This window comes from Salvia miltiorrhiza, chromosome 4 (genome assembly GCF_028751815.1).
Source record: "Salvia miltiorrhiza cultivar Shanhuang (shh) chromosome 4, IMPLAD_Smil_shh, whole genome shotgun sequence".
NCBI classification, from domain to species: Eukaryota; Viridiplantae; Streptophyta; class Magnoliopsida; order Lamiales; family Lamiaceae; genus Salvia; species Salvia miltiorrhiza.
Window position 1 is genome coordinate 2,358,102 of NC_080390.1, and position 60,948 is coordinate 2,419,049.

General features: G+C 36.2%; 8 protein-coding genes across 11 annotated transcripts; 5 read left to right on the plus strand and 3 right to left on the minus strand.

The window, feature by feature from the left end:
- Positions 1-7,187: 7,187 nt before the first annotated feature.
- Positions 7,188-13,351, minus strand: LOC131022181 (uncharacterized). 3 transcript variants are annotated; one of them, XM_057951613.1, is made up of 13 exons: positions 13,144-13,351; positions 11,983-12,181; positions 11,376-11,445; positions 10,978-11,174; positions 10,594-10,669; positions 10,427-10,510; positions 10,265-10,344; positions 9,171-9,297; positions 9,026-9,085; positions 8,788-8,838; positions 8,544-8,702; positions 8,237-8,369; positions 7,188-7,886 (listed from the first exon to the last, which is right to left on the minus strand). In XM_057951613.1, exons 2-13 carry the CDS (start codon positions 12,138-12,140, stop codon positions 7,714-7,716), a joined length of 1,368 nt encoding a protein of 455 aa, XP_057807596.1. In that variant the 5' UTR covers positions 12,141-12,181; positions 13,144-13,351; the 3' UTR covers positions 7,188-7,713. The 3 variants fall into 3 exon arrangements, with proteins under 3 accessions (XP_057807596.1, XP_057807595.1, XP_057807597.1); XM_057951612.1 differs by having other exon boundaries at positions 11,983-12,188; XM_057951614.1 differs by lacking the exon at positions 11,983-12,181 and having other exon boundaries at positions 13,144-13,341.
- A 6,276-nt stretch (positions 13,352-19,627) lies between these two features.
- Positions 19,628-24,057, minus strand: LOC131022182 (GTP-binding protein BRASSINAZOLE INSENSITIVE PALE GREEN 2, chloroplastic). Its single transcript, XM_057951615.1, has 4 exons — positions 23,155-24,057; positions 21,724-23,069; positions 20,875-21,042; positions 19,628-20,297 (listed from the first exon to the last, which is right to left on the minus strand). Exons 1-4 carry the CDS (start codon positions 23,243-23,245, stop codon positions 19,944-19,946), a joined length of 1,959 nt encoding a protein of 652 aa, XP_057807598.1. The 5' UTR covers positions 23,246-24,057; the 3' UTR covers positions 19,628-19,943.
- Positions 24,058-24,190: 133 nt separating this feature from the next.
- Positions 24,191-25,436, minus strand: LOC131022184 (non-specific lipid transfer protein GPI-anchored 14-like). The gene is made up of 3 exons (XM_057951616.1): positions 24,900-25,436; positions 24,740-24,829; positions 24,191-24,447 (listed from the first exon to the last, which is right to left on the minus strand). The coding sequence occupies exons 1-3, from the start codon at positions 25,228-25,230 to the stop codon at positions 24,302-24,304; spliced, it is 567 nt and encodes a 188-aa protein (XP_057807599.1). The 5' UTR covers positions 25,231-25,436; the 3' UTR covers positions 24,191-24,301.
- A 659-nt stretch (positions 25,437-26,095) lies between these two features.
- LOC131022185 (uncharacterized) lies at positions 26,096-33,360 on the plus strand. 2 transcript variants are annotated; one of them, XM_057951617.1, is made up of 6 exons: positions 26,096-26,228; positions 31,289-31,389; positions 31,805-32,146; positions 32,241-32,340; positions 32,437-32,538; positions 32,626-33,360. In XM_057951617.1, the coding sequence occupies exons 2-6, from the start codon at positions 31,296-31,298 to the stop codon at positions 32,666-32,668; spliced, it is 681 nt and encodes a 226-aa protein (XP_057807600.1). In that variant the 5' UTR covers positions 26,096-26,228; positions 31,289-31,295; the 3' UTR covers positions 32,669-33,360. The 2 variants fall into 2 exon arrangements, with proteins under 2 accessions (XP_057807600.1, XP_057807601.1); XM_057951618.1 differs by having other exon boundaries at positions 32,632-33,360.
- LOC131021125 (uncharacterized) lies at positions 29,345-30,113 on the plus strand. Its single transcript, XM_057950213.1, has 2 exons — positions 29,345-29,423; positions 29,470-30,113. Exons 1-2 carry the CDS (start codon positions 29,345-29,347, stop codon positions 30,111-30,113), a joined length of 723 nt encoding a protein of 240 aa, XP_057806196.1.
- LOC131021126 (protein ROS1A-like) lies at positions 32,894-38,623 on the plus strand. The gene is made up of 17 exons (XM_057950214.1): positions 32,894-33,455; positions 33,559-33,852; positions 33,925-34,015; positions 34,100-34,466; positions 34,534-34,613; positions 34,711-34,886; positions 34,975-35,044; positions 35,147-35,183; positions 36,739-36,821; positions 36,936-37,370; positions 37,515-37,551; positions 37,634-37,691; positions 37,790-37,887; positions 37,967-38,032; positions 38,133-38,247; positions 38,329-38,367; positions 38,497-38,623. The coding sequence occupies exons 1-17, from the start codon at positions 32,894-32,896 to the stop codon at positions 38,571-38,573; spliced, it is 2,685 nt and encodes an 894-aa protein (XP_057806197.1). The 3' UTR covers positions 38,574-38,623.
- A 6,614-nt stretch (positions 38,624-45,237) lies between these two features.
- Positions 45,238-45,870, plus strand: LOC131021127 (uncharacterized). The gene has a single exon (XM_057950215.1). It carries the CDS (start codon positions 45,238-45,240, stop codon positions 45,868-45,870), a length of 633 nt encoding a protein of 210 aa, XP_057806198.1.
- Positions 45,871-58,827: 12,957 nt separating this feature from the next.
- LOC131022186 (uncharacterized) lies at positions 58,828-59,575 on the plus strand. The gene has a single exon (XM_057951619.1). The coding sequence runs from the start codon at positions 59,006-59,008 to the stop codon at positions 59,354-59,356; it is 351 nt and encodes a 116-aa protein (XP_057807602.1). The 5' UTR covers positions 58,828-59,005; the 3' UTR covers positions 59,357-59,575.
- The last annotated feature ends 1,373 nt before the right edge of the window (positions 59,576-60,948 follow it).

Genomic DNA, 60,948 nt, shown 5'->3' on the forward strand with positions numbered 1-60,948 from the left:
AACATCGCAATCCTAAAACTGAGAACTTATATTTTCCAAGAAAATAGTAGTATTCTCGTGTTTTCTTCGGATATCCCACAAAGTAACACTTCTCACTTTTGATTCCAACTAATCAGTGAGCATTTTCTCTACATATGTAGTGTAACCCAAGGTTCACATATGTGTAAAACTATGCTTCTTTCAATACCACAATCATATGATATTTACTCAACTAATTCAAGTGGAACTTGGTTCAGAATATAAGCAATAATAAACAAGGCATGGTCCCAAAGATACACTGAAAGTTTTGAGAAGCTCATTATGGATCGAATCATATCTAATGATGTTCGATTTCTCCTTTCGGATACCCAACTCAGATAAGGTATCCCTAGAGGAGTCCATTGTGGATGGATTCCATATGACTTCAAGCAATCGACGAACACATGGCTTAAGTATTTCTTTCTCGATCTAATCTTAGAGATTAAATACTTCTCCAAGTTATTTCTCGACTCCTAACTTAAACTCCATAAATTTCTCAAAGTTTCTTATTTGTGTTTCATAAGATACACATTTCCATACCTTAAGAAATCGTCTGTGAAAGTTGTGAAGTACGAAAATCCACTTTATGCTTAAGTTGGAAACAGTCCACATATCACTATGTGAATCAACTCAAGTACTTTAGCTTGTATTCTTTTCCTAGAAAGTGGCTCGTTGGTCATTTTAACCTTGAGATGTGATTTCACAAGCACTTTAAGACTTTACGTCAAAAAGTGTGAGATAGTCTAACTTTCTCGATCTTGTTAATCATTTCTCATTAAGTGACCAAGCCTACATGCCAAAGTTAAGTCGGACTATTCGCATTGCTTGTGATAGTTTATTTTACACATTGAGGATATTTTGTTCGCATTGAGCAAATATAAAGCATTCTCAAGTGAAATATTTTCATCTCCATTAAGCAAAGTAGAATAAATTCTATTCGCAAAATGGAATGAAAAACTTCAATGTCTAACACGAGAATGGAAATTATATTCCTCGTAATTCCAAGAACAAAATAACAATCTAACATGTCCACAAACCCAAAGATAGATCAAATCCATAAGACCTTATGCATTTAGCAACAACTATTGCTCAAAACAAATGCGTAAGTCAAATTTTCTTGGTCCCACTCTCCTGTTTTAGTTAGACAACACACATTTTAAAAATGTGTGAACTATAACTCGTATCTAATACCCAGGAGTATGAGTTGTTACATGTTCACCTCAATGAAAAATATACCAAATTCTGCTATCAAAACATCCAATGTTTTGAACATCAAGCAGTATTCCTTCCAGTGTCCTTTTCTTGACAAAAAGGCATTTCATCTTTGGGTAACTTCTGCTTCTTTTGGTTTCCACTTTAGGATACAAAATTTAGTTCTTTGATCATTCTTTTACCTTTTCTTTCCTTTTGGGTTAGAATTGGCAGAAGCATTAATCATAAGAACTTATTTGTCCTTAGTGGAAGACGATTCAAAATCGTTCCTTAACATGTCATGAAACTCATGGCAGTGTCACTGTCCTATTGTTCATTTTTAATTCACTATGAAGTTCACAAATGAGACAGATCATTACTGCAAGATTAAGTTGATTGAGACAAATATCGAATAGTCTCGTTCCAATCGTGGCCATCCTCTCAATTAACTCAATCCTTTTCAAGACATTCATAGAGACCTTGTCTACTCCATGTAGATTAATCCTGAAGAGATCCATGAGTATCTTATACTTTATGGTCTTAGCTTCTAAAGCATCAACACTCTTCAGGTGTATCAACATCTCAATCGAAAACATATGATCACGTTGTTTATGCAGTTCCAAACTCATAGACACAATCATGACATATTTAGCAGAAGTTACATCATCCATATGTTTCTTATAACTTTCAATGTCAAACATTTTGAAAGTTTCTAAAGTCACATTAAGGATGATGTGGATTGATTTCTCCAAGACATAATCAATCCTGTCTAGCCTTAGCACCAAACGCAAATTACGTGGTCAATCCAGAAAGTTTGACCTAGTCAATTTACCGTATCCAACAAACATAACAAAACAGTTGCAGATAAAACAGAGATAAAAGAAAACAGTAAAATGAATCAAATCAAAAAGTCACATTTATTTTACTAATCAAACAAGGCATTTTGTTTTGATTAGCTCCCACTAATTTTAACATATCTTATGCCCCCAACATAAAATACGGATTTATAATCAATATAAATCTTAGTGGTCCAAGATCCAAGTCAATATTATGCAGCCTCTGCTTTGCTGATGACTACAATAATATCACTTAGTAGGCCTCTAAGCCAATTGCAACAACAATTTTGCAATTCTTGGTTGATTAATCCAATTAATCTGCGTCCTCTAATCACTTTGGTCGAGTTTCACGCCACAAATGATCAAGCAAGTCAACCCCATCACACGGTGCCAACCTATGCATGAGCCTTGGCCTTGTAGATTAGAGCAAACACTTGGGTGTAAATACTCTTGGTCGAAAAGGATGGGTTGCTCAAACAATTATGATGGACGACGCGTTTTGTGCTTACACAAAGACTTATATTTAGTGGGGATTTAGCATGTGATACCAATTGCTTATATCCAATATTAAACAGCAAAACAATTACTGGGTGCCGCCTACCCAGGCATACGAAATGCGGACCACACGTATTGGGTGCCGCCTACCCATACATAGTAACGCGGACTACATATACAGGGCGCCGCCTACCCAAGCATAAAAGCGGTCTCTAACTACTATAGTTAAATAAGCATAAAATCAAATAGCATGCTTATCACAAAACAACATAGAATCTCTACGAATAAAATTCCTTAATCCAATTAAAATTTTATTCTCCAATTAAAATATGGGCTAATCAGTTTGTATTAATCCAAATCAATACAACATTATTATTTCAAAAATAATAATTTGATATATTAATTCAAAATTAATATAGAAACTCATCAAATATTATTATTTCAAAAATAACAATAATTAATGATTTGCAAATCAAATTAATGAATTAGTCAATTTATATTAATTCCAAATTAATATAAATATGCATTCAATATTATTATTTCAAAATAATAATACTAAATAAAATTCATTAATCTAATTAGTTTATATTAATTCCAAATTAATATAAACATACAATCATTATTATTATTTCCAAAATAATAATAATCAAGATTTATTAATCTAATTAATAAATTTAATTCTGAAATTGGGATTAATATTATTAATTCAAAATTAATAACAGTTTTTTTTTTTTTTTAATATAAAGCAGCCCACAATGGGCTATTTAATTAAAATTTTCGCAGGCCCAATCCAAACAACAGCAGTCCAACTTAAAGAAACAGAAGCCCAGCAGCCCTAGGCCCAGACTAGGCCCCAAATGACATAGGCCCAGATCAGAACTAGGGCTTGCAGCTGCAACAGCAGCGCCTCCCTTCGATTCCCGTCAGTTCCGCCGCGCTCGGAGCCCTGCTGCCGCCTCTTCGCCCGTCAGCCCGCCGCCGCCGAGCGCGAAGCAACGACGCCATCAGACGTCGCGCGTCCACGCCGGAGGTCTCCACGCCGGTCGCGGCTCGAAGCTGCGTCAGAGGGCGTCTGCAGCGGAGGAAGAAGCGGCGTTCTCGCCGGGAAAGCGCAGGTCCGCCGCGCGAACCTCTACCAGTGCGTCGCCTCTCACGCCGGAGTGCGCGACGCCGTCTCGCCACCAAACCACCATCACGCTTTCGCCTTCCACCGCCGGACTCCAAGCCCGAGATGGCGGGACTACCACAGAGATGCAGCGGCGCGTCGGCTTGAAGCCACGACGCAGCTGCCGGCAGGTGGTCGGGCGCTGCACACCGGCGAGCCCCGAGCCACCATCGCCGCCTCGTCCATGAAGGTGGTTGGTTCAGATCCGGCGAAAGGCCCGACAATAAACACCCAATTTCAAAATTTCCAATTCCAATTTTCCGATTTCAGATTCATTTTAGAAACCATTTCTAAAATCAAATATTCTCAAATTTCCAGTTCCAAAATCGTCCGAGCAATTCCAGAAATCAGATTTCGAACATTCTTTAATTCCAAATTAAAATTTCATCAACCCATAGTTAATTAGAACACAATAACAATTGTAAATCGAGCCCCGGGCTCTGATACCACTGTTGGATATCCTTGACATCATCTAATGATACGCAGCGGAAATAACAGTCAAGGATTAGATCTAGATTTACAAATGCATCATGTGTAGAGATAGGCAAACGTACACAACAATAAAATTAACTTACTTGTTGTGTAGTAAACGTGCGTCTCGATTCCTGCGAATTGAATCCACCACTAGAGGTATCCACGTGCATGTCGATTCGATGCAGGAACAATTCCCAGTGCATGTTTCAATCTTCGACAGCTAGGAAATCTCCGATTGAAACCATAGTACTCTCTAGGTGTTTTCTCTTCTAATGTTTTCGTATATTTTCATATTCGATTCGTAAGACCAAGCTCCCTTATTTATAAGCGAAGAAGACAATTCTAAATTGTCTTGTCTTCCTTAGTCAACAATTACGACTAAGGAATTCACACTTGAGTCAACTTACTTAGTATTAGAATATATCAAATATATCCTAATCTAGTCCATAATATCTTTCAAAAAAAAAGTAGAAATTAGAAATAGGCATGGCTGCACGCGTCGCCACCTCCGCTGCCATGCGCCTCCTTCCGATGCTTCCTTCTCTTTGCGGCCAACGTGTTGGATCTAGCAATTGCTTCTTGGGCCCCAGAATCGTAGCCCTACCCAGCTACCCTGATGAACATAAACATATACTATATTTTAGTGCACATTCAGTTGAAGAGGATGGGCCCATCTTCCTCACCAAAATATTACATTGAGTAAAATTTTGAAGTAGCCAAAATGAAGCATAAAACACAATTTATGGCCACACATTGAAAAAACACAAATTTTGGCCATTTTTATTGATTTGGACGCTTTTGCCCTTAATGAGGCGGACTGGGTAGGATCAGACACGCGGGTCGCCTGCCGGGTCGGGTTAGGCACTTATGGCACTATTAGTGCCATAAGTGCCAAGATGGCACTTATGGCACTAATAGTGCCATAAGTGCCATCGAAAATCCAAAATAAAATCAAGTAAAATAGTCATTTTGGCACTTATGGCACTATTAGTGCCATAAGTGCCAACGAAATTCAAAATAAAACTAAGTAAAATGGTCATCAGCACAAATACAGAAACAACAACATCATTTAAACCCTAAATGGAACATCTAAACCCCAAATGGATAATCTAAACCCTAAATGGAACATCTAAACCCCAAATGAATAATCTAAACCCTAAATGAAATATCTAAACCCTAGGGGGAAGTGTGCACTTATGGCACTTATGGCACTATTAGTGCCATAAGTGCCATCTTGGCACTTATGGCACTAATAGTGCCATAAGTGCCTAACCCGACCCGGCACGCGACCCGCGTGTCTGATCCTACCCAGTCCGCCTCATTAAGGGCAAAAGCGTCCAAATCAATAAAAATGGCCAAAATTTGTGTTTTTTCAAATGGTGGACAAAATTTGATTTTCATTCTTCATTATGGTCATTTGGGTGGATTGTTTCATATTACATTTATCCTCCCTCTCCTTTGAAGGAAACTTGTTACTTCACTGGCACAAGTTGTAATGGTCTATTACATTTTGAAAATCAGCAGTATGATGATTTTCTTTGGAACCCAACAACCAATGAGTCCCTAACTCCTCCTCCTGTGATCACCAACAGCCTCCTGGTATTCGTGTTACCGATTATAAGCTTGGTTGTCAATTGTGGTCTGACAATAGATGTGCAGATAATTACAAAATACTGCAACTTGTTTTGGCTGATTGTTGAGAGCTTTGTTCAACTGAATGGAATTTCACATGCTTAGGTAAATTCTCGATATTATGATTGTATGCCAACTGATTATAAATTCCTTAAATTGACATACTTTAGTCATGAGTGGATTTTTATTTTAGATTATGGATGAGTATTTGTGTTTATATGATAGTATTATTGAAGTTGATGAAGTAAATGTCAATAAACAGGCTGAGGAGCTGGAGAAAGAAGAAGAAGGATATGTAATTGAAGCAACTGAGAGACCATTGATGCAAGTGTAGTTTGATAATTCTAGCTTGTTATCTTCCCTATTTATTGGATATATATATATGATTAGCTTGGTATCTTCCCTAATTATCCACTTTGCTTGGATATATATAAGTGTATAAATATTGCATGCACAGGTAAAACAGCTGATGCTCCAAAACTGTTGTTGGATATGAGATGATGGTGGCGGCATGCTGAGAATTTTCTGTTTTTAATTTGTTGTTCATCTTAGTCTTCTTTGGTTGGATCTATTATGCTCATTGGTTTTCTTGTTCCTTTATCCGTAATCTGTAAAAGATGAGTGTCTCGTCATAGAATGGAAATAAGGGTGTGTGCCTTCGGTTTTTTGGTTCGATTTTTGTTCGGTTTTTTAAAAAAATCCTAACTGAACCGAATTAATCAAATAAATTGAAATTAAAAAGAAAACGAACCAAGCCGAAAAATCAAAATAATTCCAAAAAAAAATTTGAAAAAACAAAATAAAAATTAAGAAAAAGATTAAATTTAATTGTGGTTAATATTAAAATTATATATCAATCTGTATGTATATATATATATATATATTTATAATAAGTATACGTATATATTATTAAATAAATATAGTTCGGTTTTCGAATTTGTTCGATTTTTACAGAACCAAGCCGAATCGAATCAAAAAATCGAATTCTTTTGAAAAATCAAATCGAACCAAACCAAAAAATTAAAAAAATCGAACTATATTTTAATATTTCGGTTTGGATCAGTTCGGTTATTCAATTTTGATTATTTTGCTCATCATGTGCAGCTCTAATAGTTTACCACTGAATGTATTCTTTGGGAGCTTATACACTCGATCATAAGCTTAATGGAAGTTAAGAGATTTAAAGTGTATATTTACCCTTCTTTATTGAGACATGAAATACAAGGTTAACCAACTTTCTTTATGAGACATTTACAAAACTTTATTGTAGATAGATATCATGCTGCTGGTGAAGAGATTATTATTATTGTTTCTGAATAAAGCAATTGGTGGAGAGATGAAAACCAGAAATAAGGACCTTCCAAACACTGGTCCCCTCAAAAAAACAAAGATATTTCAGAAAAATGTGGTTCAAAAGATACCCCTGTCAATTTGTGATCACAAATGCCCTAATTCAGGCACTAGTAGTATCTCAAGCTTGTCCTTATCTAGGCTACACAAAAAAACAACATTAACATTTCACAATTTTTTTTTTCCTTTGGAATTCAACAAGATACTTCTAGCAAACCTGTCCCTGTATCACTAAAAATCCATTGACTGTGCAAATAGAAACCAGTAAAACTAAGCCCACCGAACATTATCTGACACCTATCGCAAAACGAGCCACTATCAAATCAAGAACTGGCGGCACGAAACCAATGGTCCTGACTGCCAAGACTAACAATGATATGCCTTAGGCATAAGCATCAGCCTATGTATATGTTAAGTGGAACTAAACATTTTTGCAGCAAAATTTGGCTGCCATAGATCAGTTCATGGACTAGAACTTGACATTCTAGGAGCTATTAGTTCAATTATAACACAAACCTGTGATTTGACTTCAAGAATATATACATCTTTGAGCTATTCCAGTAGAGGAGTGATTAAAGGTGTTAAAGTCGGCTCGGGAAGCTTCATGCTAAGTGTCACTAGTACACCAACCAGTGCAGAGATGGCCGGAACAAGCCCGAGACCGTATCTGGTAACAGAGAGAGAGAATACAGGATGGCAGTTCCACACTTCGTCTTGAGTCGGTCCTGCACAAAATGTAGGAATTTTAGGCTAAAAGAGGCAGATGACCTTGAATGAAATTTTATTATGAGAGATGTACAAATATGTTAATACTGCAAAGTAGCGAGTTTTGAGGATGTAACCGAAATACGCATGTAAAATTATTGGCTTTTAGAATATACAAATAACTTGACAAAGTAAGTGGATCTAAGCAAACAAACATATTGAAACAATCAGACTAAAGTCAATGATACTACAAGCTCCAGATGAAGATATTTTATGAGGCTAACAAATCTTGAATTGGCCAACTAGTGCAAACTAGTTCGTAGAGGGGGAAAGTATCAAGTGAAGGATAGATGGATGAAAAGAAACTTACTTTGATATGATTCAAGAATAGTTAATGCTAGTCCACATATTATTTTGTCCAAAAAGCTCAATGATCCATAAACAAAGGCACATCCGTTGAGATCTCGACCAACTAGGAAGCTCTGCATGCTCACCCCAGACACCTGGTCATTCCGTGAAAGTCATTGTTCCAAAATGTGGAGATCATCAAACCACAATTAAACATATAAAAGGGACCGACATTCTCATGAAAATATATACGACTACAACCACATCATATCTATTCAATGATGCTGCCTCAAATTTCTACTTAGTTATCGAAGGAAAACTTTCCTTACCATCATCAAGGCATTTGCCACTCCAATCACCATTGATATAAGGTACATAAAACCTTTCATGCTGCTTGGCAAAAAGAGGATGCCAACACCAGAAATCATCCAAAGAAGGCCCCCAGCAGAATAGGAAACCTTCAACCGATGACTATTCCAGGCCATCTCCTATACAAAGAGCAAGCAATCATGGAAAGATGTTACAGTGATAAAATGATTAAGAACTTCGTAGGTAATTTGGTTTCAAGTGAACCTGTAGGATGATTGATGTGATGAAGCTGCATATGTAGATGACTGCAGGCACCTAGGCGCACAAATATCGAACATGATTGCAAGACATGAAATATGTTTGTTTCTCAAATGTCTCAAAGATTTATAGTATAAGAAAGTAATAAAAAATTGTACCAAAGCTTTGGAAGATTGGTCCATTCATGTTTGTTTCTCAAATGTCTCAAAGATTTATAGTATAAGAAAGTAATAAAAAATTGTACCAAAGCTTTGGAAGATTGGTCCATTCTCAGCTCATTGACGACATAAAAGGCAAGAAATGCCTGAGTCACCGAGGCAAAAAAAATTAATAATAAAGTCTCTCTGGAATACTTCAGCAAAACAACATAGAAACAGTTACACGCTAACCTGTGATACATTTGTGACTAGTCTAGTTAGCACATATACAAGTGCTACTTGGTGGTATAACAACTTGCGAAACCAGTATGTCCAAGAAATTCTGGCATAACCTATTTCATGAGCTTCTCCTTTTAATCTGCAAGAATGGAATACAAACGTAACACGTCAGCGTACTAATTTCAGCATGATAAGCTTGAATTTTGGCATTCATTAAGAACTGCAGAATGTTCAAACCGCCCATGAATGTTTCTGATCCGAATAGAGAATATCTCTCTTCCCAATCACTTCCTCATGCATAAGTTTAAAATACATTTCTTACAAAAAAACGAGACACAAAAGAACAAGCAACTTGTTCATGACCAGCTTCTTATGTTTCAAACTGTAAATAACTAGAATCCTATCTTGTGAATATTTAAACTCCAATTCTATGTGAAAGGTAAGCACGATTAGGGCCATTATAAGTAAATCAGTTTTTACTGTTCACATTAGAATTCAAAAGATTGAAGTAAATTATGTAGCATTACCGCGTTAGTTTCTAAAATTTAGAATATGTCCTCTGAAGATGCCGACATTTGGCATAACGTCCAATAGGATATAAGTTAAGCCAGTGGCAATCACATTTGTAATTTTGTTCAAAGGTTGAACAAGTTGTCTCTATTTGTGATAGAAAAAGATAATAGGAAACTTGTTGTGTTACCCACATAAGCTAAAGAGTGTTAAACATGTGACACATAAGGTCCTTGTGTAGAGTATTTATCATAAACTCATTTAATTATTATAGTTGAAATATACTTGGAATTGGAAAGGAAAAAGAACTAAAACTAAAAAAGCCAGGTAACCTAATTGGAAAGGGCAGTGTCATTCATCTTCTCCATCATGTCTTGCACCTTTACTAACTCATTGCAATGCTTATGAGTAGGTAATTTCTTCTTAGTAGATTAACAATTTGTAGCTTGCTTCACTAAAACACCAGACTTCCCGAGCAAGTGATCAGTTAATTGGGCAGTACACAAGAAAATACACATCAAACTAATAATTGCCAGAAGGAGGCCAAACAATTTTCATCAGAGCATCATTATAGAACTTCAACGTATATTATTAACCTTGGCTCTGCAGTTCCAAGATGAAATATACTGACAAAACAACAACCAATGAAGATCGATGCATATGCTATCCAGCGGTACTGAAAAGATGCAACAAAATGAGAAAGCAGTTTGAAAGAAAATTCCTATAAAATGACAAGAACAAACTATTAGTTTATATACCTGATGCTCGACTTCAATAATGGACCGCTTTGTGTGGAACTTGAATACCACAAAAGCAACAACATATAGACTCAGGTTTGCAACCTTTAGCAAAAGTGAAGGAAAATTTACTTCATACACATATAATATACTAATATAATGGACGAAAACATAGTAGAAATTGTTACCATTGTAAAGGCATTGCGACAACTGGTCATAACTACACGACTTGTTGAATTTAGGGTTATGCAGTTCACCATTGACCTACAACAAGAGCAGGCTTGCAGCATTACTTAAATTTCCTGACTAAAAACTGTTTAGCAGGCTAAAAGATATAACCCATCAGCGTAATTTGACTTGTTTCCATTAAATATTTTTTTTGTCCTTTAACTCCCATGAGCCAAAATCATAAATCATCATTTCAGTCATACAGCATCATTCACAATGATCCATATGAAGTACATTTCTTAATTCATCAAAATAGTAAATGAAAGCGATTGGTTTCATCATTTGTATCCTATCACAGCAACAAGAACGCCAATTATTATGAATACAAGAAAAAACTTTATTACATGTGTGAAACTTGAGTAGCAGCCCAGCCAACATTGAAAATTGCAGCAAAGAGGCTATAACTGATGGTTTGTGCACCAGATGAATAGGACCCTATAATTTTGCAAGGCAAGCAGCCACCAAAGACGGAAGAAAATGATACCGCAACCAAAAGAGATCCTGCGCCATGCCATATCTTAAAACTCCCATACCTGTCTATCTATGAGAAAAAGAAAACTGGTATATCACCTTTCTAGTCTCAAGTAACTAACCAATTGTCTCAGACTACCATACTATTTAGAACTTCACTACAGAAATCTAATGATTTTGTAAGTTTATTGAAATGTGTGAAATAGCTTTTTTATGTGGTTTCAAAGCATAAAGGAAAATGTTTAACTTGTAAAATAATTTCTATACATACCAGTTCACCAGCAAATATTGTCATGAAGCCATCAGCAATTTGACCAGAGAGCATGACAACAGCAGCATCACTTAAAAGAGAAAGCCAAGGCATAAATCTCAAACACGAGAAATCACCAGAATAACTAGTAAAACGAAACCAAAACTAACTATAAAATGTGGAAATTGTTTATTTCTCTTCCAAAGCTAACATGCCCTTCCTCCCTAACCCAAATGCCCCACCACCCCCAACCCCACTCATTTCCCCAACTCAACCAACAAGGAAGAAAAAAGAAAAAAAGAATACACTTTTTAAAATGATGTATTTAAAAATACGATTGCCTCTACTGAGAATGAAGTCATGCATGCAATCTCTGGATTCACTTTTGAGATCCAAAGTTCATATAGCTTCAGTTTATACAGACTTAAACATTCGTTACATATCACAAGTGTACAAACTTCAACTTTGTGAACAAACAATACTTTTATTTTTAGATGACTTCTTGGTTAATTTCATGTGCCATCACTGGCAAGGTAAAAAACAAAAAGGAAGCACAATCTAGTTTTGAAATATAAAATGAATAATATATCAAATGAGAAGCATAGGGAGTAAGAAGCAAAGTCCAAACCTTGGGGGCAGTCCTATATCGGTCAAAAACACTAAGAGATATGTAAACCAACATGCAGATGTTACATCATTCAACATATGTCCCACCCCATAGTAGAAGATGGCGCATCTTCCTATAGGCTTGGTGCATGAATCATCATCAGTTGAGCCCCCAGTCATGCTGGTTTAGAAGTCTCAAGATTTTCTTAGGTAGTGAGTTCCTGCAAGCTATACCCATTTGTTCATCGTGAACATAAGAAACTCTTTGACGTATTGAAGTAAATAAATACTCTAAAGATAGTGCACACTCTTTATACTGCAGAATATGTTCTTAAGTCTAGATTTCCCTTCATGACCAAACCTACAAAAGTAGAGAAGTAGAGAACCTTATAAAAGGACAAACTATATCCTGCTGAACATTCTGCAAAAGGTTGGGCTATGGCTCTGATTCTTCACGAACCATAATTGTACAATGGCTACATTGTGCAAAACTTATCAGTGTGTGGATGAGATGGAGTTAAATTCTTTAATCCTCAGAAAAGAAGGGAAAAATGAAATCTTCTCAATTTCATGGCTTGGGCAAAAAGAAAATCAGATTATTCTCTACCTTTAGTTCCAATGTCTTCTAATGTGAACTGCAGGGTTTCATGCTATCAATACACAAAGACATCATGGCTTTCTATATGGAAGCTTCCATTCGGAATCTTAACCAATATTTTTTTTGAAGCTAGATTGGTAGTATGCCTATCCTCCAAGCAAAGAACCTCCAAAGAAATCTCTATTTTTCACAAACCAGAATGTTGATTGGATAAAATTTAGCTCTAAATCCCTTGATTCAACCTTAAAGCAGCACAGAATAACACAATTTAACCACCTCAAAGTAAACAAATTCACATGTAGACAAAGAACTCGGATGAATCAAATCATTTCAGTGAGTCTTCACCCACATCACCATTTTTCGTCCTGGAGAAATCAGTGTTTTGTGTATGAAAACATAACGTGAGAAATAAATAATACAGTAAATGCGTGCGGTTTCATAAAAAACCTTCATGTCATCAGACATCAATCATACATCATGATACATGAAAAAACTCAGAAAGACGAAAACACAACGCGCAGTAGAGAGCTCAATGGTGCAGAAAATTCAAATATTAACACCGGTTAGAACAATTTGATTCCATACCTCTTTGTGTGATTTGAGCAGCACACCGAATTTTCCTATACGTAAATTGGATTATTGAAATGGTGGCGTAGTGAGGGGTGGGAAAGAGATGAGAATTTTGTAGGTACACATTGCAACTCTGCAAGTAATGCTTGCGTTCTTCGCTTCCTTCTTTGAATGGACATATATATATATATATATATATATATATATATGCGCAGAAACTGAATGTATGGAATTACGATGCAGCGCCACCTATTGCTTACATACGTTGGGAACACAAATAAGAAAGGCGTGATGTGAATTGACTGTATAGTCCCTAAACGCCACCTTTTTTTTTTTGGAGAGTATTCGTTTTCACTTTTATGTAAAGTGTAAATATATGAAACTACCCACTTTGATAAAATGTCTATGGAAACTACCCATTTTGCTTTGATGTTGATAGGTAGACATTGAAATTTGAAAAAGTTCTTACACTTTCTTACACAAGTACAATTGGTGTAAGATATGTGTAAGATAGGTAGTTAAGAATGGTTCAAAATCTGAGAAAATGACATTAATTGCTAACTCACGCCAGTTTCAAGCACTGTAGGTTTAAAAAATTTGATAAAATAGGCTACGTTTATGCGTTATAAAATATCAATACGCAGGAAAAAAGTTTCAAATTTAGATATATTGTGAACAAAAAATATTCTAAAGCTAATGGAGTAACAAGCCTCCCATAAACCCAAGCCGCCTGCATAAGCCTCGAGGTATTTTCACGCGCGGCTTTTGCAGAAGGCTAGGGTTTATGGGAGGCTTGTTACTCCATTGGCTTTATAATATTTTTTAGTTGACAATATATCTAAACTTGAATTTTTTAGATTTTTTATTAATGTTTTATAACCCACAAACGTGCCCTCATTTCGTATTTTTTTATATATATATATTTTCTAAAAAAATACATATGAGTGATCCAAAATGATGATATTTATATAAATAATTAAATAGATATAATCGAAAATATATATATATATATATATATATATATATATATATAAACAAATACGAAATTAGGGCACGTTTGTGGGTTATAAAACATTAATGCAAACGCTAAAAAAAATCAAATTTAGGTATATTGTGAACAAAAAAATATTTTAAAGCCAACGGAGTAACAAGCCTCCCATAAACCCAAGCCTCCTGCAAAAGCCGCGCGTTAAAATACCCCAAGGCTTATGCAGGAGGTTAGGGTTTATGGGAGGCTTGTTACTCCATTGGCTTTAGAAAAAATAATTTGTTCACAATATACCTAAATTTGAATTTTTTAGCATTTTTATTAATGTTTTATAACCCACAAACGTGCCCTCATTTCGTATTTATTTATTATATATAAATATTTTCTGAAAAAATACATATGAAAGACCCAAAATGATGATATTTATATAAATAATTAGAATGACCCAAAATAATTCATGGATATATATACTGGAAATAATTCACAACAAATAAACAAGAGGAATCCACATTGATTTGTAGTAATCCACATTGGAACCAAAAAAAGATAAATGCGCCTTTTGAGATAGATTGGACGACAAGCTTACGGGTTTTGCAAAGGGGAATTTGACCCAATGAGTACAAGAGGAATTCAAGGCTTTTGTTATTGTAAGGCTCACGGGTTTAATTGAAAGAGAATCTCATGTCCACTCAAGGCTCGAAAGATAATATCACGGGTTTGAAGAATGAATTCAAGGCTTTTGTAATTCAAGAGAATCTCACCCTTAGGTTAAATATACCCAAGCCGCCCCACTCATTCAAACCAAAGCCGCCCCTTTGCAAATTTTGTGCTCCTTCAAGAATTCATTCGCGGCTTCAAGAATACAAGGCTTCAAGGCATACTCCATGGCTTCTTCTTCAAACCAAGTAAGCATCGAATCTCCTTGAGCATATTTTATGTATTTTAAGCATGTTTATTCGTATAAATTGAGCTTCTTCTTTTTTTGAGGCGATGATTGACTGTTGAAGCATGTTTGTTTAGAACCGTTGCTTTATTTTACTTTCTTTGATTTTTTTAGTTCGGTGGATTTGATTTTTGTGAATAGGGATATTACTTTGGTGGATTTATTTATTGTATACAGACAATTCTCGTAATTAGCTAATGGAGCTTTATATTAGTTTGGTGGATTTATTAGTTCAGGTCCTTTTATATGTTAATTACGCATAAAATAATACTCCCTCCGTCCACGAAATGAGTACCCATTTGTGGACGGCACGGGTTTTAAGAAATGTATTGAGTGTAGTGTGAATAGAATAGAGGTCCCACATTTTTGAGTGTATTAATTAAAGTGTTGTGTGGGGTACACTTGCCAAAAAGGGAAATGGGTACTCATTTCGTGGACGGACGAAAATGGAAATATGGGTACTCATTTCGTGGACGGAGGGAGTAACATTTTTTAGGTTTTTCATAATTATAAAATTAAATACATATTATGTGGGGCGATCAGTTGATTTCAGGGTCGCCGAGCATTAAGTGGGGCAATCAGCATGCCACTGACTATAGGCGTAAGATAGCCAGTAGCATCTTCGAGTTTTGCGTACCAGCTGATATTTGATTATGTAGTTTTGACATTTTTATGACTATTTTATGAAAAAACAATCCTAGTTGCTTGATATTTGAATATCTGTAATTCAATATTTCATTTCACTTTTTGATCAATTGAATCTTACATAAAAGTGAAAAATAAGCTGAATTAACCAACAAGCCTCCCAAAAATGAAGGTCTGGAGGCATAAGCCTTTAACCAAAACGTCAAAGGCTTTTAGCGCCGGCATATCATTTTTGGGAGGCTTGTGGGTTTTTTCAGCTTATTTTTCAGTTTTATGCATGACCAAGGCTTCATAAGTTATATTATGTCATGTACCCAACTTTTGTTCTAAACATTATATGTTTGTCAAACTTCTCAGTCATAATTACAACTCATAGTTGTCATGACATGTCAATGGTGGTCATAACTATAGAAGTCTAATTTCTAATTACAATTTGTAAAATCTGAGAGTTGAAAAACTTCTAAAACATCATAAAAACTCTAAAACTCCAACAAGCCTCCCAAACATTTGTGTGGGCGATCACAAGCCGCCCATAAAATGATGAACGGCTTTTGCTCGTGCACTCAACTTTTTGGGAGGCTTGTTCAATGTTTAGAGTTTTTATGATTCCTTAAATATATTGCAATTGATATCCCAAAGAAAACCATTTATTATTATCCGTCATGAACATATCAATTAATCCAATAAGTGTGAATATCTGTAATGTTATTTTTCACTTTTATATCGATTGAATCCTATATAAAACATGTAATTAATATGAATTAACCAACAAGCCTCCCAAAAATGAAGGTCCTTCGGCACAAGCCGTGCACAAAAAAAGACAAAGGCTTGTTCTTAAGTACAATCATTTTTGGGAGGCTTGTTTGTTAATTCATATTAATTCCATGTCTTACAGATAAATTGTTTTCACAATATACATAACTAGGAAGAATATGAGATAATCACCATGAATATAATGTAAAACATGCTCTTTTAATTAAAACCAACATACAATCAAACATGAAAACGATAATTTATACGAAGAATATGAGATAATCACCTTTTGAGGCAGAAATTCAACACAAATTGCATCACCTCTCGCAAAAAATCACTTATCAAATCTATGAGTATTTGAATTTGTGTATTCTCATTCACACATGCAGCCTTTATAAGGACTAATATTAGATTCCTTACAAATTCACGTGAAATTTATTGCTCATTTAGTACAATTCAACCTATTATTTCATGTGCAATGGAATGCATGCATAAAGTGAGCATTAAAGCCTCACTACCATCCAACCTTTTGCAGAGTCACATTCTCTTACATTTCATGTCAGCATGTACTTTTTTTTCTGAAAAATTAACAAAAAAAATACAAATACAAAATAAGGATATGTATGTTACGTTGAAACATTCATGACAATGCGAAAAATTACAAAATAATATATATTGTGAAACTAAAAAGTATTTCCTACCTAGCAGACCAACAAGCCTCCCAAAAATCGTTCGCGGGAATCACTAGCCTTCGGTGAATTTACACGAGGCTAGTGACGCCGACTAATAGTTTTTGGGAGGCTTATCACATTTTTAGCTAGATAACATTATATTGGTTCATAATATATGAGGTTGGATATTTTTAATTGATAATTTCTTATTATTTTATGTGCAAATATATATATAAAAAAAATACGAAATGAGGGCACGTTTGTGGGTTATAAAACATTAATAAAAAATCTAAAAAATTCAAGTTTAGATATATTGTCAACTAAAAAATATTATAAAGCCAATGGAGTAACAAGCCTCCCATAAACCCTAGCCTTCTGCAAAAGCCGCGCGTGAAAATACCTCGAGGCTTATGCAGGCGGCTTGGGTTTATGGGAGGCTTGTTACTCCATTGGCTTTAGAATATTTTTTGTTCACAATATACCTAAATTTGAAACTTTTTTCCTGCGTATTGATATTTTATAACGCATAAACGTAGCCTATTTTATCAAATTTTTTAAACCTACAGTGCTTGAAACTGACGTGAGTTAGCAATTAATGTCATTTTCTCAGATTTTGAACCATTCTTAACTACCTATCTTACACATTTCTTACACCAATTGTACTTGTGTAAGAAAGTGTAAGAACTTTTTCAAATTTCAATGTCTACCTATCAACATCAAAGCAAAGTGAGTAGTTTCCATAGACATTTTATCAAAGTGGGTAGTTTTATTTTCGTCCCTAAGCGCCACCTTTTTCAATGTGAATTGACTGTATAGTCCCTAAGCGCCACCTTTTTTTTTTTGGAGAGTATTCGTTTTCACTTTTATGTAAATTGGTCACAGCTGTTATTTATACTATAGAGTATTAAAAAATAATTTATTTACTTATTTTAATACAAATGCTTAAAATATTATTATAAACATTAAACATATTTTTTTATAAATTTAACATAAAATCAATATATTATTTGAATTGATATCTCAAAATAAATATCACTTGAATGGATTTTGCTGAAATACACGTCCAAAAATGTAGATATATAAATATTTATTAATATTATGTACTCCATGTTGTAAACTTTGAAATATATTACATTTTTATTTTTTCTTCTTACAATGAAATATTTTTTACAATATTTGAAATATTTCAGGAATGTGAATTTATATCCCATTTGTATTTATATAACAATGATGATGTAGTTCTAAATATTTTTTCAAGTTATAAAATATATATTGGTTCCTATATGAGTACAATTAAAATAATATTAATTTTATGGCAGTGATTAACTAGCTATTGTGCCACCATTCAATTCCCAGCTTCAATTAACCGAAAAAAATCAAAAAGATTATGACAGTGATTAATCGAAAAAAAATCATAAAGTTTATGGCACAATATATCTGAATATAAACACATTTTTGCGTAATTTTAAATTACATTCTTAGAGGAATTCTTTTTACAGTAATACTTGAGGAAACAATATTCTTAAACTCGAGAGATACTCAGCTTAAATTAATCACTCCCACATATTGAATCAATTGAAAAACGATTACTGTAACGATTAATTCACAATCACTAATAAGAAAAGAAAATAAGACAACATTTATGCAGCCGCTTAGGCTCGCATGCATCATCATCATGCAATCAAGAAAAGTTGAAGAATTTTGTGAATTTGCAGAGAGAGAGAGAGAGAAGACTAACCCAAAGGCCAAAGCAGAAATCAAGCGAAGGTTGTAATTAACAAAGTTTGTGGGATATATATGTTGAAGCTGAGTATTGAAATGAAGGAACAAGAAGATGGGATTTGCACAAGTTAAATGCAGTCTGTAAACTGATTGCATGCTTTGTCTGTTGCAAGATGGCTCGGCGGCCCACACTTTGTACCAATCACAAGTAAGATAATGTTACATCACCCTATAATGAATGTGACTATCATATTTTAGCAAAAATCGAGATTTGCAGTAACATGCTATTTATAGAATATATGGCCATATGGGGTTTTTATATTAGGAATATATGTCGAGAAACGTACAAAAAAGGAAACAATAATTTTTGAGTTGGTTGATGGTGGCAGCCATGCCGCTAGTGCTTGAATTTGCCGCCATACAAAATGCAATCCACTACCAATAATTTGTACACACAAAATCTAACCATTCGATTTCAATAAATAGAATAAAGATAAGAAGAGATGGAATCTAAAGATAAGAGATAGCACCTCGGATTTAGGAACTGGAGGAGGTGGCTCAATAAATTTCCCAATTTTGGATAATATATTATCCGAAAGTGATCATGAATTGTTACACTACATATGATTTATCATTGAAATGTAACGATTCATTGTGCATGGTAAAATATACAAACATACACACAATATTCATTAATCTTCCTTAATATGCAGAGGCATTTGATTTGAGTGCCACTAACCCAGAATTGCATTTTTATTTTATCTCTCTCTCTCTCTCGAAGAATGTATGCAAGATAAAAAGAATCAAGTACCCAGAAAGGTATAATACAACATCAAGAACTAAGATACAGAAAAATACCAAACCCTACTAAAGGTCCCTCACAACTGGACTTCTCCGAAGCACCGTCAGGCGCTGAACAATCTCGTTAGCTCGTAGACAGCACCGTTAGCCCGCCCCACCAGCCGGCTACATGTACCATAGCCTCCTTTCGTTAGAGGGTGAACATTTGCAGAAACACAAGCCAGATGAAGCATCCACTGCTCTGCACCTGCTCTAAAAGTAGCAATTTTACGTCGTGTTGTTATGTTTCTTCTCAGATAGGTACTTGAGAGAGCAAATCTGCACTTTCATCTTCATCTGCTCTCTTAGATTGAGCTTCGAGTTTATTCTGTTTCCCGATGGCCTCGGATATAGCCTTAGGCAGCCAAAACCCAGGCCGCTCAAGAGATGATGCCCGATCAAGCACCAGCGGCTCCCGCGAAGTGATTTGGATGCCATCATACGTCCATAGGCTCAAGCGTGCTTCGCCTTTCAAGCCTATCGAGAACCAACCCAATCCTGCCACTGCAACATCGACACTGTTCACATCCCAGCTTGTTCCAGATGCTTTAACATCTCTTTTCACCCATCCACCCAATTCAGAAACCCGGTCTTCACCAATAGGTGGCTGAAATAAGTAAAACCAAATAAATTAGTCATAATTTGTTCTATATATATATTGAAACCACATCCATTTGAGTATAAATGCTGTAAATGTTTAAAGTCTTTTTTACTGCTATACAAATGTGCTTGCTCTGCAGATCATGAAAATAAGGCTGATAAAATGTGAAAAAGAAAGGAGAAAGTTTCAAATAGCAAAATCTGAAACATATAGGTCTGAAAGGATTATCGCACGAGTGAATTAGCATCTATATCAACTGGATAGGATCTGGATGAATAGCTCCTCTTATTGAAAAGGAAAAAGAGAGAAGATAATAACACCCAATGAAATATATCAGGAGCAAACAGCCAACAAAAACGACTAAAAGTTAGATTCCAATTAGAAGAAGAATTTCTCATGTAAAAGTATACTGCCTATGTAACTGTGAAATAAGTGAAACCATTCGAGAATATATTGAACTCAAGAGTCATTGATTTATCGGATGCAAGTATTATAAAGTTAAGCACTACTTATTAGTTCAAAAATAGTTTAGGTAAAAACCAACACGCTAAAGTTCCTCCATTTGACTGGCTCAGATTCTCACCTGCAATCTAATTCCAAAATGCTTATTCTTCATTTCATCAGCATTCTCCGTCTTTCCCAGGTGAAGGGACACGCTATGTGATGCCCAGATTGTTACGTAGATAGTTTCTACAGAAGCCTCGTCAAGATCAAGTCTGACTAAGCCACCGACATGTACAGTTTGACCAGCCTGCACGTGGTTAAACCACAATCATTAAGATTGATAAAGAATATGATCAACAATGCTACGACAACTGAGGGTGCTCTCAAAAGAGAAGAAAGATAAAGAGATCACATAAGCAGCCCAATCGAAAAAACTAAGCATGTCAAGTGGAAAGAGACAGAAAAAGAAACTTGAGGTCATGACAAAAGATAGATTATCAGACAGACTATTATATAATTTTTTCAGCTAATTACATGATGCATTGGCCCAGTAATTTGATTTTTGGCACATATCTTCATGTCACCTCATAGACTAGCACCTTATACCTATTGTTCTTTCCATGGAACAAAAACTAACACATTCGGAAGGGGACCAAACAAGGGTAGAAAGTAAGTTTAGAGCTTCTATGTTGTTTAGCTTGGGGAAAATATAAAATGAGTTTCTTTGAAATCATATACTTACCTAACTCTACCAATTCTACATTAGGTTAGTCCCCTGTTCATATTGCCTCAACCCCTCCAACCCTCTTAATTTCACGGATATGGTATTTCCCTGCTTACACTACATCAGCTAAGCAATGACCCTTCTACTAGCACAAAAGAAGCATGTTCCTCATTACACAGTTATTTCTCATCTATATTTGAGCAACCAAAAACAATCTAGAGCTGCCAAGGGTACTGCCAAAATTCTAGGTACTGAATAACTTGCCTTTATCCTGAAAGTTCTGGGCTGAAGCTCTTTCCGCATCTCGACCATTTTTTGCTCGTCCCTGTTCAATCTCATAGACATTAAATACGGGTGCAAGAGTCCTGGTGTATCGTACATCTTTGCCTTAGCAGGCAGAATCCCTCCAATCCTGAGTATCCCAAGTGTTGTTCCAGGAATCGGAGCTTCTGTCAGCTTTGCGACCTTCACCCCTTCTTTCTTGGAAAATGCATTGATCAATGTCGACTTCCCAGCATTCTGAGATCCAATAACCCAAACATTCCCTCTAGGCCCAGCCAAATTCTTGATGAATGCAAGCAAGTTCCTCACACCCAAATCTTTCTTAGAACTAACCATGTACACCCCACTTAGCTTAGGTGCACCATTTTCCTTGGCACGGTGCCGGACCCATCTATCCAATCTTGCAGGTGAAATCTGGGAAGGAAGAAGATCTACCTTGGTAGCAACAAGAACAAGCTTTGGCAACTTTTTACTATGCTTTCCATCTTGACCATCTGCCAATGCTTTGAACAAGGACTTGGCTGCACGCTTAGGGAATGACCCTTCAAAATCAACACAATCCACCACCATAACCACCACAGTAGCATCCGCATTCCCCGTGGGCTTCATCAATCTCGTGCTTATCAATCGATCAAAATCAAAATCAGGTATCAAATTCTCAGCCACCTGATTCTTAACCCGCCCATAATTCCTCAGTGAGTGGCACCTTGCACAAACAGTCACCTCCACCGTCTCTCGTTCAGCCTCCCTAGAGATTCTCTTCCTCTCTGCCTTGGATACTTTTTTCCTTTTCCTCTTCTCTAGTGTCTCCTCCGTGGTGTTGCCATACCCTACACCAGCTGGAGTAAATCCATCTAACTCCTTCAAATACTCATCCTCATCATCTTCCAACTCCGATTCCCAATCATCCGACTCCCAATCACTCCCATCCTTATCAAGCTTCTCCAGTTCAGCCTTAATGTCATCATCACCATCACCGTCATCCAAGTCCTCCAATTCACTCAAGTCCTCATCATCTTCAAACTCATCAAAATTCTCATCCAATAAATCCTCTATAGTCTCAATCGATCTTTTCACTATCTTCTCACTTTTCTGAAAATACCCTGGAAAATTTGGGTCTCTATCTTGCATAAACACTCCACAACCAGGACATATGGGCCCAAAATTCTGATCATCATCTCTCCCTTCACTCAAAATTACACCTTTATCACCTTTTCTTGAATTACTCACACGTCTTTTCTCAGCTTTCTGACTAATTGCTTCACTACACCGTACCAAACATAAATCTTTACTGTAATTCTTTTCTTTCTTTCTCCCTACATCCAATCCTGTAAAGAAGCGATTAAGACTACCGTGTTTTGTGCATATTGTGTGAAAATGCAAAAATAAAAGAAGAAACAAGCAAAAACTTACCGGTAAAAAGCTGGAATTTTGATGAAGGCTTTGTTCCAAGCGATAGGTTGACAGCGCTTGAAGATAGAGATAGAGAGATGGTTGACAGCATAACTGCTAGTTTTTTTTCTTCTGAAAACTGCTGTGGCTTGAGGGTTTAGGAGCGTGGGAGAGCAAGATAAAACCCCATTAACACAGCAGCACTCCACAAAATTAAATCGTAATATTTGGTGTACAAAATAATCACTACACAAACAAATTTGAGAATGGGCAATCAACACTAGATTATAGACATGAGGAGAAGTTGGTAGCGGCGGAGCTGGAATTTGGGAAAATGTTGTGGATTTTATTTCTATCCAATTATAGATTATATGTATATAGATATATATAATTAATAAAATATTTAATTAATTTTGATGCTTATACTCTTTCGGTTCACAAAAAAAAGTCATACTTGTTATTTTTTGTCCACAACAAAGAGTCTCTTTTAATTTTTTGAAGCATCACATCATATATTTTCTCTTATATTTAATTATAAATTATACTTTTATTCTATTTTTTAATTATTATTATATTTTTATTTTTATTTTTTGTATTAATACTATCTCTATAAATTACTATATCTTTATTCTACTAACATTAATTTTAACAATTTTATTAAAATCTGTGTTTACCTTGAATGAAATTCTATTTTGTGGACTGAAGAGTATCATGTAAAATCGAGACATATTTTCTTTTTTTTTTGGGGGGGGGGGGGTCGTTTTCGTCTACCTCAATTCGACCAAATCAAAATCAATTGGTACAATGATCAATTCAATTCCGGTTGGTTTTCGACTCACCTTTAAACTCATGTTTCAGAAGTGAATTTTATTATATAAAAAAATATATATATCGGAGAACAAAAAGTATAGACTCACTTTATTTATTGAAAGTGTGCCAAGCATTGGATGATTGATATATGTAAATACGTAGTAAGAAAATAAATATTTGCATACATATGGCATAAATATGCAATTGCTATACTAGACTTTGAAAGAAACAAAAATACGAGAGAAGCTATATTAAGCTCGGCTTTGAGAGCACAAATTTGAATCTTAAAACAAACATCATCAACATCCAAAATCCCACTTACTCTCTCAATACAAATCTAAGGTTTGAAAGAAGCATTTTAGACGACAAAAACAGACCACAAAAACAAGAGTCCACCAAAGACTTTGAGTCCAACAAATGTATTCACATTGGCAGAACCATCACTTTCCTGCTCAACACTGCTTCCCTCAGTTGTAAAATTTGATGGAGCAGCACCAGGCTTAACTGTTGAACAAAACGAACAGAAAACGTAAAGAAGACACATATTTACGTGGTTCACCAAATTAACTACGTCCACGGGCAGAGAGGAGATCGTACGGATTTTATTTTACGACTGGGTTATAACATATCTCAAGACCATATATATACTACTGAGACAAAACACCAAAATTGGCTTAAAGCCCAAAACAGCATACAGCTTCTGCGAAGCCGGAGATTAAGACATATCAACAATTACTATTGTGAAAATCATGATTTGATAAATTGATGAGGCAATTAATTAACACATTATGCATACCATTGTCTCCAGCAACATGGCTGCTAGTAGCATTGCCAGATTGGTAAAAGATCTGAGCATCTGGTGAATCTGGTGGCAACTTCAGCAGAGCTGCATCACAACAACATTCTCATCTTCATTAAGCAAGATCCACCATCAAAATTACACGAATACAACGTACCGGGGCACTGGGAAACGTTGGCGGGTGCATTGCAAGCTTGAGGGAGGGCTAGAGCAAGAGTGAGATTGATAGTGAGTCCCAAATCTGGATCATTTCTGTCATGGATGATCACACACAGACACTTTCTGTTGGTGTTCAGCACCTGCTTGAGGCTGCTGCAGCAATCCGGCGTCGCGGATTTTGCACTGCCTCCTACATAAGGGAGGCAGGTTGCAAGTCCCACCACTGATTCTGCACATTCTTCTCTGTCTTTTGCATCATCACATGATGCAAATGCTACCACCATTGCTGCTAATACCACATATCTTATGTTGATGCTACAACAATCCATGAGAGAGAGAGAGAGAGATTATAATGCTAGAGCTTTTGGAAGAAAATAAGGTGGAGAGTAAATGAGTAATAGGGTTATGAGCTAGGGTTGTTCAAGTAGAGATTTTAGGGTCTCACTTTTGAAGGGATGACTGCATTTTCAACAAAGGTGGAAAGTAATGGGTACTCGGCTTGTTCAATCATTATTGTTAACTATATATGTGTAATGTAATGTTTCACTTTAGCTATAGCTTTCAATAAATTAAACTAGAGGAACAATGTTGGTGGAGCCCATCTTGTAGTCATGAGATGAGATGATCCGTTTGTCTATGCTGTAATAGTAGTAGTTGTTGTTTATCAACAACTTGAACCATATTTTTGTAAAACACATTCATAATGCTTTTACATCTGCATTTTCAACAAAGGTGCAAAATTTCTTTTATTATACTCTTTTCAGTTCCATAAAAAAATAGTACTCCATTTTTTCTATTTTTATCTGTCTCATAAGAAAATATCACTTTCATTTTGGGACATGACATTGATGATCTCACATGTACATCATCATTTTTTCTAAAAAAAACATTGTATGGGCTTAGGTTTTATAATTTAATCATATAAAATTCTTGTGCGATATTATTTTAGTATTTTTTTTGTTTCTTGATCAAGTTGAAGATTCTTGAAATTTTGGTGAGTTGCAAGCTTGCAGCGTCGACGCGAGAGAGAGAAGAGAGTGAGTTGGAATGTTGGGCTAACTAGGCCCACCCAACTAAAGGAAAAGAAAGTTGAGCTCATGCTTTCATTTAAATAAATTAATAAAATGTCCAATTTTTAACAGTGGAAGCCCAATTTTAATAAGCATGCAGAGGCTCACCCACACTCCCAATCCTATTTAATAAAAATAAGGCCCGCCCCTCTCTACTCTCTTCTTCTTCATCAACAAACACACGCACACAGCCCTCACGCAGTCGCGGCCTCTGTTTGATTTCGCCTGCTCTCCTTTGGCTCGACAAAGAGAAAAAGGTATTTATGGGACACAATTTGCTTCACGTTACGGTAAAGATATTGAATGATTTTTGTTAGTTTGATTGTTGAAATCCATGTTTATGGAAATCACGTTTGTTGTTTATATTTGCCTGAAGTTTTGGAAAAAAAAGACTGTCAAATTTTTTAAAAAATTGTGTTATCCTAGTAATCTTTTTTTTTTTTGGGTGAAGCAAAATTATAGTCTCAAAACTACGTATTTGTGTGTGTATGTTGGTCTAATTTTAAGTTATTAATTTAGCGTTGTGATGCCTTTAAATTTTTTTTATTTACTTGTAATCTATGAAAAAACAAAATCACGTAGTTTTTGCCCTTTCCACGTCGTACCATCTTGCTGCAAATTTATGTCAATATCATGACTATCTGCAAATTTACGTTAATACTATCATACTTATGAAGTTTCTCTGTGTTTTCTTCTTCTTTTCTTCTTCTTTTCTTCTTCTTATTTTTTCGATGAAAAAACTAACCAAGATTATATAATACTAATAATTTTGAATTTATAAATGGGTTCCCTTGAATCGAATAGTTATGTAATCTTTGAATTTGTTATGTGAAACATGTTGAAATCGCGTTGAAAGCCAAAGGAATAGGTTGACTCTTTCAGTGCATTTTTTCTATTTCGATGTTTTCCTAATGATTAGTTTGAATTTTCTTTTGGATATTTCTTTCTGCAATTTGCTGTTATCTTTCCCGTGCCCTACGACATGTGTGCGGAAAGTGACAATTGATACTATCTCAGTCAATGAAAAGGAAAATCTCATTAGTGATGGACATAAATTTTAATAAAATTATTAAAATTATTGTAAGTGAAAAAAGATTGTGGGGTAACGATTAATACCAAAAAGTAAAAAATATAAATAAAAATTTATAGATAAGTATAGATAAAAAGTGATAAATATTGTGGGGTATTAGTTAAAAATTGGTACAATTTATAGATAAATATAGAAGAGAATTTAGTATGTGATAGTTCAAAAACTGATGTGGGACTCTTATTTTTGCAAACAAATAAAAATGAGTTAGTGGAAGGGATGGATTGAGTTAAAGACATAGTCGGCATTTCATCTCAGGGTGTAATTTAATAATTTTAAGGTATATAATTAACATTTTGAATTAATTGTATATAAATTACCGAACTTTTAACAATTCTCATTTTGCATACGAACTTTAAAATCTTTATTAAAATTACTTAACTATCAATTTTTTCTCATTATGCATAATGAGAAAAAATTGATAGTTAAGTAATTTTAATAAAGATTTTAAAGTTCATGTGCAAAATAAGAATTTGTTAAAAGTTCAGTAATTTATATACAATTAACCCTAAAATTTTATAATAAATTAATAATTTTTAAAATATTTATATATTGACCATCACATGTGTGAGTAAAGTATCTACATACAATTAGTCTATACGATTTCTATGATCTCGCCAGAGAAATAGGTCGCTGCTCTGGATTTGATTTCTCTGGCAATGCTGTTCACGACTCTGGACTTGATTCCTCTGAACCTGATTTCTCTGGTAAAGCATTTCGCTGCTCTGGCATATTGATTCCTCTAGCGTATTGATTTCTCTGCTCTAGCGTTCGATTCCTCTGACTGGTAAAATACGCACGGGTGTTTAGTTTATAGCTGAGGGATCAGTTTGTAAATATGCAAGAGTTAAGGGAGTTCAGTTTTAGGTTAGTTACAACAGTTCCAACGGATCTGTTCCTTCATTCCAGAAGTCAGCGCGTAGCTCAAATATTCTCAACTGCTATTTCTTTTGTTTAAATACCTAGATTAGTTGTTGAGTTGTAGTTTAAGAATTTCTATTACTGTAACTAGTTGAGAGTGAGGAATTATAGCAATCTTGATAGATTTGTAGGCTATACACTTCTTCTAGTGTTGAGTGTTCTCAATTGTAATTGTAAAGTTCTTGAGTGTTCATAGTGAAATAGAATTGATTGTTTCTGCATCGTGGATGTAGGATTGAAAAATCCGAGCCACATAAATCGACTTCGTGTTCTTTTCTTTTATGTTCTTGCTGCGTTGATTGTTTTCCCGAACAATTCCACAACAACATGTTTTAATTTACATTTATAAAATTGTAAATATTTAATAATAACTTGATTTAACAAAAATAAACAAAATATAATCTCACTAGCATATAATGGATTGAGCTAACTACTATCTAACCTTAATTACGTGTGTTTGTAAAGACTTCTATATTTAACCTCAAATTTTAATTTTTTATGAGTTCAATGCAAAACAATTACCCTATAAAACATTTTAATCTAACTCACCCATTACTCTATTAAATAAAGAAAAATAAATAAAAATATGAAATAATAACAAAGTTACATTATATAACTCTATGAGAATTTTATTGTAGAAAAAAAGAATTCAAAATAATTCCCATCTAAATAATAAATTATAAAAATACCTATACTCCGCTGGACTCCGGCTGTAACACCCCAAATATTTAGATTTATTATATAGGTTAAATTTCTAGTTTTTTTTATAGCTTATTTTTTTAGATAATTTCTTGATACATATAAATATGTATCATTAAACTTTTATCTAGATTATTATTATTATTATTATTATTAGAACTAGAACTCTTTTATCATCTTTATTTTTTATCTTATTAGGAGATATACATAGAATACAAATTCTACATTTATCAAATTCTTTTAAAGATTAGTATAAATAGAGGCACAATTATTCTCCAAGAACACACGCGCAGAACTTGAAGCGAGCATTAGAAATCGGTACACATATTTTTTTCTTTTTTGTTATGCAAAGATTTTTTTCTTTCTTTCTTTAGTCAGTTCTAAATAGTAAGCTTTTGGAAACAAATTAAATTAGTAATTAGATTTCGTGCCTTTAATTCTCTTTATTCTGTATTGTTTTTCATAAAGTCAATACTGATCTAACTTGTCTTTTTTAGTTTAGTTAGTGTTTGTTTTTTTTATTTAATTCTTTTAGCTTTAATTGATGATGTCAGCGTAAATTATTACTCAGGTATAGATCTTTTAAGTTTCTTGTTAAGTTTGATTAGTATTAGTGTAGCGGAGGCTCTACTACCTTAGCAACAATCGGGAGGCTTGCGTAGGGGAATGCGGGAGGTGGGTCGGGGGGAGCTGGGAATGAGAACTGAAATGGAGAAGGGACCTCAGGGAAAGAGAGAGGGAGGCGGTTCAGTCACTAACAAGTTTTCTGGCAAGTTTTCGTCCTTCTGCAGGTAACAAAGATGGGTGGGAATGGACAGAGACAGCAGATGGCATTTACTCCACTAAATCTGCCTATGACGTCATCAAGTCAAGGAACATTGTGAATCCTCATCACACTGCCGACAAGCGGAGAATGGCGGAGGTTTGGAAGACGCCCGCACCCCATAAAGCCGCTGTTACAGCTTGGAGATTACTCCGGAATCGCCTCCCGACGTGTGACAATCTGGAAAAAAGGAGAGTACTCTTGGCCGATGAAGATAAGAAGTGTCATCAATGCAACGAACACATCGAGACAGCCTCACATCTGTTCACCAGCTGCACAAAAACTCAGGAGATTTGGGACGAGATTCAAAAATGGTGCGGGATGTGTACGGCCAGACCACCTTCAACTACAATGCACTGGGAAATGTTCGGACACTGTGGAAGGAAGAAAAAGATCCGAAAGCTGCTGAATATGATTTGGATAGGATGTGTTTGGATGCTTTGGAAGAAAAGAAATGAGAAAATTTTTGAAGGAAAAGAATCGACTGTCGGCGAGTTCATTCAGGAGATCAAAGCTAGAACGTGGGGTTGGAATCGAACCTTTGGGATTGTGGATGTTGCTTTGAATTTTGTCGAGTGGAACTCTAATGAGCTTATTTCTCGACTTGTGTAATGTTTTGGCACCGCTGGTGCCGGTTTGAATGAAATTTCATTTTGTCTGATAAAAAAAAAAAAGTATTAGTGTAGCATATATGTCGTCTGGTTGTAGAGTTAGGGTGAAGAAGCATTTCCTTTATTTTATTTTATTTTAAATTGCTAAAGGTTTTATTTAACAAGTTATAATTTTTTAGTTTATCATATGAATAAAAGTATCAGACTTGTGTTACTAAAGAACTCAATTAAGTTAGACTTACTTCTTTGAATTTTGTTTAATTATATAAGATTTTAGTTTAAATTATTGTAAGATTTTTATTGAAAGCATTGCATTATTGAATTAGGTGCGGTGCTATTAAGACCCTCTTTTCAGTTATGATATTTTTGCCTCCCTCTTTAAGATGAGAGACTATATATATGCTTGTGGTTATATTCATGTATGTTTTTATATGCTTTTATTTCATATTTGATTATACTTGCTCAGCCATGTAGAAATACATGTTCATCCATGTAAAAATACATGTTCAGAATATCATGTTCAAGTACATGATCAAAAATTCATAATATCATGTTCAAGTACATGATCAGAAATTCAAAAACACTCGGAATTCAGAATATGTGTATGACAATATGTATTATTTGCATGTTTAAGCGTATGTAATATGTGCATGGTTCCTCATTGAGTATATTTTAAATATGCTCACCCTTTATCTTTTCAGTTTTGCAATTCTGGAGTCGAAGTGGTCATGGAAGTGGAGAATAACTAAAGATTAAGTATTTCTATTGAAATTTAAGTTGAACTTGTTACTTTTCAGTTTATCGATTTTATTTCATGTTACTATATTAGTTTTTGGGCAAGTTGATTTTAAACTAGTTCAAACTTTGATAGTCATGAAATTTTATTTTAACTATTAGTTCTTCAAGATTTTATATTGAAAAGTTTATGAAAATCGGGCTGTTACACCGTCTCCGTCACTGAGTTAAAGTGTGTATACTACAATTTCTTTCGATCTATAAGGGGTATTCTTTTGCATGTTGTTGTTATTGTTTTTCTATTTTTAAATTTATATCGCCGTAAAAACAACTATCTTTATTGCGTCATTCAAAAGTCATATTTTGATGTTGTTTAGTAAAATAAAAGTATTCTTTTTTTTGGAATCACTTTGATTAAACTTTTTGAATGACAATTGACAGTATAATAATGGTGGCAAAATCGAAGGATCATGATTGGATCCCATTGACGCCTAAGGTCAAAACTGCTTCAAATCGTCGTAAAAAATCGACAGGAAAAGCAGGTAATATATATGTCTCTTTCATTCTCTAGTTATATGATGTTGTTTGTAATCTCATATTAGTAATAGTTCATAGTTTTTTTTTTGGAGGAAAATAGTTGATAGATTTTTGTAGTGCATGTTCAGGGAAACATAATGGAGAACTAAAACCAAAATTTCCCGTGAATGAGGGTTACTAAAATAAAATAAAAAAAAAAGTTTGGGAAAAATAGAAAATATATAAAAGGTGAAAAAGATTTTATAAATTTTGGTTGGAGGGTGCTACTGCTCCCCTAGCAGCACCCCTGAGTATTATTAACTCGTGTCGAAGTATTTTCCATGTATGTAAAAACTGAGTTTTGATAACAAGTGATTGATTTGTATAAGCAGTCTTTTTGTTTTGTTTTTTTTTTTGGGTTATGAATTTTGTGTGATGCAGACACCACGAGAATGAAAGGCGGAGCTTCAAAAAAGCCCAAGATTTTGAAGAAGAGAAGACAAGTGCGGAAGAGGATTTCGTCGAACAAGTTAGCCGAGCTGACAAGAGTGGTTCGCGACATTGAAAAACACACGTGCACTACTCTCAACTCATCTTGGATGAATGCGAAAAAGGAAAGATCGAATACCTTCATAAGGAGGAAGGACTTTAAATCTGGTTTTGCAGCTCATATCATTGGAGTTCAAGACCATACAGAGGATAAGGTTGTGGTTTCTTGCCATGGGAATACAGAGAATCACACGCAGTCAGAGGAAGACATCACAAGTAAAGACAAGGACTTTGGTAATGAACAAAGAATGTCTTGTTTATATGCTCCTCGTAGATTTTATCTTATTCATTTAAGCTCTTTTCATGTTTTTAGATGATTATTTTGCAGATATGGATGCTAGTACACATAAAATGGATTGTGATGGAGCTAATACACATGATCAAAATGATTGTGCTGCTATTGTTACTAACAATGATGTTCTCTTTAGGTGATTTGATATGCTTGTTATTTAGATATATTTTCATATGTTTGTTATGAATGTGTTTTGATTTAGTTTTCCTTGAATCTTCCTCGTGTCTTGTAGTTCCTTCTCTATGCCTCCTCCGTCGAGTGAGAAGGTTGATTGCCATGGTATAAACAACTCTGTGATTCTTGAAGCTCAACAAGTGGTTGTAAATGAAACAAAGTATGCATCCATAGATTAATTGATTGATTGATGATGAAAATAATCTTGTTTATTATTTAGTTGTGAATCTTGTCTTATCTCTGGCAGTGGCAGGGAAATGGCAGTTGCAGAAGTCAAGGACGTTGCTTAGGTGCCACTGACACCTCAGATTCAAGCAAAAGTTGTGTACTCGGAGAAAGAAAATGGAACTGCAAACAACTACGAATATTCTAAGTCAAATATTTCAGGGTCGGCTGCTCCAAAATGTGGAAAATCAGAGAGCTTGATAGGTTAGATAAAAGGGAAAGGGTTGTTATTGATTTATCGTCATTTTTTTTTCGTGAGCTAGCAATTTGTTGTAGATATTCTCAAGAAGATGTGCACACGCCATAAGAAGCCGCACAAGAGAAAGAAGATGAAGAGACACAACCCCAAAGTCGGTCCTATCACACCTTGCACTCCCAAACCTCGTACTCCAAAGCCCGCCAAGAAAGTGAAGAAGAAAAGTGTTGATTCCATCAATATTGATGCGAAAGCAACTATTAGTAAACGAGTGTGCAAACGTAAGTTGGATTTTGGTGAAGAATGTCCCGCCATGGGCCAAGAGGAGTTGATGAAGCCACAAGTTACGAAAGATGTTCCATCAGAAAAGGTAGGGCCGAATACCCCCAAGATATGCAAGAAGAGAAGGTGGATGAGACGAACTGCAAAGTTGAACAATTTGATCAGATGGATTCATGAGCAGTTACCTGCAACTCGTACACAAGTTCAAGAAGAGGAGGTGGATAACACGATTTCTCGCACACAATTTCAAGAAGATGAGGTGGATAACACGATTTCTTGCAACGGGAGCATTCGCAACGGGAGCATTCTGAATGCTCCCGTTGCAAAAATTACAGACCTACAAGAGAATGTAGAAAATGTCTTGTTGATCCAAGGTTTGTTAATCTTGAAACAAATAATGTCGGTTTGTTAATCTTGGAACAAATTTTACATTGCTTTCAGCTTGATATCTTCGTGTGATGACATTTTTTGTTTCAGGAGATAAGGATGTTAGAGACGCGCTAGCAGATTTTATTGTGAAAAAAATGCAGTCATTATGCATTAACGAAGAGTGTTGTGATGCACTTGTTGTTGCGCAAAAGAAATACAAAGGAATCGTTGATCTTGATCAGGAGACGATGGTCGTGTGGAATCTGTTAACTAGAGATGATTGGAACGCTTCTGCCGAAGCAGAAGCACTTGGTGCTGATCATGAGGAATATATGAAGAGAGAGAGGGAATTACTTCGAAATAATTTGGAAGTGTTTCGAGAACGCATGCATGTGGTTCAAGGTAACTAATAAACTCATAATTATAAACTTTATTGTCAGTTATCTCATTTTGTTGATTTAATGAATTTGTCAGGAAATAGGCAATTCTCGCCGTGGAAAGGATCAATTGTAGACTCTATAGTTGGTGTTTTTCTTACTCAAAATGTCAGTGATCATGCGTCAAGGTAATATTACAATTACTACGACATATGTGATCTAGTTATGCGCTTTTGAAGGTTTTAATTACTTGTTTATTTTCCTCTTTTTAGTACGGCGTTCATGACTTTTGTATCAAGATATCCGCCTCTATCCGTGGACGAACAAAACGCACGAATTCGTCTTTTGGATAAACAAGTGATGGTGGTGGAATCCTCATCCGATAAGAGTGAATTCATCCCTGAGGTTGATCCTCCTATACAAGTAGAAAGAAGAACAGGAAAGGGTAACAAGAAACAAGAATTGCCTATCAATTGGGATGACTTGAGAAAACAATACTCTCACGGTGTCTCAAGAGAGAGAACAGAGCAGAACGCCGATTCTATTAACTGGGAAGCAATGAGGCAAGCACCGATAGAAGAGGTTGCTGATGTTATTCGCCAACGAGGCATGAGCAATCAACTTGCCGGAAGAATCAAGGTACTACTGATATAAATTTCTACCATTTTATTCTTTATGTTTTTACTGATTCTTTGTTTTCTTGTAGGGCTTCCTTGACCGCCTAGTTAGAGATCACGGCAATATTGACCTAGAGTGGCTAAGAAATGTTCCACCACCTAAAGCAAAGTATGCTTCATTCTTGATGATATATATATATATATATATATATATATATATATATATATATATGAAAATGATGAACTCGTGGAATTTTTCTTTCTAGGGAATATTTATTGAGCATATCTGGTCTAGGATTGAAGAGCACCGAGTGCGTGAGGCTTTTGGCACTTCACTATCCGGCCTTCCCGGTTGACACGAATGCAGGTCGATTTTTCGTTCGTATTGGATGGGTTCCATTGAAGAAACTACCCGAGGGAGTTAAGCTGCATGAACTCAACGAGTGATAATCTAACCAAATCTATTTGTTCAATGCTCTCATTTTTTTGCCTTTTTTTTAAAGGATGATGATCATATGAATTCTCTTACAATTATCCAACTCTAGACAACATCCAAAAATACATGTGGTCACGCGCTTGCAACAATGATCATCAACTATTGTACGTTGATAAACTTGCTCTTTTTATTATTTGGACTTATGTTTTTATGTGATATATTGACAAACTAAATTGTTTTACTTAAAATTTTCTCACCTTATACAGATACGAAACACATTGTCACAGTGTTACTATTGGCAAGGTAAGTATTTCTCCGTCGCTTCATTAAATTAAGTCGTTTGACTAGTTATGATTTCTTCTATGCTTTATGTGAGTAAATGACAGACTTTTCTTTACTCTAACCTTAAGAAATATATATAATTTTTAGTAAAAATTTTAGTTTATTACATTTGAAATCAGTTTTTCATTTTGTATAAGTACTCCCTCCGTCCCATAAATAATGACATGTTTTCCTTTTTGGGCTGTCCCATATATACTGGCCTGTTTCCTATTTTAAAAATAATAAGGATATAATTAGCTACACTAATTAATTCAAGAAAACGGACACATTGTTAATTAAAGCCAAATCACTCCTAAACCAAAAAAAGCGTGTCAACACACTCTCTCTCTCTCCATCATCCCACCGCCCACCATCGTCTCTCTTTCTCTCCCTTTCCATCTCCATCCTCTCGTCGCCTCCATCCTCCCGCCGGCCACGTATCGCTCCTGCGCTTGCACCTTCGCCGCCCTCGTGTCGCCTCCGGCCTCAGCCCTCCCGCCGGTTCGCTCACCTCCAGCCTCCCCTTTCTCCACTGGTGTGCCGCCTCCGTGCTCCCACCTTCGCCGCCCCCGTGTCGCCTTCGATCTCCTCTTTCCACCCTCCGGCGAAGGCGCGACGAAAGCAAGAGATGACTGCTTGCTGGACTCGTAGCAGTAGCAGCAGCGAAGGCGAAGGCGCGGCGGCGCGTCTCAACTCTTCCGCGTCATAGAAGCGGTGCCGCCTCTTTCTCTCTACTCTTCTCCAGATTTGAAGCTTTTGTAGGGAATTTTCCTTTTAGTTTTGCAGCGTTGAGATGTCTTTTCCAGAATTTGATTTTGGAAATGAAGCTTTCCGATAATTTTTCATGTGAAGATAGGGATCAAGTTTGAATTTTGTTGAAGCTTTGTTCTGTAAAATTCTTCTTGTGGACAGACGAGGGAGGAGGTTTCAGATTTGTAAAATTCTTTTGTGGTTAATTTTGGTTTGTGGATGGATCCATTGTTGTTTGAAATATCGGTAAATGGATTTGTGGTGGAGGAGTTGTTTGAAATGTCTGTGACAGAGGGTTTGTGGTGGAGGGAGATGACGATGTGAAGGGGAGGCGGCGCCGCCGCCGGCCTCGTCGGTGATGAGTGCGCCGGCGGCAGCAACAGTATGAAGGATGTTCTTTTATTTACAATAATTAAAACTAGTTAACCATAACATTAAAGATGTGGGCCATACAACTTATCTCCTAATATAACTCTCCTTAATATCCGTGCCGAAAAGAAACGAGCCATTAATTCTGGGACGGAGGGAGTATTTCTTAAATTTCAAATTTTCCTTTTATTTATTATGTTTAAAGCTTCAACTAAATTTATAAGCATTTTTTAGTACATTACAAAATTACTTCGATTTGTTTATTATATTTATTGTCATAGTTATTCGGCATTCAAAAACAGCTTTCATATGACTCTATTATGTTTGAACGCACCATTAGACTTACAACCATATTTAAAATATGTAATAATTAGATTATCAATAATATTTAAAAATTAAAATGATATATATTTTTCAGTCATTCTGTACAAAGCTCCAACCAAATTGCAAAGAATGCCCGATGAGAGACGAGTGCGCGCATTATGCAAGTGCACTTGCAAGGTTAGTGCCAAAAATAAAGATTTGTTTCTATTTGTATGAACAAGTTAGTACCATAAAATAAATATTTCTTTGTATTTGTATGAATGCACGTCATGTATATATCTTTTAATGCAGCAATACGCCTCGACTCCAAGGTTTCCAAGCTAACTTGAGTCTAGAAGTGCCAATATTGACAAATTCCGATGGGAATGACGTTATATATCATTCCAATTCCGAAACAATCATAGAACTCCCATCATCTCCTGTGGCAGAGACAACGACTATGGAGCCACTATGTTCCCAACCAATCATAGAACTCCCACCATCTCTTGTGGTAGAGACAGCACCTACGGAGCCACTAGACATAGGGGATATAGAAGATATTGGCACATTGAACCGTGTGGGCAATATTGGCACATTGAGCCGCGTAGAGCGCTCGAAGAAGATACGTAGCTTTATTGGAGAAGATAATGAGATTTCACAAGCTTTGGTTGCTATAAATCCCAATGTTGCTTCATTTCAGTTGCCTAAACAAAAGTTAGAATATCGGTTAAGGACGGTACATGAAGTGTAAGTTTGAAAAGTATACCTTATAACCAATTAAATAAAAAAAATTAATAATCACACACACACACACACACACACACAGATATATATATATATATATATATATATATATATATATTTATTCTAACAAGTTTGTAACACTTTTAGGTGCGAGCTGCCAGATTCACACCCTTTTTTGGCAACGGTGAGCTCCATATTCCTACTCTTGTTTCTCAACAAACTCTTTAAATTATTTTTTCGGTGAAATACTTTTTTATTTGCTGCAGTTTTCAAAGCGGGTATATGGGGACCGCTGTCCGTACCTTCTTGCAATGTGGACGGAAGGTGATTCGAATATTATTCCTGCCATCACACCTACATAAATAGCAGCTGCAAGTAGCTAAAACTAACACACTTAATTTCATTTTTGTAATTCATCGTAGATGAATGTAGCGAGGAGGCTACAACGTGTGATACAGGAAAACCGAGTTTATCAAGAAAAGTTGTTGAATGTCAAAAGCGGATTAAAGGAACTATTTTGGTATTCAAAAAAAATTATATTTCATATTTAATTATGAATTGAAGGAACACATTATGCTAAAATGTAATTGTCTATGTAGATACCATGCTTTACAGCAAACAGAGGGCGATTTCCTTTGAACGGGACATATTTTCAAATAAACGAGGTACGTGAAGCATATTATGATCCATTTTTTTTTCTTTTCAGTTGTGAAAATATTATTAGCAATCTCCAAAAAATATTATTGGAAATCTCATATGAATTAGGTTTTTGCGGATCATGAATCTAGTCTACGGCCTATAGATGTTCCTAGAGAACTGATTTGGAATTTGAAGAGACGAATTCTATATTGTGGGACATCTATAACTTCAATATGCAAAGGTAAGAAAATTTTACATTTTTTAATTTTGCATGATTCTTTTATGTGATGCCGCAAATTAAAGTTTTTATCATGTATTTCAGGCATGAATATGGTAGAAGTTGCTTATCTCTTTAATAGAGGTAAGATTTATTTTGTTTATTGTTCTGGAAAAATCTAGTATATTAGTACTATTTTACTAGTGTAACTTTATATTTTGTATATATTACTATTTTACTAATGTAACTTTATATTTTGTATTTGTTTTTCAGGTTTTATTTGCATTAGAGGATTTGACACAAAAAGTAGAGCTGCAGTAGCAATGGTAAATAGATTTCATAGCAATTGAGTGTCGTGTCATTCGATCAATGTAAAAGTCAATGTACATGTGTGGCCGTGGAGATTCTTTGATTAATACTAGTATATATGTAAAGTTTCTAAACATGTTTCAGTTTATTAAATATGGCAGTTTTATTTTTCAAATTAGGATTTAATATGGTATTTTGATTAAATTTATTTTCATATGATACATGCACGATGATACTCTATTTTATTAAAATAATAGAAAATTATTTGTATTTTTTGAAAAGAGAAATTTTAAAATGGGTGCTTCTATTCATAACCCTCATTTTACTCTTTATAGCCTTTTATTTAATAAAATATTAAAATTATTAATATATGTAGTATTTTATCCTTATAGCCACCAATTTAATTTACATACAATTTCATCGGTAGCCTTTGAAATATGAAGATGACAGAATCACACACCTCTCTCACACACAAACACACCTCACTCTCCCTCTATCGGCAATGTGGAGAGTTGGCCCAATGATCTTTAATTCCCCAGCCCAAATCTCTTCCCGGCCCATTCCCAAACCCTAAGCCCACTGCTCTTCAGATTAACTCCCCTCATCCTCACTCATCTGCGCCGCTCCACCTTTTTCCGCCGCCCGTCTCCTCGATTCCCACCTTCGACTTCAATGCTCCTTCCTCCTTCCCAATGACCTTCACTCCTTTTTTATCCCTGCTGCAAGTCTTTCAATGGTAAGGAAGTTTTCACACCGTCTGAAATAGAAGGCTCTGCTATTCCTTCTTGAAGTGTCGCCGGATTCCTGTTCGTGGTTTCCTGAGTGGTGACTGTGGGTGTGAACTTCGCTTCGATTGAGAGCTTGTATCACCGGATTCCTGTCCATCGGTTTCCTGGTTTGGTGATACGTTGTGAGTGTGCGAGCCATCGGAATCCTGTCCATCGGATTCCTGCTGTTGGTGGCTGTACTTCTGAGATCTGGGTGTTTACCTGTTCTACTTCCACCGTGCTGTGATCATTGAGCTGCCGGAAGAGCCGAGCCTACTGTGGGAAAATCTGAGCCAAAGTGTCCCGAGGACACATTTTCCCACCCTTGAGTTCCCTCTGAATTTCCTTGTTTTCGTTTCCTCTGATTTTCCCTTGTTTCTCTGTTACTTGCTACTTGTCTTTGTGTGTTGCAGAGGAGTGGAGAAGAGTGGAGAGATCGAAGCTCCAAGGCCAGCGGAATCAAGGACAGAGGGATCGAGTACCAGAGGGGACGAGGCCAGAGAAGTCGCTCGCCAGCGAACTCGCGACCAAAGGAGTCGAGCTCCAGCGGAGTCAAGACCAGAGGACTCACCGTCCTCGCTGCCAGAGGACTCACCGTCCCCGCTGCCAGAGGACTCCCGCTGCCAGAGGACTCCCCGCTGCCAGAGGACTCCCGCTACCAGAGGACTCCCCGCTGCCAGAGGACTCCCGCTGCCAGAGGAGTTGAACTTCAGAGGAGTCGCTTTCCTCGCTGCCAGAGGAGTCCAACATCAGAGAATTCAACTCCAGAGGAATCGAGTCGCCCCGAGCAAAGGAAGATAAAGTGCTTGAGCACGAGTGGGGGGAGACAGGAGGTTCGGGAACCAAGTGGTGTAACCCTGGCTAGGCGAAGATACCCAACAGTGGTATCAGAGCCACGGTGACCTAGCCAGGGCACCCTCCGAACACATCTTTCCCATCCCGCCGCCCTTTGGCTGCGCCGATTCGCTCCCGACGAGCAAGGAGAAGGGTAAGTCCAGCTCTTCCTCCTGAAGAGTTTGGCTCTGGTAAATCGGCTGAAACCCTATGTCCTAGATCTAGGCTTGGTCAAGGTGCTGTTTTTCTTTTTCTTTGTTGGTATCTTGCGATCCTGTGCTTTCTTTTGCTTCCGCTTGTTGTTCCACATCTCGATAACCCCTGGCATTCAAAGCCAAGTGAGATCTCCCTTGTATTTGGTCCAGTTCGTCTGGATTCTTCTTTAAAGGAGTCTCCTCGTGCGAGTATCCTGGAAATCAAGGGAGAAAGGGGGCTATCTAGTGTGGCGGTGTGTGACTTTTGTCTTGTCTGCATCTGCATTCATCATGAACACCGTGCATATGGTTCCCTTTAATGGAAGGGATGACTTCCAGGACTGGAAAACCAAGATTGAATGCATACTCGTAAAGGAGAAGGTTAATAAGGCTATTGTGAACAGATATGATGAAAATACTGCTGATGAAAAATTGAGGGATTTGAACGATAATGCAAGAGCTACAATTCTGTTAAATTTGAGTAGTTCTGTGGTAAGAAAGGTGTCTCATCATAAGAGTGCTAAAGATTTATGGGATGATCTGACCTCCTTATATTCTGCATCTTCTGAAACTCTTGCCTGGTCTTTGCAAAATCAGTTTATGTCATTTCAAATGGACTCCTCCAAAGATGTTGATTCTAATATGAATGACTTTAATAAATTGCTTCAAGACTTGAAACTTGCTGGAGATGATAACATTGAAAAATATGCTCCTCAGATTTTGTTAAGTTCCATTCCTGAGTCATTTTCTGAAGTCAAGTCTGCATTAAAGTATGGTGGGTCTAAGGTAACTTGTGATATGATAGTAAATGGCCTAAAGGCAAAAGAGAGTGAACTGAAATTGGCTAAGTCAAAGCCACTGCATGGTGAGGTCATGTTTGTTAACAAAGAAAAAAGGGGGTTTGATCAAAAGCCCAAAAAGCTTTGTTGGAATTGTGGTAAGCCTGGTCATTTTTCAAATAGGTGTAGATTGCCTAAGAAGAATAGAGATTTTGTTCCTAATGAACCTGAACAGCATGCTAACAATGTGTTTGAAGATGATGGAGTCTACATGGTGCATGATCATGATTTTCAGTTCATAAACTACTCCAATGCTGTTTCAAAGTCTGTTAGTTCAAATGAATGGTTGATTGATTCTGGCTGCACCTTCCATGTCACTCCTTTTGAGCATATGTTTCATAACTTACAGCATGTTAAGTCTGGGCATATTGCTTTAGCTGATGGTCAAAACTGTGAAATCTTGGGAAAGGGTGATATTTGCTTGAAGTTTGAAAATGGCAGTTTGCTTACCTTGAACGATGTTAGATATGTGCCAGAGTTGGAGTTTAGCTTGCTATCTGTGTCTAAACTTGCTGACCAGATGTTAAATGGCTCTGTGAATCACTTGAGATTTCAATTTGAGAAGGATTCTGTGGTGTACTTTTCTGCACCAAGAAAAGGTGGTTTATATGTTGTGTGTGCTGAGTCAGTCCCTTGCCTGCTTGAATCCTCACAATATGTTGCTCCAAGTGAGGTGGAGAATTTGTATGTTGTTGATCAAAACAAGTATGAGTTTATGTTTCCTCCCCCCACTGTTTCGTTTGAGGTGGATCCTCTACCCAATTTGGATGCAAACCCTGAGGTTGACATTGAATCTATCATGCATGATATGCCTGTTATGAATGAACCTAATAATAATTAAACTTGGACTCTAGTGGTAAAACCCACTGAATGTTCTGTTGTTATGTCCAAATTATTGATTAAAGTCAAGCATGATACTGAGAATGTGAGATATAAAGCAAGACTTGTTGTTAACGGATTTACTAAGAAGGTAGGCCTTGATTGCAATGTGGTTTCTGCTCCTGTTGTGATTTTTGATCATGGTTAAAGTTCAGTCTCTGTGCTTGTGTGTGTGGCAAGTTTAGCCTCTGTGGCTGCTTGTCTCTTTCATGTTTTTTCTCTTTTTCTTGCATGTTTTCTTTGTTCTGTGTGTTTGTGTTTGTTGAGTCTGTTGCTCTGTCCTGTGTTTGTGTGTTCTGCATGTGTTTTCTTTTGCTCTGAGTGTCTAATCTGTTGTGAGCTCTGCTCTGGTCTGTTTGTCTCTTCTGTGTGTGTCTTGTGTGATGTTGCTTGAGTGCATGTGTGTGTGTTTTGTTGTGTCTGTGAGTCTTCAATGATAACCCTTTGGGTTTGAGAAATGGTGATTTCCCTTGGGTTGGTCTCTGTGGTTTGAGACTGAGATTAATATGCATAATATTTTTCTCATCCTCTATTGTCTTGTCTTTGTGATAGGATGATAGTAAAAATGGCTGTGATGATAAAGCTCGAATCAAAGGCTGGCTCTTCCCTGGTGACTTAATGATCATTGTGCCAAAGGTGGAATGTGGAGAGTTGGCCCAATGATCTTTAATTCCCCAGCCCAAATCTCTTCCCGGCCCATTCCCAAACCCTAAGCCCACTGCTCTTCAGATTAACTCCCCTCATCCTCACTCATCTGCGCCGCTCCACCTTTTTTCGCCGCCCGTCTCCTCGATTCCCACCTTCGACTTCAATGCTCCTTCCTCCTTCCCAATGACCTTCACTCCTTTTTTATCCCTGCTGCAAGTCTTTCAATGGTAAGGAAGTTTTCACACCGTCTGAAATAGAAGGCTCTGCTATTCCTTCTTGAAGTGTCGCCGGATTCCTGTTCGTGGTTTCTTGAGTGGTGACTGTGGGTGTGAACTTCGCTTCGATTGAGAGCTTGTATCACCGGATTCCTGTCCATCGGTTTCCTGGTTTGGTGATACGTTGTGAGTGTGCGAGCCATCGGAATCCTGTCCATCGGATTCCTGCTGTTGGTGGCTGTACTTCTGAGATCTGGGTGTTTACCTGTTCTACTTCCACCGTGCTGTGATCATTGAGCTGCCGGAAGAGCCGAGCCTACTGTGGGAAAATCTGAGCCAAAGTGTCCCGAGGACACATTTTCCCACCCTTGAGTTCCCTCTGAATTTCCTTGTTTTCGTTTCCTCTGATTTTCCCTTGTTTCTCTGTTACTTGCTACTTGTCTTTGTGTGTTGCAGAGGAGTGGAGAAGAGTGGAGAGATCGAAGCTCCAAGGCCAGCGGAATCAAGGACAGAGGGATCGAGTACCAGAGGGGACGAGGCCAGAGAAGTCGCTCGCCAGCGAACTCGCGACCAAAGGAGTCGAGCTCCAGCGGAGTCAAGACCAGAGGACTCACCGTCCTCGCTGCCAGAGGACTCACCGTCCCCGCTGCCAGAGGACTCCCCGCTGCCAGAGGACTCCCGCTGCCAGAGGACTCCCGCTGCCAGAAGACTCCCCGCTGCCAGAGGACTCCCCGCTGCCAGAGGACTCCCGCTGCCAGAGGAGTTGAACTTCAGAGGAGTCGCTTTCCTCGCTGCCAGAGGAGTCCAACATCAGAGGGTTCAACTCCAGAGGAATCGAGTCGCCCCGAGCAAAGGAAGATAAAGTGCTTGAGCACGAGTGGGGGGAGACAGGAGGTTCGGGAACCAAGTGGTGTAACCCTGGCTAGGCGAAGATACCCAATAGGCAACTGCAGCCGCCGCCGGACGCCGGCCGGCGGCCCCCTCTCTTCCTCCCTCGATCTTCCTATCTCTCCCTCTCGGCAAGACGGCCATCGGCGAGGAGCGCCGAAGCCGCCGCCTCCTCTGCTCCGGCGATACGCCGCCAGCACCTCCACTCCTCTCTCCTTCGACCGGCAGCAGCAGCAAACATCCCTGCGTCGACCGCAGCTCCGCCAGCCGCCGCCTCCCCCTTCCAGATCCGGCGCCCTCTTCTCTCTTTGGCCGGCAGAAACGGCCACCGTCGCCGCCGCCGTGACGGGCAGCAGCAGTGTCGGCAAGCCTCCGCCTCCCCTGCTTCCCTCTTCCCGGCTTGACTACAACAGCCCTCCCCCCATGTCTCACCTCAAAAACTTTCTGTGTTCTAGTTTTCTAATTTCCCATTTGTGAAGAAGTAAAAAAATTCATTCTTTTCTCATGCATTTAGAAAAACCATTAGAGAAAGAAACTCACGAGCTGTTGTCAGGGCCGGCCCTGGGCCTAGGCGAGGGGTGCGGCCGCCTAGGGCCCAGGGCCCTTTTATCTTATTTTGCCTAGGGCCCCTAAAATGTCAGGAACGGGGCTGGCTGTTGTTCTTTGATTTTTGTTGTATGGCTGAATTTGGTTTTGGGGTGGAGATTGCTCAAAGAGATTGTTGTGTTTCTCTACGAAATAGTGAAAAGGAAAACAATTTACTGTATTGAAATGAAGTTTTGAAGCTTTTACAAAACTAAAGAGATTTTGTGAAATTCTGGAGAGAAGGGAATTAGATGGAAAGTGAGTTTAATCACCCATCAAAAAAATAAAAGTCAAACTTACATAATACGCGGGCTGGTATACACAAATAAATGGGCCTAAAAGAATATATGTATTGTACAATCTTAACTAAAAATAAATATGGCCTAATCTTTATAGACTAAAAAAATATTTCTACTCAGGCCCAAATTAAATCTCTAGAATATAAGTTTTCATATTTATAGACATAATCTATAATTCAAAATTTATACATTTAACTAGGGGCCCGACTAGACAAATTCATAAACTGAACATATAATAAAATTTTCAATGAAATCACAATAATTTAAAGATAAATAATTTTAAATGAATAAATTGGTTTCGGGCTGTCACACTGTCTTTGTTTGAAACATTTTACTTTGGTTGCCTTTATTTCTGACTTCTATCAAAATGCATTGTCTTTACATTGTGCAGGGATTGGAAAATGCAGCAGCCAACTTGGCTCCTCATGCAGATCGTAGAAACTGCGCAAGTCACATTTATATGAATTGGAAGAAGTATCATAAAGGCTCAAGCTTGAAGAATATATTTTGGAGGGCAGTGAGGGCTACTACAATAGCAGAGTACAAGCTTGCTGAAAATGGAGAATGCAGCTGCTTTTGAAGACTTCATCACAAGGGATATGGAAAAGTTCTGTAAGGCCTACTTCTCTAACACCCCTAAAACTGATGTACTTGACAATAACATCAGTGAAACATTTAATGGATTCATTTTTAATGCAAGGGGTAAACACATAATTCATATTTGTGAAGAGATTAGGACCTCTCTTATGTGTAGAAAGGTGAAAAAGTTGACCTCAGTGAAAGATAGTGCTGATAATCTCTGTCCTAATGTGAGAAAAAAGCTGAAATCACTTATGTTTGAGAGTAGGAATTGTATCTCATTTTCAGCTGTTGGTGGGAAGTTTGAAATTCAATTGAATGCTGATAGGTTTGTAGTAGATGTTGAAGAGATGACTTGTGCATGTATGGTGTGGCAGTTGGTTGGAATCCCCTGTGTACTTAGCATATGTGCCATTCAGTTTATGGGTAGGGAGGTTAGTGACTTTGTTCATGAGTACTACTCCATTAGTAAGTATTTGGAAGCATGTAGAGTGGGAATAGAGCCCATTAATGAACATGTGCTATGGCCAGAGGTTGAGGGGTTCACTGTAAAGCCTCATGTGGTTAGAAGGATGGCAGGTAGACCCAAGTTAAAAAGAAAAGGTCAGTAGAGGAGATTGATGATAAGAATCCCAAAAAACTGAGAAGGTATAGGCAAGAACTGCCTTAAGGAACGCCATAACACAAAGACTTGCAAGAATGAGAAAGTTGAGATGCCTAAGCCTGACAAGGTATTAGCTTCTTTGTTCTTCTTAAGCATTTCTGTTTCAATTATTGATGTTTTGATATGACAGTAATTGTTCTTTACACAAAAGAAAAGAGGAAGACCTAGCAAGGAGCAACCCACAACCTCCTAAGCTCAAAGTAATTCTACTTCGACTGTTCTTTCAAGAGAATTGAATTTCTCTAAGAAATGAGTTGGGGTGTACACAAGCCTAGAGACTGGAAATGCCTACTTTCAAGGGAGTAGAGTCATTCAAGGAAGCACCTCTCAAACTTCAACTAGGGGCAGAGGCAGAGGGAGACCAAGAATGAATACTACTGTATTGAATACTCAAGAAAGTGTTGCTAGAACTCCAGGAGAAAATGAAGCTTGAAGTTTTTCTTGTATTTTTTTTATTTCTGTGAAAACTTGATGAGGGATTAAACTCTAATGTTTTTTGTTAAGTTATCTATTGTTTTTTGGTGAAGTAACTTAGGTGATGAGGGATTAAACTGATATACTTCAAATTCCAGTTTTTGCATTGTCAATGACATTGAGAATTCCAGATTTTGTGCAATGAATTGGAGTATATTAATTTCCAGATCTTGTGTAATGATTTAGTGTATATTAATTTTCAGGTTTTATTAAGACTTTGTTCATTCCTCTGTTTTGAGATTTTGTGCCATGAAGATCTCATCAATTGCCTCAATTTTTAGATTTATTATTGGAACATTTACACATTCAAAATGAGCAACTAATCATTCAATTGATCATCAAAACAATGTTACAAAAACAAGTCTTTACATTCATCCTAATTAGCCAAAATAAACAAACAAAATACAAGCTACAAACATAATCAACAAAGCTCGGATTTTCCATTCAAGATTCTTGACATCTTTAATTTCTCCAATTTTGCCAAAATGTTCTTCACCTCATCCACACTTACTGATTCTACATCATTTCTTTTAGCAAAGTACAACCCATCAGAACATCCCTCTCCATCTACACGATCCACTGCTTCACCTTGTAATACGACGAGAACTCGGGATCCACCCATTTCCAGAAGCTACAATCGCGCTATAAAAATACATACTCATCAACAAATTCAACCCAACAGCAAACATGCAAAAGACCTACCTTTAGCTTTGTACAACAGAGGAATCACCTAAACGGATTTTTCTCGGTGTGAGATATACGAAGGACGACTGGTATTCGATGACCACAATGTTCATTCCATTGATTTGCTCCTGAATTCGAGCTTGTGCTGAAGTTTTCGTCCATGTAATTCGAAGAACCCTAAATCCTCTTCAAAGACACGAAATGCAGAGAAACCCTTGATTTTGGGTTTATTAGCAGCCACAATTAACGACACTGTTTTAATTAAATAGCAAACGGCGTCGTTTCATTTAATGGACGACGGCAGAAAAATCGGACGCGGGGAAAAATTCTTATCGATTTTTCAATTCATGGATTCTAAAGTAGATTTTTTTTATCATGAGAAAAAATTGAAATTTAAAAAAGTATATAGATTTAGCGGTAATTAACCCTTAAAAAAATATGCGAATTTGATCCGTAAAATATGTCAATATATTGATTGAAACTCGTATTAAATAGTATATTTTTAATTTTGTTGATTTTTTTATTGTGCCTGATTCTCAATCTTGATCCATCTTACGAACTATAATTCATAATACAATCTCACTCACAAATTTCCGTTTATATATTCTCTAACATGATGTGGTTGATTGTTTGCATATATTATACTCCCTCCGTTCTAATAGTAATGTTCCACTTTTTTTTTTGGGTCGTTCCAATAGTAATGTCTCATTATCTTTTTGACAATATATTCTCTCTTTATACCTAATATTTAAATAATTTCCATCAACTCACTTTATCTACCTTTTACACATTTCTTAATCTTTGTGCCAAAAAACAATGGGACACTTATTGGAATGGAGGGAGTATATATTTCATCTCAACAACATGTAAAAATACGAATTAATAAGTATGAAAAAAATTGTATCAGATGTTGATGCGTAAGATGCCATCAAAAGTGAGCAATTCTACTTTTGTAAAATCAAACAATTGCCGACTTGAGATGATGTGGATCCAAATAGGCTTAGTTCTTAGTCTCTACTATCGTGGGGCATTTGTGCTACCTTAACTCGCAAGATTCTTAAACTTTTTCCTTCCCTTTCTAATTTATATTAAAATATATATATATATATATATATATATATATATATATATATATATATATATATATATATAGGAATGGGATCATATAGATCCCAATGCTTATAATAGATCCCTAGATCCAAATCTTGACCACACATTTATGACATGTGGCGCATCAAGATGGTGACACGTGGCAAGGATTCCAAGGCAAAATCTGGAGGGGTAAAACTGGAATATAATTTTCGGATTTAATAATTAAAAAATATATATATTTTTTTAGATTTTCTCAAAATAGATATATTTTAGATGCATATAGTTTCACGCAAAGATGCATAAAGTTTTCACATGAAATGCATAACTTTGAACAGAAAAATGCATTTAATTTTTCCAGTTTTGGTATTTTCACCACCCCACCCCATACCACCCCCCAATCCAGCCCACACCACCCCCCAACCCTCCCCATTACCACCCCCAAAAATAGGCATGTTTCACATGCATATAAAATCAAACAAAAATGCATAAAGTTTTCACAAAAAATGCATTAAATTATACAAAAAATGCATTTCATTTTAATAAATCTGGTAGTTTCGCCACCCCACCCCTGCCCCCCCACCCCACCCACCCCCCCCACCCCCACCCCCCCCCAAATTTTTTTTTTTTTTTTTCAAAAACTGATTTTCTAATTGCTGGCCCACCCCCACCCCCACCCCCACCCCCCCACCCCCCCCCCCCAAAAAAAATTTTTATTTTTTTATTTTTTTAAAAACTGATTTTCAAAAAAAAAAAATTTTGGGGGGGGGGGTGGGGGGTGGGTGGGTGGGTGGGGGGGGGTCAGTGGTCAGAAAATCAATTTTTGAGAAAATAAAAAAATATAAAAAAAAAATTTTGGTGGGGGGTGGGGGTAGGGGTGGGTCAGTGGTCAGAAAATCAGTTTTTAAAAAAATAAATTTTTTTTTTTTTGGGGGGGGGGGGGGGGTAGAGGGTGGGTGGGGGTGGGGTTCTGGGGTGGGGTGGGGTTCTGGGGTGTGGGGGGTGGGGTTGGGGTGGGGTGAAATCTTATGCATATTTATATGAAACTTTATGCATTTTTATATGAAAGTTCATGCATTCTCCTATGAAACTTTATGCATCTAAAATATACCTATTTTGAGAAAATATAATTTTTTTTTTTTTTTTGAATTTCGAAAATTACATTCCAATTTTACCCCTCTCCAGATTTTGCCTTGAAATGCCTTGCCACGTGTCACCATCTTGATGCGCCACATGTCATAAATGTGTGGTCTAGATTTGGATCTACGGATCTATTATAAGCATAGGGATCCACCGGAACCCAACCCTATATATATATATATAAATTTTATTTCATAATACCAGTGTTTAGTTAAAAATATTTATTAACTTGTAAGAAATATCATGCTCTAGTTACGCATTTCGGAAGCATGACAAGTGTGTATATTTTTTACTCTCGTTGCATTATGATTAGAATTTGTTTCTTTTCAATCAATGAAGCCCTCTTATGATCACAGATCACCATCTCCTTTTCAATAAAGAACCCCTAATTAATCAACAAGCATATGCCATAGGGCCCGGTTCCTGGGCCCTCTCTCATTTGATTGCGCAAATTAATTATCAAATTAAAGCGTTAGGTCTACTTTGGAAAAAAAAAGCTTGAATTGGAAAACAAAACAAAAAAATCATAGTATGATGTAAATATAGACGGGTTAGTTATTATAGCCTAATCTCTATATTGAATTGTAAAAATAGCTTAATATTTTCGGATTTGCAATATTTCAAGTATTGCAGAAATGACATGATATGAATTATAACTATGATCTGAACCTTCCTCAAAAAAAAAAAAAAAAAAAAAAAAAAACTATGATCTGAACCTATAATTTTAACTGAATATTCTAACGTGACGGATATAAATATGATATGAACATTCTAATTTATTTTACATATTGTATGGAAATATATTTTTACATGAACATCAAAACGACGTGGTCTCAGTGTCTAAATTAAAGTATATTTTTTTTCCACTTGCTAATCGGTTGATTGATCATAAGGATTAAATTTTAAAGACTGGTGATGTACGTATATAATGATTTTTAAGTATTAATTAAGGCGTAAGTACAACTATAACATGTATTCTCATACCTACTGCATGAACTTCGTGGTTGTCGTTGTTGTTGTTGTTGTTATTTTTCATTTTATATATATATATATATATATATATATATATATATATATATAGGGTTGGGTTCCGGTGGATCCCTATGCTTATAATAGATCCGTAGATCCAAATCTAGACCACACATTTATGACATGTGGCGCATCAAGATGGTGACACGTGGCAAGGCATTTCAAGGCAAAATCTGGAGAGGGGTAAAATTGGAATGTAATTTTCGAAATTCAAAAAAAAAAAAAAAATTATATTTTCTCAAAATAGGTATATTTTAAATGCATAAAGTTTCATACGAGAATGCATGAACTTTCATATAAAAATGCATAAAGTTTCAAATATGCATAAGATTTCACCCCACCCCAACCCCACCCCCCACACCCCAGAACCCCACCCCACCCCAGAACCCCACCCCCACCCACCCCCTACCCCCCCACCCCCCACCCACCCCCCCCAAAAAAAAAAATATTTTTTTAAAAACTGATTTTCTGACCACTGACCCACCCCTACCCCCACCCCCCCCCACCCACCCCCCCCACCAATTTTTTTTTTCTCAAAAACTGATTTTCTGACCACTGACCCCCCCCACCCCCCCCCAAATTTTTTTTTTGAAAATCAGTTTTTAAAAAAATAAAAAAATAAATTTTTTTGGGGGGGGGGGGGTGGGGGGGGTGGGGGGTGGGTCGGTGGGGGGTGGGGGTGGGGGTGGGCCAGCAATTAGAAAATCAGTTTTTGAAAAAAAAAAATTTTGGGGGGGTGGGTAGGGTGGGGGGGGCAGGGGGCAGGGGCAGGGGTGGGGTGGCGAAACTACCAGATTTATTAAAATGAAATGCATTTTTTGTATAATTTAATGCATTTTATGTGAAAACTTTATGCATTTTTGTTTGATTTTATATGCATGTGAAACATGCCTATTTTTGGGGGGTGGTAATGGGGAGGGTTGGGGGGTGGTGTGGGCTGGATTGGGGGGTGGTATGGGGTGGGGTGGTGAAAATACCAAAACTGGAAAAATTAAATGCATTTTTCTGTTCAAAGTTATGCATTTCATGTGAAAACTTTATGCATCTTTGTGTGAAACTATATGCATCTAAAATATATCTATTTTGAGAAAATCTAAAAAAATATATATATTTTTTTAATTATTAAATCCGAAAATTACATTTCAATTTTACCCCTCCAGATTTTGCCTTGGAATCCTTGCCACGTGTCACCATCTTGATGCGCCACATGTCATAAATGTGTGGTCAAGATTTGGATCTAGGGATCTATTATAAGCATTGGGATCTATATGATCCCATTCCTATATATATATATATATATATATATATATATGTCTATAATTCATGTAATTAAAAATCTATAATTTACTAAAATTAATATAAAAATCTCAAAGTGTTTGAAAGTGTCAGTGTGGCAATAGAGAAAAATACACCAACTCATCGTGGGATCGATCATTTACTTATCGCTAACGGAATTTAGCTGTGGACTTAAAAAATTATAAATTTATTTGCATAAAGTCTACAACGACGAGCTTCATCAACCACCGAAAGAAAAAATCATGATTTGGAGATCTAAATGATGTGATTCTCACTACAAGAAACATACCCAGAAGTCAACGGATGAACAATGCGAAGGTGGGGAAGTCCATTGATATTTACCGGTGGACTTCCGACGATCTCTCCTACGTCTGCAACGAATATTCACCGATGAACATCCCTGCAGTCGGTAAATAGATTTTTTTTTAAGTCTAATTACAACAACTGACAATGGCCGACAGACATGAGTCCATCGAAAAGGCGGGAAGAGACGGTGACTGCAATTCCGACGGCATTTCCATCGGCTATCCTAAGGCATACATATATATGGCAAACCTCTTCTGAGTTCAACACTTCACAAAATAATGGAGCTATAAATCGAGCCCTAATCTCCCAATCCCATGCAATCGTCGAAGTCTGCTGTTTTTGCAATGACAGATGGGGCACAACAAAACACATGCTATTCTTACGTCCAATGATCAAGCATATGTGGAAGAACAACAGACGAAAGAACACATAACCATTTTTAGCCATTTGTTCATCAATATCTACGGTGGATTTGTCATCTTGATGGATGAATGCCGCATCTGAGTTTGAATCATGAAGGGAGCGAATTTTTTTTTCAAGTGAAATAAATTTAACAGTGAATGCATTAATTATAATGTTCTCGCGTTCTAACGAAAATATAGTTCTCACTAGAACCTCAGTGGTAAAAGTAATATCTATGACAATAAGGTCCATAAATAGTTAAATACTCTCTCAATCCCACTAATAACGGCTTAACATAGTTCGACACGGTTAAATACTCTTTTATCCTTACAAATATTCCTTATTTACAAAAAAAATCACCCTTAATTTAATCTCGCAACCACTTATTTCATATAATGGTGAGACCTTTTTGTGACGTCCAGTGATGAAGTGCGGAGTGATCGCCGGTGCAAAAGGGGCACGGACAAGGAGCGGCTCCGATTAAGACTTCCAAGCGGATGGACGCAGAGATGAACCGAATCGAAACACATCCGAACCAGAGGGATTCCGAGAATATGTTAGAATGAGACAAAATATTCGAGAAGAGCTTAAAAGATTTGATTGGGCTACTCATACTAACAAGATACATCTTTTTTTTGGTGCTCATGTGGAAGAAACTTCAAGATTAAGCGTGCTTGAACATGCGAGTGCAGACAAAATATACTAGAAAAGACTCATATTGGTTTGTGGGGACATTCGTCAACTTTGGACCTTTTCTTCACTATATAAAATTACTATTCATTTTATTAAAATTAGTGCCCACCAAAAATGTCATACTTTTGATGAAAGGGATGAAATAATGAGTAGATGTATATTACATTTATGAGCGGATTTATATTAGAATGTTAACCATAACATGTACTCCCTCCGTCCGCGAATTAAAGCCCCATTTGCCTCTAAATATTTGTCCGCAAATTAAAGCCCCATTTGCCTTTTTGTACCATTTTACCCTCCCTCTTTACTTTAAATTACTACCCTTTGCCATTAATTATCCCACCTCATTTTTTTACCCCATTTAATTAACTAACTAATCATTCCCCTAATTATCCATGAAACTCTCTCTCTCTCGTCTTCATTTTGAGTGTCGGCCGAATTCCATGAAACTCTCTCTCTCGTCTTCATTTTTTTGAGTGTCCGGCCAACGCCTGCCCTTCTCCGGCACAGCAGCGACCGCGGAGACACAAAACCCAGACCCCGACGCCGCATCCCTCACTAATTTCCGGCGTCCTCCCTGGCACCTTCGTGCCCCTCGCCTCCCTAACTGAACTCCGGTGGTGGCAACGAGGGCACCGCCGACCGCCTCTGCTCTCCTCTACCTTTCTCAATAAAAACCCTAGATCCCCAATTTCTCCCGCTCGATTCCCGGCGACGACAGCCAACCACCATCGCGCTCCAGCCCCTACCTCCCTCTCTCTAACCGTCCTTGGCCGGACACCAGTGGCAGGACCGCGTGCCCTGGCCTTCATCTGTTCAACTCCGGCAGGCAGCAGCAACAGCACCCTTCGCCGCCCTCTATTTTCCTCAGCCGGACAATTCACGGCCAAACCACCCCCGGTCTGACTCGACTCACACGAACGAGACCTCAGCTGTTCGCCGCGAGTGCAGCGGCGCGGCGAATCCTGCCGGCCTCCCAAATTGCAGCGGCAGCGATCCCGAATGTGAGAAATAAGGGCTTGCCCCCTTTGTCCTCGAGCTGGATTCGAGAATTTGAGAGCGAACGATGGCAGAGATGGAGGTAAGGGAGGAGGAACGATCGCCATTCACTGGAAATTCAGGGGCGGCGATGGCGATTTCTAATTTGGGAGAGTTAGGGCTCGATTCGGAAGGGGGAGAATTAAGGCTCAATTTTTGGATGGCCTACCCTAAATCTCTTACAGACAGCAGCAGAAGCTCGTGCCGGCGACGAGAAGGCGCCGGAGTCGGCTGGGGGCTGAGCGAGATGAGGGAAGAGAGAGGGAGGCGCGACTGGTTTGAGAGGGAGAGAGGTAACCGATAGTGAGAGAGTTGAGAATTGGACTCCCCTTTTTAATTCATAAATTTAAACAACTACTCTTAAGTAAAGATTAGCAAAAAGTAAACAACTACCCTTATCTTTTACCTATAACACTTTTTTCAGCTTTCTTAGTCTCCGTGCCCAACAGTAAATGGGGCTTTAATTCACGGACGGAGGGAGTACTACGATTAAAGCTAAAATAAAAGAATTACAAATATAGGCCTCCTAGAAATAGGAAACGACATAGTATAATTTTTAAGTAAAGTTAGTTTCCCATAAGAAAATACACTATAGAACTGACTGGAATTGAGATTTAGATCTCGCCACATATTAAAATACAAACAAAACAAACAAAAGAAGTGGGACAGGTTTGATTGTATCTGCACCTGCACTAGTTTTCATTACAAAACTTGTGAGCCATCCAATCTACACCATCCATATATATACATGAAATATATACTATACATTTTGATATTATATGGAGTATAATATATGCATAACTGAAAGAACAAGTGACAGGAAAAAAAAAATCCTATTTTGTAGGTACGGACTTTGACTATTATAGTAACAAAGAGTTAAAATTTATCTGATCGAGTGTAGAGTTAGGTGTCAAGAATTCATGAGTCTAATTAATTGCTATCATAAACCCAATCTTTCTGGCCTACTCTATTTTAATCCAGAATATTCTCCTGATTTCAGGAATCGTAACTAAACTACTAAGTTTTCTGTCCACAAATTCACCCTCTCGAGAAAAAGAAAAAAAAGACAGGTGTCCAGTGTCCACAACCATTGGTAGAGTCGGAGTCCCTTTTTATATTTTTATTTATATATTTGATCGCTTTTATATATAAATTATTGATGCTTATATACACGAATTTTGAATCTATTTTAATTTTTTTTACTAATTTTAAAAATTATTAAAAATTACATAAATTTTGCCCTATTTTATTTTGGGCTTTTGGCAAATAAAATCACGAAGTATTTCGAATTTGTAATTTTAACCCCACTTTTGAAGTGCTGCAAATTAAATTACCACCTTTTCAATTTTTGCAATTCCGTCCTCCCAAATTTTTTTCGATCGTCAGAGTGTTGAATTGGAGCTTACGAAAATTAATAAAGACGAAATCATTTTTGTGAGGTTTAAACAACGTCGTTAACGTTTCATACAATTTCAATTACAAATTTCTCCAAAATATAAAGGGACTATATCCTATAATTGGACCATAATTTCCAATATTTAGTAATTTTATTCCAAACGACGTCGTAATATGAATATTACGTGGAGAACTAATCTACGTAAATTCCAACTCAACAATACGACGATCGAAAAAAATTGGGGGACGAAATTGCAAAAATTGAAAAGATGGTGATTTAATTTGCAGCACTTCAAAAGTCATGTTAAAATTGTAAATTCGAAATAGTTCGTGATTTAATTTGCCAAAACCCCCTTTATTTTTTTTACGAACTTTGAGAATTATAAAAAAAAATACACGAACTTTAGCTCATTTTATATTTTATGGAAAAAAAAAAATGAGTCAAAGTTAAAGTTCATGGGAAAAATCAAAATAGGTCCAAAGTTCATGTATTTAGACGACAATAATCTAATTAATTATATACAAAGATTAGTTCTTTTAATTAAAATTTTAATATCGCCATCACTGTGCTCAATCATCTGATCCCTCCAAAATTTGTTTATTATCTCTTTGGTTTCATATTTCCGTTACATATAGTATATGAATTTGTTTATGAATGAATATACATTGCCATCGTGATAGTGGAAAAGTGAAATTTAATTTGAATTTGTTTATGCTCCTAGTAAAGTAGACTTGCTAGTACCTATAGCTTATAACCGTTGATTTCCATTAAATTAATAAAGTGACTACCTCATATGTATTTTTCTTATTCATCATTTGACTTTTGTTACGCATGCTTTCACTGTAGAAAACGAACGTTATATGTAGAAGTAGAGATGCAATTCAACAAAACAACTGTAGGGCCCCGTAATCTAGGTTAGGTTTTAGTTTTTCTACCTTGTTTGGATAAAAGCTCAACTTCACTATAATTAACGCATATATATATGGGGTCATGAGCTAACAATAACTTAAAATATAATTAGAAGGAGAAAATAAGATAAATAAATAGTTGATTTATGACCTATCTCTACATGATTCGAATATAATTAAGTTATTAACAATTAAATAAGTAAATCTTAAAAATTATGTCACTGTAGATTCGAACCTAATACCTTTTGACCTTAAATATTCTGTTAAATATCAATACTCATACACATTACTATTTCCTCTATCCACGAAAAAGAGTATTACTTACCTCTTTCTTTTGTTTTCCCATGAAAAATAGGTTCATTTAACTTTTTGAACAATCACATTATACCTTTTTTCCCTATATATATTTAACTGTAAATTGTACTTATATTAACTTTTTAACTGATAATATCTTTTATTATATTTTTTGTACTCCCTCCGTCCCACCATTTTAGTCCCCTTCCACTTTTCACACATATTAAGAAAATGCATTTAATTTTTATATTTTAATCTTTTATACCCTTATTTATTATTTTCACACGTCCTTTTCACATTTAAGTGAAGCATTAAATAAGGTTAATTTAGTAAAAACAATATTTTTATATAGTATTAATTAGAAAAGTGGACTATCTTTTTGGGACATCTCAAAATGGAATAAGGGACTAAAATGGTGGGACGGAGGGAGTACTAAATTTCTCCTACAATTGTATGGTTATTCTATTTGCAATAATTTTATTAAAACTCGTGTCCACCTCAAATGAAACATAATAATGTTCACATAGTGGCGTCCAGTTTATTTTATAATCATTTTTTTAAAAAATTGTTACATTCAAATAAAGGAAACAACAGACTCGCACTTTAATTTTCTAAATGACTCGAATCTTCAATTTATTGATTGGAGGAGAAGCGTCTTGCCGATAAATTGCAGCATCGTTTATTTTATATTCATAAACATACTTATACATGTGTATGTGTGATTGGACGAATCATAAAAAGAAAAATGTGATGGGCACTTGGGCAGGCAATGTGTAAGGTCTTTTTGAGTTAAAAATTGCATTATGAAATCTAGCTTCCATGCAAGCAAAGGGTGGCGGGGACAACGAGATCTGGTCTTGGTCGGTGACACGTGTAAGGCAGAGAGCAGTCATTGGCCCAATATATAAATATTAAAGCACAGACATTTTCACCGCCCATTACGTAATTTCCTCGCTTTTTATATATCTTTGAAAGGAAAGAGAATCCTATAAATTATAATGCATCCAACGCAAAAAGGACTAATTTCAACCCCAATTCTTCGTGTGGAAGAAAATCCTCTTTATTTATTTTTTAATTTTTTTATTTATATATACCAAATTACCCAACAGCACTAAAGCCACATGCACCCTCACCGCCGACGTTCCTTTTATTTATTATTTTCTGAAAGGAAAAGCAGAAAGCTCAAATTAAGCATTTTATTTTCCACTTTACTATTTACAAAAGTTTATCTTTTCCAAAAAAAAACAGAGAAAATATGCATATACATATATATGTACGTATTTCGCAATAAAAATATGATAAAGATGCTGATTGCTTTTTGCTTGAGCTATACTCTTAATAAAACTTAATTATTAAAATAGTTTGATAATTTATAAACTTTTAAGAAATTACATTTTTTAAACTCTTTATAATAAACTTAACAAAATAAACTCTAAATGATATTGACTTTGAAAATAATCCTACTCGTTTTGAAAATATTAGGATTGAGCTATGAATATGATCATCGGAAGGGCCCGTACCTCTACAAATCATTTGACTTTCAATGTAGACTTCACAATAGCTAAATTATGAATTACTATGAATTATGAAACATGCTCAGTGCCTTAAAAACAAACAAACAAACAAACAAAAAATGTTTATATTCGAATGCGCACAATACATTCATTTCAATTAAAATTTGTTAACTTTTGTTAAAAAATTAGTTCTAAATTATAATTTATTAAACATAACTATAATTTAATTAGCATGAACGTGCCTCACAAAGAAATACTCCCTCTTATTAATTATATAAGTCTTTCTATACTTTTCCACTCATATTAATAAAAAGAATTATTTATACTCAAATAAACTTTAATTAATGATAATTTCTCCTTCACGAAACAATCATTATTTGATGAAAAACATAAAAAATATATAAATGAGAAGAGTTAACAAGGGCACTTTTGAGTATTAAATTCAAAGTGTTATTTATAAATAACTAAAAGTTTCAAAAAAGATTTATATTATGAGCGCATACCATTAATTACACATGATTTATAGTTCCATTTATCTCAAAAGATATATTTCCCTGTCAATTCTAACACCAGTAATAAACTGAACACACACACACACACACCATATATACAATAATCTCATTTAGAAAGTAATTATTTACAAAATTACTCCACAAACCGATATGCCTAATAAAGAAGCGCGTGGGCGCGACGCATAGTAATTAGCAAACCTTAATCCCCCTACGCCTCTCCTCTCTCTATATAAACGACTAAAATCTCGACCACCCAAAACAAAACAAGTCCAACACGCAGAGCAAATTAAAAACACTATTGCCAGTCATGTCAAACGGCTACAGCCACTCCCCGCCGCCGGTCCACCTCTGCTTCTTCCTCGTCATCCTCTTCATGTTCGTCGGAATCACGTGGTACATCAACTACGAGTCCATCTTCGAGGGGCTCTTCGATCAGATCAAGCTGCTCCTGATGGTGTCGCCGCTGCTCCTCCTCCTCGCCGTGCATTTTCTCTCCGCCTTCGACGCCTCCTTCTTCTTCATCCCGCTGCCGGAGCAGGACTCCTTCCACCGCGCCGGCGGCACGCCCTGGGGCGTCGGCCTGCTTCTCGTCCTCCTCTTCTTCATGATCTCTTATCAGTCCGATTTTCGCGACCGCTGGTTTCCGCTGCTTAGTTGATGCCTACGCGACGTCGTTTTTGCTTACTTGATTAATCATAACTATCATCGCCATCTTTTTATGTGTATATTGTACATCTTCTTGGTTGGGGTGTTTATCTTTTTTCTACTTTTTTTTGGTGTCTACTTAGCTTTCTAATTGTTAACGAGGGGAAGATTAGAGCTAATGACGTATTATATATTCTAATACATGTTATTAATTGGATTAATTGCACCAAAATACACTCACTTTTTCAATTTATGTACATCTTAAATCATGAACTTTGCAATTCGTTCAATTTTTCCATAATTCTATTTCGTCCCCATTAGTATAATGTAATAATTAGAAGATTAATTTGAATAAATACGTCAAAATGACATCGTTTAGCAGCAATACGGTGTAGTTTAATTAGTACTAATACATGTGCATATATGTGTGGCATGTTAAATGACACATCGGATTTTAGGACGTTGTAATCGAATTTTATGAAAAAATTAAATTAGTTGCAAAGTTTATAATTCAAAATATAATTTTGAAAATTCGCGTGTAAAATAAAAAAATGACTAAAATTTATGTATTTTGGTGCAATTACCCTTATAAATTCATACGGTTTGCTTTTAGTTTTATTCTTACAATTTATAACTAATTCATTAACGATCAACATTACTTTGCTATATTCTCACTAGTCTCTACGAAGTCTGTTGGTTGTTTAATTAATTTGTTCAAACAAATATGATTTTTTAAATATATTTTTAATAATATGGTATATTTGATGCTGCTCCACTGGTCATATAAAAAAAAACTTTTTGTGCATTTATCCTTATTAAATTGTATTCTCTCCATCCTATTATAAATATCCCATTACTTTTAGATACGAAGATTAAAAAATGTATAGAGAATAGAAAAAATGAATTAGAAAAATTATTTAAGTATTAGGTATAGAGAGAGAATATATTGTCAAAAAAATTTGAACATTTGTAATGTGACATTTCATTATGAAAAGTGAGACATTTATAATGGAACGGAAAGAATAATATTTAGAGTTTATCAATACCAAGAGAAGTTTGGTCAAAAAAACAATACTAATAGTATTATTAAATCTTAATTATGATTTATCAATTACAATTAGGATTAATTGAAATGATATACTGCACCCCATGCATTCGGATGTGTTGTGGACCTTGTGGTGTGATATACTGGGGATGTGTTGTGGTGTGTTGGAGAAGACGTTGATTATAACAATTTTGGGTTGAATGTTGATAATATTATACTATTAATATTTATAAGTTTCACCCAATATTCATAGTCTTCCTTAAAGCTAAACTTTGACTCGCCATAAATAATTTTATATATTTAATTTTTTCATTCCTTTTACATTTCATTATTCTTTTGTTGTGGAATAACGTGTTATCTGTAGTTAGGCACGTAATTTTATTTGCCAAAAATCCCTATTATATTATATATTTAATGAAAAATCGAAATCATTTCTGTTTTTTTTAATAAAATAAGAAATATTATTGCGTTATGCGATAAAAAAAAATGAATAATTAAGTGGGTTGTTAATTGGAAGGATTGAAAAAGCATGTAAAAGTTACAAAACAATACAAACCTTG

Excerpts from the sequence above, each read along its gene's own strand:
- LOC131021127 (XM_057950215.1), top strand. The coding sequence starts at position 45,238 with ATGGAGAATGCAGCTGCTTTTGAAGACTTCATCACAAGGGATATGGAA.
- LOC131022182 (XM_057951615.1), bottom strand. The coding sequence starts at position 23,245 with ATGCTGTCAACCATCTCTCTATCTCTATCTTCAAGCGCTGTCAACCTA. Across the intron at positions 21,043-21,723 it reads CCAGAACTTTCAGGATAAAG|GCTGGTCAAACTGTACATGT; the intron begins GCAAGTTATTCA and ends AACCACGTGCAG. Across the intron at positions 20,298-20,874 it reads ATTTTGGAATTAGATTGCAG|CCACCTATTGGTGAAGACCG; the intron begins GTGAGAATCTGA and ends TACTTATTTCAG.
- LOC131021126 (XM_057950214.1), top strand. The coding sequence starts at position 32,894 with ATGTGCACACGCCATAAGAAGCCGCACAAGAGAAAGAAGATGAAGAGA. Across the intron at positions 34,887-34,974 it reads TAAGCTGCATGAACTCAACG|ATTATCCAACTCTAGACAAC; the intron begins AGTGATAATCTA and ends AATTCTCTTACA. Across the intron at positions 35,045-35,146 it reads AACAATGATCATCAACTATT|ATACGAAACACATTGTCACA; the intron begins GTACGTTGATAA and ends CACCTTATACAG.
- LOC131022185 (XM_057951617.1), top strand. The coding sequence starts at position 31,296 with ATGGTGGCAAAATCGAAGGATCATGATTGGATCCCATTGACGCCTAAG. Across the intron at positions 31,390-31,804 it reads AAAATCGACAGGAAAAGCAG|ACACCACGAGAATGAAAGGC; the intron begins GTAATATATATG and ends TGTGTGATGCAG. Across the intron at positions 32,147-32,240 it reads AAGTAAAGACAAGGACTTTG|ATATGGATGCTAGTACACAT; the intron begins GTAATGAACAAA and ends ATTATTTTGCAG.
- LOC131022186 (XM_057951619.1), top strand. The coding sequence starts at position 59,006 with ATGTCAAACGGCTACAGCCACTCCCCGCCGCCGGTCCACCTCTGCTTC.
- LOC131021125 (XM_057950213.1), top strand. The coding sequence starts at position 29,345 with ATGCGGGAGGTGGGTCGGGGGGAGCTGGGAATGAGAACTGAAATGGAG. Across the intron at positions 29,424-29,469 it reads GGGAAAGAGAGAGGGAGGCG|GTAACAAAGATGGGTGGGAA; the intron begins GTTCAGTCACTA and ends GTCCTTCTGCAG.
- LOC131022184 (XM_057951616.1), bottom strand. The coding sequence starts at position 25,230 with ATGGATTGTTGTAGCATCAACATAAGATATGTGGTATTAGCAGCAATG. Across the intron at positions 24,830-24,899 it reads CAACGTTTCCCAGTGCCCCG|CTCTGCTGAAGTTGCCACCA; the intron begins GTACGTTGTATT and ends GTTGTGATGCAG. Across the intron at positions 24,448-24,739 it reads CCATGTTGCTGGAGACAATG|TTAAGCCTGGTGCTGCTCCA; the intron begins GTATGCATAATG and ends TTTGTTCAACAG.
- LOC131022181 (XM_057951613.1), bottom strand. The coding sequence starts at position 12,140 with ATGACTGGGGGCTCAACTGATGATGATTCATGCACCAAGCCTATAGGA. Across the intron at positions 9,298-10,264 it reads CTTGGAACTGCAGAGCCAAG|ATTAAAAGGAGAAGCTCATG; the intron begins GTTAATAATATA and ends CCATTCTTGCAG. Across the intron at positions 8,703-8,787 it reads TCACATCAATCATCCTACAG|GAGATGGCCTGGAATAGTCA; the intron begins GTTCACTTGAAA and ends CTCTTTGTATAG.